The sequence below is a fragment of the Hordeum vulgare genome, chromosome 3H, assembly GCF_904849725.1.
Source record: "Hordeum vulgare subsp. vulgare chromosome 3H, MorexV3_pseudomolecules_assembly, whole genome shotgun sequence".
In the NCBI taxonomy this organism is placed as follows: Eukaryota; Viridiplantae; Streptophyta; class Magnoliopsida; order Poales; family Poaceae; genus Hordeum; species Hordeum vulgare.
Window position 1 is genome coordinate 406,722,136 of NC_058520.1, and position 72,089 is coordinate 406,794,224.

The 72,089-nt window shown below is 42.8% G+C and overlaps 3 protein-coding genes across 3 annotated transcripts; all 3 read left to right on the forward strand.

Moving 5' to 3' along the window:
• Positions 1 to 17,342: 17,342 nt before the first annotated feature.
• LOC123441802 lies at positions 17,343 to 18,091 on the forward strand. The gene is made up of 2 exons (XM_045118028.1): positions 17,343 to 17,688; positions 17,789 to 18,091. Exons 1-2 carry the CDS (start codon positions 17,428 to 17,430, stop codon positions 18,089 to 18,091), a joined length of 564 nt encoding a protein of 187 aa, XP_044973963.1. The 5' UTR covers positions 17,343 to 17,427.
• A 5,849-nt stretch (positions 18,092 to 23,940) lies between these two features.
• LOC123444005 lies at positions 23,941 to 29,026 on the forward strand. The gene is made up of 2 exons (XM_045120601.1): positions 23,941 to 25,364; positions 28,436 to 29,026. Exons 1-2 carry the CDS (start codon positions 24,052 to 24,054, stop codon positions 28,614 to 28,616), a joined length of 1,494 nt encoding a protein of 497 aa, XP_044976536.1. The 5' UTR covers positions 23,941 to 24,051; the 3' UTR covers positions 28,617 to 29,026.
• Positions 29,027 to 29,700: 674 nt separating this feature from the next.
• LOC123444006 (arabinogalactan protein 16-like) lies at positions 29,701 to 31,666 on the forward strand. Its single transcript, XM_045120602.1, has 2 exons — positions 29,701 to 30,907; positions 31,014 to 31,666. Exons 1-2 carry the CDS (start codon positions 30,799 to 30,801, stop codon positions 31,118 to 31,120), a joined length of 216 nt encoding a protein of 71 aa, XP_044976537.1. The 5' UTR covers positions 29,701 to 30,798; the 3' UTR covers positions 31,121 to 31,666.
• Positions 31,667 to 72,089: the final 40,423 nt, after the last annotated feature.

Below are 72,089 nucleotides of genomic sequence, written 5' to 3' on the forward strand. Positions count from 1 at the left end.
AATTGATGGCATGCTCATGTAGGAAAAATGAGCAGCACTTCTTCAAATAGATTTCTGGCTGAATCATGGCTTTGAACAGCAAGTAGTAGCTATCCTCCTTTGTTTGATCTAAAACTTTGCAGTATTAAAGTCCTTCCATGCCTAAGAGTGCTAGACATGTTTTTATTCCATTATCTCCCAAGTTAGTGCCCTATCTACCCACCTTAAGTTTGTTGTTGCCAACTTAACAGCAGTCAAACCCATCTTTAACCAGCCTCAAATGCTTCCAAACTCCAGAGACACTCTCCTGCGCGTGTGATTTGAGTGCTGGACAGGTTTTGCTGGCCGTTTGGATCCTGTAGACACAGGTGCCCGTCGTGACCACCACTCCAGCGTGCAGTATTGGTGCTCTGCACCCTCTTCTCCTTCTGCAGCTCGGTCCCCTCCTTGGCAGCATGCCCCAGCGCGCCAGGACGCTCCCCTTGACCATTCCAAGCACCTCCATCCACCAGCTAGCCTCCAAAGCCCCTCCTCTGGTGCGTGGCATCCATGCACCGAGAGCTCCAGAGAGCTCTCGAGCCCTCTCGGCCTTCCCCTCTCATATCCCCTCCCCCCAAGCCTATCTGGTTCCCTCAGGTCCTCCTCCTCTTCCCCTGTGAACCCTCTCGAGCTCTCCCTTCTCCCCTAGGCCTCCCTCCCCTCCTCTTGTTGCCATGGCCGAAGGGGGGAGAGCTTCGGCCTCTGCGGGCTGGCATGCCTGGCCTCCCTTCGCCTCCTTCCTCCCTGCTGGAGATCTCCAGGCCGCTGCATCGCCTTCCCTCGAGCCCCTCCGGGCCCTCCTCCTCGCTGCAAGTGCTGAGGCAACGGCGTCGTCGGCTCCCCATAGATGCACGCCGGCTCCCCTGTGCAGCCCCTCTCCGCGGGCGCCGTGGGTGGGAATGGAGGCGGCGCGGCCTCCTGAGCCCGCCGGCGCTCTCACCTGGGCAGGGGGTGCCCCGAGGCGCGGCGTCCCCCCCCCCACGGCAACCGTGCCCTGCTGCTCTCCCGTACCGGCTGGAGGTTAGGGACGGAGCTGACGGGCGGGGCCCACCGTCAGCCTCTCCCCATCAGACCTCTCCTTTAAGTGGAAGCGCCTTCCTCGGGAATCCGCTTCCTCAAGGCCGAAGACGGCTTTCCTCTAATGCGCCTTCGGCGTGGCCTTCTCCCTGGCCAGACCGAGCACTGGGCCGGCCCGAAGGCCTATTTGACGCCTTAGTGGCAAGATAGCTTTTCCTAGAAGCTGAGCCCTTTATCCTTTTTCCCATATTCCTTAATCTTATAAAATCCATTACAAATTCATACTAACTCCAAATTGCATGGTTCAAATTTCTGCAGGTTCCTAATTTCAAGATCTATCCACACATGTGCTTTGCACATTTTTCCAAGACATGTTACTCTGGTGTCTTTATTTAAATCCAATTCTGGTTACTTTGAACCCCACCTTGTGAAAATCCCATAGGCTTCCTTTCAACTCCAAATGGAGTGATTCAAACTTCCAGAGACTTCTAAAATCATCCTCTATTTTTAGAGCCTTGGTCAACATTTTTATCAAACTTCATTCTGTTGCAATAAATAAATAGCTTATATTGCTATTTAATCCTCATTGTTAAATTCCTAGTATATTCATACCATCTCCAATTCCAGTGAAACCACTTCCTAAATATTTCTAAAAGCATCCTCTGTTAAATGGGTGCCTCCACTCATTTTTAACAGAGTGTTTTCTGTTGACCTCTTCAAAGGTCACCTATCCCTCCTTTCCTTCCATCTAGACACCCCTGATGATTCAAACCCCTTGGCAAGGATTCAGATATTTTTCTTATGACCAGAGAGGTCCAAGAAAAATATAACTTCTATTTATAGAGCACTTTTATACTGCTGGATATATGGCTTACTATAGTTGTTTCCGACGATAGTTGACGGTACACGGAGTATTCGGGGACGGAGCGGAAGACCTCGAAGACTCTGAGGACTTACGTGAGAAAGGCAAGCATGCCCTTTTGCCATGACTTAAGTAAATAAAATGATGCATGCTAGAATAGCAAGTACTTTCCATTGCATGTGATCACGATGCCGGTTCATCATTGATGTGATGGTACCGAAGGCTTCTTCGAAGCACTTGCATGGTAGTAGTGATATTCACATGGCTCCTCGGAGCACAAACATGATGAGTTGACCCTACCATCTACGAGGATCATGCTACTGTCATGTTGACTAGTAGAGTAGTATCACTGCATTGAGCTTGATCCTACCCCGTGAGGGTCACGATATTATCATGTTGACAAGTAATAATAGAGCATTTTATCATGAGCATAATGATGAGTTAAATAAAGAGTTTATGAAAACCCCGTCGGGTGCCACTAATGCCCGAGGGTGATGATGAGTTGGTGATCACTTTTGGTGAAGTGATGCACCGGTGTTTTTGTGTGAGTATGGTTTCGGAAATGGGATTAGATTTATGATGTGTCGACCGTCCCAACCTTACCAGTACGACCATGATACCCCTTTATGGGACGGGGCTTTGTTGATTACTCTGGTCGGTGCTAGCAAAGAGCCACATTACTAGTGGCGGGAGTGATCGGTGTCACTCTCGTGATGGGGTCGTGCCAGGTAGGACGACTATGCCATTATTATGAGTTCCAGGCACACCGTTGGTCCCTGCATGGTTGTTACAGTCCAGAGTCGGTGCTCGTAAGACGTACAACATGTGGGCTGGGTACCAATCGAGTGGATCTCTTTGTCTAGTATCGTCAGGGGAAAGATGACGAACGGGTACTTACCTCGGTTATATGTGATATACCACGAGTCGTGGATGACACGGAAGTTTCCCGTTTCTCGTGGGTCCAACGTACTACCTCTGCAGAGTCTAAACTATTCGAATAGCCGTGTCCACAGTCAAGGACAGTTGGGTGGTGCTGCTTAAACTACGTCCTGAGTTTCCGCATAAACCAAGTGTGTGTGTGTGTGGTGTTAAAAAGGTGTTGTTATAATCATGAGAAAATATGACCAAGTTTGGTGACTTGGCATACAGGGTAAACCCGGATGGTTTAGCCCTCATTAATACATTGAGATTATGACAAGTCCGATGACTTGGCATATAGGGTAAACCCGGATGGTTTAACCCTCAGTTGATACATGGAGGTTATGACAAGTCCGATGACTTGGCATATAGGGGGAACCCGAGTGGTTCAACCCTTAGCAGATATGTTGATATCTGTAACCTGTTCTTCAAAAGTAATTCTTTAGCTTGATGCATATACATGAAAATTCCACCCAGTTGAGTTACACTAAAGATGCATGATACTGTTATCCTTCACTTTCATTGTTCGTATCATGGACTGTTTGCAAGTACATTCAAAGTACTCATTGGTTTGCCACTGGTTATTTCATTGACCAGGTGTGAAAGACAGGATATGGTGAAGATTAACTCGGTGACGTTCTTGCGAGCTAGGACACTTCCCAGTCAGAATGCCTGTAGGTTAAGGCATATGGCATGGGTTCACGCTTTCAACCAATAATTCCGCTATTGGTCTAGTTTGGTGCTTTGGCCTATAAGGCCCTATGTATGTAAGACCCGACCGAAGTGGTCATTTATTGTATCGAACGGTATGTATGGATGTAAGACTATTATTCAGTATCTGTGTTCAGTGAGCATTGATCCTTGGGATCACTGGGCACGGCGATCTCGACTTACCAGTTGGGGTCCCCACACCATCATTGGAATATACAAGCCAAGTTATATAATGAAAATTTCCCACTAGTATATGGAAGTGAAAACATAGGAGACTCTGTGTCATGAAGATGATAGTGCTATTTGAAGCACAAGTGTGGAAAGAGGATAGTAGCAATTGTCCCTTCTCTCTTTTCTCTCATTTTTTTGTGGGCTCTTTGGCCTTTTTTTGGTGGGCATCTTTGGCCTCTTTTTTGTAAATGGGCTTCGCTGGCCTCTTTTATTTCCTCACATGGGACAATGCTCTATTAATAATGATCATCACACTTACACTCAATACTTAGAGCAATGATGAATCTATATGAAATGCCTTCGGTAGTGTACCGTGACAATGATCTAGCATAGCAATGACATCAAAAAACGGACAAGCCATGGAAACATCATGCTAGCTATCTTACGATCATGCAATGGCAATATGGAAGTGGTGGCACATGTCATGAGATGGAACGGTGGTAGTTGCATGGCAATATATCTCGGAATGGCTATGAAAATGCCATAATAGGTAGGTATGCTGGTAGTTTTGAGGGAGGCTATATGGTGGGTGTAATGCACCGGCGAAAGTTGCGCGGTACTACAGAGGCTAGCAATGGTGGAAGGGTGAGAGTACGTATAATCCATGGACTCAACATTAGTCATAAATAACTCACATACTTACTGCAAAAGTCTATTAGTCATCGAAGCAAGGTACTACACGCATGCTCCTAGGGGAAAGGTTGGTAGGAGTTAACCATCGCATGATCCCGACCTCCACACAAAGGATGACAATCAATAAATAAATCATGCTCCGACTTCATCACATAACGGTTCACCATACGTGCATGCTACGGGAATCACAAACCTTCACACAAGTATTTCTAAAAAAATACAATTACTCACTAGCATGACTCTAATATCACATATTCATGACGCTAAACTGTTGCAAGGAATTAAACATATCATATTCAGTGATCTACAAGTTTTATGTAGGATTTTATGACTAACCATGTGAATGACCAACTCCTGTTAACTCTCCAAGTAGGTATAAGTGAAGCATGAGAGTTTAATTCTTTCTACAAAAGATATGCCCCGCTCTAACAAATATAAGTGAAGCAAAAGAGCATTCTACAAATGGCGGTTTTCTATGTGTAGGGAAACAGGCAATCCAAACTTCAAAAGATATAAGTGAAGCACAAGAAGCATTCTATAAAGCCAACCAAGGACTATCTCATACCAGCATGGTGCATAAAATAAAAAGGAAAAATAAACACAAAAGACGCTCCAAGCATTTGCACATATCATGTGACGAATTGAAATATAGCTCCGAGTAAAATTACCGATAGATTGTAGATGAAAGAGGGGATGCCTTTCGAGGCATCCCCAAGCTTAGACGTTTGAGTCTTCCTTGAATATTACCTTGGGGTGCCTTGGGCATCCCAAGCTTAGGCTCTTGCCTCTCCTTATTCCTTCATCCATCGTGCTCTCACCCAAAACTTGAAAACTTAAATCACACAAAACTCAACAAAACTTCGTGAGATCCGTTAGTATAATAAAATAAATCACCACTTCAAGTACTGTTGTGAACTCATTCTAAATTCATATTAGCATTATGTCTATTGTAATCCAACTTCACCATGGTTCATACCCCCCGATACTACCCATAGATTCATCAAAATAACAGAACAATGCATAGAAAATAGAATCTATCAAAACAGAACAGTCTGTAGCAATCAGTATATTCCGTATACTTCTGTTATCTCAAAAAATCTGAAAAATTACGAACGTCTGGAAAATTTTCATATCAATCAGAATCAAAAGGAATCAACTCAAAAGATCTTCCAGAATAAAAATGAAAACAATTTCGTGAGCAGAAAGTTTTTGTCTTTTCTCAGCGTGATCAAACAACTATCACCCAAACTAATCGTAAAGGCTTTACTTGGCACATTATTTTTAAATACACAAAGGAATTTTACAAGGGGATAATTATTTTTGTGAGAAACTTCCATGAAAAATTCAAGGTCGACCCTCACTTCCGCAATGCATCACCTTTCAATCGCTTCTCTTTTTGAAAAAGTTTCAAGTTCCCCTCTATATTTTTTTTTGTTTTTAAACTAAATAAAAGCACTCAACATAAATAAATGACTCCCTAAAACTTCCGGGTTGTCTCCCAGGCAGCGCTTTCTTTAAATCCATTAAGCTAGGCATAAAGTGCTCAAGTAATGGATCCACCCGGATCCCAAGGTATATCAAAGCCAATTTTAATTAGAAATGATTTGAAATTTAGTAGTGAGCACAAGGTAACATATATCATGCAATGACGAAGTCTAACTCTCTTCCTATGCATTGGCATGTCATAAAAGAACAATTCATGCACATCAAGTAAAGGCCAATACATAGCATAAGTAGTTTCTTGCAATTTTATCGTATTGGAAACATAGAGAGGTGGAGATGTAGTTCCTCTCTCATAATAATTGCAAGTAGGAGCAGCAAGCACATGCATATTATATTCATCAAAATCATCATGTGTAACATAAGGAACTATAGCTAGCTCATCTTCATAAGCATCATTCATATTGGCATCATGGCCACAAGCATAGCAAGCATCAAGTTCATCAAAAAGGGATATTTCAAACGAATCCAAGGGATCATAGCATTCATCCTTCGGTAATAACGAAGGGAAATTAAATAATATATGAGTAGAAGAGTTACCCTCATTAGAAGGTGGACACGGGTAGCTAGTCCGTTCTTCCTCCTTTTGTTCTTCGCTCCCCTCGTCATCTTTTTCATCTAATGAGCTCACAATTTCAGCATTTTCTTCTTCCATAGTTACCTGCAAAATAATAGTCTCTTCTTGGGAAGCATAGAATTTCTCCTTAAATCGTTCAATATGGGCATTATATTCATAATTAGTATAACAATAACGAAGCATAGCCAAATTTTCAGATCGGTAAGGAGCATCATCATTATCATCACACCCTTTAAACAAAGCCTCAATTTCATAAGCACCCATAAAAGCAACAAACTCTTCTATTTGCTCCACATCATAGTAATCATATATACCATTAGCATAAGAAGCCAAGGTTCTATGATCATTAAATTCACAAGAAAAGGGAAGGTGTGGAGCCTTCATCCTAGAGCAACAAGTAACACCATATCTCTTGCATAGTTCCCAAGCATACCATTTCAACAAATGGATTTGATCCCATAAAAGTTTCCCTTTTTGAGTCAAGCGATAATCCCTAAAGTATTCACGTTGATCCAACGTGTATCCCATTATATAATTGAATGGGGCTTTCTCAGGATTATTAAAGAAGTGCATAATATTTTCCATAGAACGAGCATCGAGGGTTTTAGGAGGTTCCCCATCTCCATGAGTAGAAAGTACACCTAATTTTTTTGGTATTTCGTGTTCCATATCCATAATTAAAGATAGAGAACAACTTAGAACAGCAAATAAATCTACTTAGTGATAAAGCAAACAAGCACACACGAGGATATTCACCCCACGCTATTGCTCCCCGGCAACGGCGCTAGAAAAAGGTCTTGATAACCCACAAGTATAGGGGATCAATTGTAGCCTTTCTCGATAAGTAAGAGTGTCGAACCCAACGAGGAGCTAAAGGTAGGACAAATATTCCCTCAAGTTCTCTCGACCACGGATACAACTCTACGCACACTTTACGTTTGCTTTACCTAGAACAAGTATGAAACTAGAAGTACTTTGTAGGAGTGATATGATAGGTTTGCAAGGAAGGTAAAGACCACGTAAATAAAACTAGGGGCTGGTTAGATAAAGAAACAATTATGAGTGTCTAACGAGTGTGGAAAAGTGGTGGTAGGAGTTGCGGAATTGTCCCTAAGCAACTGACTACGCTACTAGATCGATAGCAAGTATCATGTGGGAGAGGCCTCTGCTAGCATGTCATCCCTTACTTGGAATTCTATGCACTTATGATTGGAACTATTAGCAAGCGTCTGCAACTACTAACGTTCATTAAGGTAAGACCCAACCATAGCAATAAGATATATTGCCCCCCCTTCAATCCCATATGCATCAATTTCTATGCTAGGTTTGAAGCTTCTGTCACTCTAGCCTGCCAATACATAGTCCTATCAACATACAACTAACCCTATGGTATGATCCACGTGCGTGATCATATGATGGGCACCAAAGGACAGCAACATAACCACAAGAAAATTAAACCAATCATAGAAATTCATCAATCACCGATAGGACAACGATAATCTACTCAAACATCATAGGATAGCAACACATCATTGGATAATAATATGTAGCATAAAGCACCATGTTCAAGTAGAGGGTACAGCGGGTTGCGGGAGAGTGAACCGCTGAATATACATGGGGGAAGATGTTGGAGATGTTGGTGAAGATGACGGAGGTGTTGGTGTAGATCGTCGTCACACGATGATGTCCCGAGCGGCGTTCCGGCGCCGCCGGGAGAGAGTGGGAGAGAGCCCCCTCCTCCTTCTTCTTCCTTGACCTCCTCCCTAGATGGGAGAAGGGTTTCCCCTCTGGTCCATGTTCTCCATGGCGGCGGAGGGGCGAGAGCCCCTCCGAGATTAGATCTCTCTCTCTGTGTGTCCTTCTCTTTCTGCACTCCCAGATTCTGCGTTTCACCGTTTCTTAAATTCCCGAAGATCCGTAGCTCCGATTGGGCTGAAATTTTAACACGGTTTTCTTCCGGATATTATCTTTCTTGCGGCGAAAGAAGGGAACCAACCGACTTAAGGAGTGGCCACAAGCCTGCCAGCCGCGGGCCCACCTCCTGGTCGCGGCTGGTGGGCTTGTGGGCACTCCGTGCACCGTCTTGCATTGATTCTTCTTCCCAAAAATCATAAATATTCCAAAAAAATCTTCGTAAATTTTTATTGTGTTTGGACTTCGTTTGGTATGGATATTTTGCGAAATAAAAAACATGCAACAAACAGGAACTGGCACTGGGCACTGGATCAATATGTTAGTCCCAAAAATAGTATAAAAAGTTGCCAAAAGTATATGAAAGTTGTAGAATATTGGCATGAAACAATAAAAAATTATAGATACGACGGAGACGTATCAGTTCTCTTGCTACAAGAATTTGATTTGCACGTTGTCGACAGGAAGGGTGTTGATAACCCCGTAGCAGATAACTTGTCTAGGTTGGAGAATGTTCTTGATGACCCACAACCTATTGATGATAGCTTTCCTGATGAGCAATTGAATGTCATCAATGCATCACGTAGTACACCGTGGTATGCTGATTATGCAAACTATATCGTTGCCAAATATATACCACCTAGTTTCACATACCAGCAAAAGAAGAAATTCTTCTTTGACTTGAGACATTACTTTTGGGATGATCCTCACCTTTATAAGGAAGGAGTAGATGGTGTTATTAGGCGTTGTGTACCTGAACATGAACAGGGACATATCCTACAGAAGTGTCACTCTGAGGCCTACGGAGGACACCATGCGGGAGATAGAACTGCACACAAGGTATTGAAATCAGGTTTCTATTGGCCCACTCTCTTTAAGGATGCCGTAAATTTGCCTTGTCTTGTGACGAATGTCAAAGAATAAGTAATATCGGTAAACGTCAAGAAATGCCTATGAATTATTCACTTGTCATTGAATCATTTGATGTTTGGGGCTTTGATTATATGGGACCTTTTCCAAAATCCAACGGGTATACCCATATCCTAGTTGATGTTGATTACGTCACTCAGTGGGTAGAAGCTATCCCAACCAGTAGTGTTGATCACAACACTTCTATCAGGATGCTTAAAGAAGTTATTTTCCCTAGATTTGGAGTCCCTAGATATCTAATGACCGACGTTGGTTCACATTTCATTCATGGTGCTTTCCGTAAAACGCTTGCTAAGTATGATGTCAACCATAGAATTGTGTCTCCCTATCACCCTCAGTCCAGTGGTCAAGTAGAGCTAAGCAATAGAGAGATTAAACTGATTCTACAAAAGACTGTCAACAGGTCTAGAAAGAATTGGTCTAAGAAGATCGATGATGCACTGTGGGCTTATAGAACTGCCTATAAGAATCCCATGGGCATGTCTCCGTACAAAATGGTGTACGGTAAAGCATGTCATTTACCTCTTGAGCTAGAGCATAAGGCTTATTGGGCAATCAAAGAGCTCAACTTTGATTTCAAACTTGCTGGTGAGAAGAGGTTATTTGACACTAGCTCGCTTGATGAATGGAGAACTCAGGCATATGAGAATGCCAAGTTGTTCAAAGAAAAAGTTAAGAGGTGGCATGATAAAAGGATACAAAAGCGTGAGTTCAATGTAGGTGATTATGTCTTGCTATATAATTCTCGTTTAAGATTTTTTGTAGGCAAGCTTCTCTCTAAATGGGAAGGTCCTTACATTGTTGAGGAAGTATATCGTTCCGGTGCTATCAAGATCAACAACACAGAAGGTAATTGTCCGAGAGTGGTAAATGGGCAGAGAATCAAGCATTATATATCAGGTATTCCCATAAATGTTGAAAGCAATATTATCAATACCATAACTCCGGAGGAGTACCTAAGGGATATTTATCAGTCTATTTCAGACTCCGAAAACAAAGAGGTATGTGATTCGGTAAGTAAACAGACTCCAAAACTTTTCCAGTAGGAATTTTTCTCCGTTTTGGAATTTTTGAAAAAATAGAAAATTTTGAAGTAGTCAGAAAAGCGCACGAGGAGGCGACAAGCCTGCCAGGCGCGGGCCACCCCCTGGTCGTGCCTGGGGGCTTGTGGACACCTCGTGTGCCTCCCGGACTCCATTTTCTTGCGGAGTACTCCTTCTGGTGTGGAAAAAATCATTATATATTCTCCCGAAAGGTCTGACCCTCGTATCACGCAAATTTCCTCTGTTTTCGTTTCGAGCCTGTTTTCTGTCGCATATTTAGAGCCAGTATGCCATCTCAGGAATATGTCGAGGAGAACAATTTCCCTCAAGTCTATGAAGAAGTAGATGCTGATCTGAAAAGAGTGGAAGTCACGGAAGCCAAGGGCAGAACTAAGGAGAAGAATCAGGCGTGGGACGAAGTACAATCTGTGTTCAACAAGGAAGAAGTTGAAGAAGTGGATTTCCTCCAACCCTACCTCCACCTATTGTCTCCATCCTTGATTGAACTCTTGAGGTTTTGTGAAACAACTCGTGCTTGCAATACTTATCTCACTCGTGAAGTTGTTTTGCTGGAGAAACATATCACAGATCTCCAAGGTATAAATCAAAGATTGATGGCCCTCTTGGAATCAAAGGACAAAACAACTCCACCACCATCACCTCCAAAGAAGACAACTAAGCATGGGCATGGGCAATCCCCTTGTCTTGTGCCAAGCTTGGGGGAGTTGCCCCGGTATCGTATCACCATCACATCTTTTGCCTTTACCTTTGTTTTAGTTTGTTCCTTTTCAGTTTTCTCTTTCTCTAGTAGATTAAAGGTCTTAGTGTTTTAGGCTTGAGTTTTGCTTTGTGTCACCGTCGATGTATTCGAGCTCGTGAGCCATATAATAAAGATTGTCTTAGTTAAGGGCCTTGCCTCATGCCATGATCAAAAGAATGAGAAAAGAACAAAAGCATGAAAAGATCATGCAATGATCTTATGGGAAGTGATGGCTTCACATATAAAAAGAATGATGATTGAAACTTGTTGAGGGTAGACAAACGTAGGCCTTGGTCATTGTTGCAATTAATAGGAAGTGATAAAGAAGGAGAGGTTCACATATAAATATATCATATTTAACACCATCTATGATTGTGAACACTCATTAAACTATTGCATGCTTAGAAGTAGATGTTGGACAAGGAAGACAACATAATGAATTGTGTTTGGTTGGTTCCGAACAATGTTATATGATTAGAGATCCCTTAGCATGTGATGATTGCTTCCACCTCATATCAGCCAAAACTCCCACACCAAGTAGGGATACTACTTGTGCATCCACAAACCTTCAACCCAGTTTTGCCATGAGAGTCCACCATACCTACCTATGGATTGAATAAGATCCCTCAAGTAAGTCGTCATCGGTGCAAGCAATAAAAATTTCTCCCTAATATATATGATCTATTAGTGTGTGAAAAATAAGCTTTGTATGAACCTGTGATGAGGAAGACATAAAAGCGACAGACTGCATAATAAAGTTCTTTATCACAGGAGCTAATATAAAGTGACGTTCCTACACACTAAGAGGACACACATCCAAACCTCAAAAGCGCATGACAACCTCTGCTTCCCTCTGCGAAGGGCCTTTCTTGTACCTTTACTTTTTTTCCTTGAAAGAGTCATGGTGATCTTCACCAATTCCTTGTTTCGCCTTTATCTTGGCTAACGTCATATGCTAGGGAAAGATCTATATTCATATGTGAACTTGGAGGTAAGTATTCATGAATTATTATTGTCGACATTACCCTTGAGGTAAATAGTTGGGAGGCAAAACTATAAGCCCCTATATTTCTGTGTGTCCAGCTGAAACTTTGATCTCATGAGTACCACGTGAGTTGTAGCAATTGTAGAGAACGAAAGGATGATTGAGTATGTGGATTTGCTTTACAAGCTCTTATTTGACTCTTTCTGATGTTATGATAAATTGCAATTGCTTCAATGACTAAAGGTTGTCGGTTGTTAATTCTCGGTAAGGTTCTTGATCCATACTTTACTTTGTGTAGGAATTGTCACTTTAGCATTAGAGTTGATATGATGGTATTGCTGCTCTGATCATGATCATGATGCCTGCATGTTCATATTTTGTTTTGTCGACACCTCTCTCCCTAAACATGTGGGCATGTTTATTGATCTCGGCTTTCGCTTGAGGACAAGCGAGGTCTAAGCTTGGGGGAGTTGATACGTCCATTTTGCATCATGCTTTCATGTTGATATTTATTGCTTTTTGGGCTGTTATTACACTTCAAGGTACAATACTTATGCCTTTTCTCTCTTATTTTGCAAGGTTTACATGAAGAGGGAGAATGCCGGCAGCTGGAATTCCGGCCTGAAAAAGGAGCAAGTTTGAGATACCTATTCTGCGCAACTCCAAAAGCCGTGAAAACCAACGTGGATTTTTTTGGGATTTATAAAAAATACTGGGCCGAAGAAGTGCCAGAGGGGCGCCAGCACGAGGCCACAAGCCAGCTAGGCGTGGGCCCCCCTGGCCGCGCCTAGGGGGCTTGTGAGCTCCCTGCTGGCCCACTGGCCCCCCTCTTTTGCTACAATAAGGGTTTCGGTCTAGAAAAAATCAAGAGGAGCCTTTTCGGAGGATTCGCCGCCGCCACGAGGCGGAAGTTGAGCAAAACCAATCTAGAGCTTCGGCAAGACGATCCTGCCGGAGAAACTTCCCTCCCGGAGGGGGAAATCGTCACCATCGTCATCACCAACACTCCTATCATCAGAGGGGACTCGTCACCATCAACATCTTCATCAGCACCATCTCATCTCCAAACCCTAGTTCATCTCTTGTAACCAATCTCCGTCTCGCGACTCCGATTGGTACTTGTAAGGTTGCTAGTAGTATTAATTACTCTTTGTAGTTGATGCTAGTTGGATTACTTGGTGGAAGAGTTTATGTCCAGATCTTTGATGCTACTCATTACCTCTCAGGTCATGAATATGATTATGCTTTGTGAGTAGTTACTTTTGTTCCTGAGGACATGGGATAAGTCTTGCTATAAATAGTCATGTGAATTTGGTATTCGTTCGATAATTTGATGTGTTGTATGTTGTTTTTCCTCTAGTGGTGTTATGTGAACGTCGACTACATAACACTTCACCATTATTTGGGCCTAGAGGAAGGCATTGGGAAGTAGTAAGTAGATGATGGGTTGCTAGAGTGACAGAAGCTTAAACCCTAGTTTATGTGTTGCTTCGTAAGGGGCTGATTTGGATCCACTAGTTTAATGCTATGGTTAGACTTTATCTTAATTCTTCTTTTGTAGTTGCGGATGCTTGCGAGAGGGGTTAATCATAAGTGGGATGCTTGTCCAAGTAAGGGCAGTACCCAAGCGCCGGTCCACCCACATATCAAACTATCAAAGTAACGAACGCGAATCATATGAACATGATGAAACTAGCTTGACAGAAATTCCCATGTGTCCTCGGGAGCGCTTTACCTCCTATAAGACTTTGTCCAGGCTTGTCCCTTGCTACAAAAGTGATTGGGCCACTTTGCTGCATCGTTGTTACTTTTGTTACTTGCTACCTTCTACGAATCATCTCACCACACAACCACTTGTTACCGATAATTTCAGTGCTTGCAGATATTACCTTGCTGAAAACCACTTGTCAGATCCTTCTGCTCCTCGTTGGGTTCGACACTCTTACTTATGGAAAGGACTACGATAGATCCCCTATATTTGTGGGTCATCAGATAGCATTATATTTTTTCGTTTATCTTGTCTGTAGTCGGACCTTGTTTTCTATTTGAATAATGGATGATTGTGTGGATCTGTAATTTAGCTTGTGGTGAGTGTAAGGCAAATCTTATTACTCTTCCATCTATAATGTATTGCAATGTTTATCGTGCTTGCGAAACACTTGGATGTGACTATTTCCCCTTTTGAGGCCTCACCCTCAAATAAGGAAAGTGTCGCATCTTGGATGTTACATGCTTCTAAAGATAGTCTCCTCAACACTCAATCACTCTCTCTCTGATTTAACAGGGGTAGGAGAGATTGATATTGTGGAAAGCAACTTGGGGAAGCTAGAAATCAAGGTTCAAATGATTGGAATGAAATCTCTTGATCTCAACGCTTGAGTAGGTGGCTCTCTCTTAGAAAAATGGATCTGGCAAGTGTAAGTGTGTTCTGAGTGCTTCCTCTATGAGTGAGAGGTAGGTGGAGGGGTATATATAGGCATCTCCCAAAATCCAACCGTTACAACATTATTGCCTAACTCGGTGACACCGAAAGTAATCTCGGTAGTACCGAGTTGCACTAACTATGGCAACTTTTGAATTCTCGGTGAGACCGATGTAGGAATCTCGGTGGTACCGATACGATGACCTAGAATGGTTTCCAAACTCTGTGAGACCAAGATGGTGGGTTTGGCATAGGATCTTTCTAAGTGTAAAATCGGCATGGCCGAGTAGGACATGTTGGTGGCACAGATTTTCAATGTGTGGCTTGGGACAGATATATATTGTGGGAGAATGTCTGGGTATTTTTGGTGGCTATCTCTAAGCACTTGAGCAACCAATTCATCATAATACCTCATCCCCTTTTAATAGTATTGACTTTCCTATGGACTCAAAGTGATTTCTCACAAAGTATAAAATGAAGAGTCTTCTTGCTTGAAGCTTCAGACAGTCCTATCCTTTTTTTCATCAAGGGGCTTCTCCTCACAATCCTATAGCCAAGGCTCTCTATGGACTATACCTGAAATATACTAGGTAAAAGTGTTAGTCCAAGAGACAATGTATGTTGTCATGAATTATCAAAACCACTAAGGGAGCATATGTGCTTTCATCATATACGAAAATGAAATGAAGCATACAATGACAATGGTTGTAACACTAATCCAAACCATGAAAGGATATGTGATGGACATGGAAACATTCCTACCCGCCATAAATCTGAATCAATGGTGATACATGGCCTCTTTAAAATACAAAACATGGAACCATGTCTAGTTTAAATCATGGAAACATGTTTAGTTGGTTTTTTGGTGTGGAGGCAAGGAATGACAAGTTGTTAAACTTTATGAAACTATGTATGAAGCAACCGAATTGCTAGTAAACCAAAGAATTGCAAGCATAACACATGGAACCATGTGTGTGTTGTGATTTTGGATCAAATTACTTGTTGCTTTGATTATATTGTATATTTTGGTGTGATTGGATTCACAAAATATCTTTAGTAAAATATATGTGTCATCATTGTAGGATGATTTTTTGGATTGCCATTTGAGAACACCAGGTTGGTAAAGATATCAACACTTTAAAAAAACATGCTTCGTCGAAGTATATTATTAATGACTTTTATTAATGGGTGGAAGGAGGAGCCGATGATTCAAGTGTTTAACGACGACGATGACTACAGCTTCAGGATGTTGGTACTTAAGGGCACATGTACAAAGACTCTCCAGCTATCATAGACAAGGCCAAGCCGATTTTGATATGAAAGCGACGACAATGAAAGTGATCGTTTAGTGGCCCATAAACCCCGAAGCCAATTTATAATGTTTGACGTGTTTTATAATGAATCTTTGTACCGTAATAAATTTAGTTCTTTTGTAAAAGTGAAGAAGAATGATACAATGCTATCTTGTTTGGAACCCACAATGAGAATTTCTAATTCAAGGACAACTACCATAGAAACAACACTTGTGGTGAACGAATAGAAAAACCTAAATGTTGTCCAGTGCGCGCGCTATCAAACGCGCTCGAACGGTCGCACCACAACCGTCCATCTCGTACGCCCGCACGACGCGTTGGCATGGTGGACCGACCAGGGGTGACGGTGGGTTTATCGTTTTCGAAAATGTTGTGCATACGACAAAAGCTTTGTACGATTTGTGTACGATGTGATCTCACTCGTCCGTGTGGTTCAACTAACGGCTGCTGCTGACTGTCGTATGTAAATCGTATGAAGTCGTTCGTTTTTCGCCTTCGTAATTTAACAATAGTTTACTCCATCCTCTCTTTCCCCATTCACACTCCACCCTCCATCGGCGACTAGTGAATTACGCCAAATCCCCATGACTTCCCTAGGAGTTCGCGGCGAGTGCGGCCGGCAGGAGAGACGGCGATGAGTTAATTCAAGGCACCGAAGGATTGCAATAGTTCGACAGGGGGAGAGGGCGGCGCACGCGTGCTGGAGAAGGAGGACAAGGAAACAACGATGGGTGAGGATGGGGAGCAGGTGGTTTGCGCGAGGCGGCGACGAACCCGGGAAACGCTAGTTCCTGTTGCTTCGACGACCCGAGGTCAGTTTCTCATACGATTTTCCTCCACCCCCGCATAGCTAGTGGTTTCCTGGAGTTTCTTCGTTGACGTCCTCGTCGTCATCAACGACCCGCAGGAGCGAATCACCTCGTAGATGAAATGGAGAGGCTCCCGGAAGGGAGGAAGGGAGAGAGAGATTTTGGGACTTGATCCCTCTTTACTAGCTGATTTGTGGAGGTGCTTAGTTCTTTTTTCACGCCATTGGGCTGCGGCATCATCTGCCCTGTAATGTTCATATGCATCTGCTGTTGAAGTAGGGTTCACCCAGGACGCATGCATTTTTACAGATATAGGCAATACTGTCTTTTTGTAGGCAGTTAGACATATATCAGTAGGCAATAAACAATGTGTTTTAGTAGGGAATCAGAATAGATAATAGGAAATTTTGTATGTTTTTTTGTAGGCAATCATATACTCCCTCTGTCCCAAAATAACTGTCTCAACTTTATACTAGCTGTAGTATAAAATTGAGTTAAATGCAAGCGCGGTCCTAATTCTTTTCTAAAAGTGTCACTTGGGTCCTAATTCTTTCAAAATGCATATCTGAGTCCCATATCTTTTTAAGTTGTTCATCCGAGGTCCTAATCTCGTCTGACCGCCGCTGACCAGTGCCACATCGACACCAGAGGGCCCGGGCGGGAGTTTTCCCGCGCGTGGCGGTCGGGCTTATATGCAATTTGGCCCCTGATTAATGCCTCGTTCCCATTCCCCCGTCCCTAGGTCTGCTCCACCCCGCCGCCGCTCGTTCCGCCGCCGCCCAGCGCCATGTCCGCCGCCGCTAGCTCCTCTGCGGTGAAGCGCCACGGGAGGAAGATGCTTGGTCCATCGCCGGCATCCATGGCCTTGGCAGCGTCGTATCCACCGCTGGCATCTTCACCGAGGACAGTAGCTCATTCGGTGCAGCCGCCGGCGGGGATGCTGCCGTTGGTACCTTGCCCTAGCTGCGGCATTCGGTCTACAATTCGTCTTGTGTCAAAATCGGAGACAAATCCTGGCAGGATTTTCTACAAGTGCCCCAATCATCATGTAAGATTTTATACAAGTGCCCCAATCGATTTGATGTTTCTGTGTTCGACATGTTCCTGTGTTATTTGTTGGCTGAATTTTCTTACTCAATTTGTGTCAGATTCCACCAAATCCTTGCCAACATTATTACTGGGAAGATGGACCAGACAACTATTTTGATTTTTTGGTGAGAGGTGGGTACATCAGCCATGGATTGAGCAGTTTTGATTCGGCTGGTGTCATTGCAAGTGAAGTGATAGAAGTGCAAGAGGAATGTGCAGGAGCAATGCAGAGCACTGTTGAGACTGTGATGAATGCGGATGTACTGAAGAAGATGAATGAGCTTATTTTTCTTTGTAAGAGTATTCTCAGTGCACTTGTTGTATTGATTGCAGTAGTGGTGTATGTAGGTTTTAAGAAGTGATGTGGTAGTGATGTATCCAGTGTTGATGTATGCACCGTTGATTTATCCAGATCTTGATCATGTACTGTGGTAATGAATTTGAAGTAAAATTTGGCAGCATTTTGTTTGTTTTCCTGTACTGTGCCAGCATTTTTTCAATAGCATTGAGAACACAAATAAACAGTAATTGAACTTAGAAGTAGTTTCAAAGATAGATTATAGGAAATAGCATTACATTTCCATGGGAGTACTCTTATCCATGGTTTGTGTGAAACCCAAAGGCACATCCCAGCATCAGGTTTCATTACAAACCATCTTGTTTCCTAACCAAAATAAGAGAACATCCTACACTGCTTCTTTCCAGAATATGTCCAAGTTTGCTTCTATCCAAAATATGTCCAAAATGTGCCACCTTTGTAGCTCTTCACTTCTTAGTTCATGGGGCTTTGTTCTCCTTAGTTTTTGTCACTTTCTTCCTTCTCTTCAAGCCCAGTGTTGCAGTAGTTTGCACTCTTGGAGGGGGCAGAGCATCTCTACAGGCTGCAAGGAACTGGCTATCTGGTAGAGGAGCTGGCAATGATGTTTGTGATTGCTATGTAGCTATCACCTACAATTGAAGCATTTGCAACACTTAGTAATTATCAGCATCAACTACTTCCACTTCTTCTGCTGAATCACTCTCTTCAAGCTCTGAATCTTGCAACTCTTGCAGCTCATTAGATTCATAGTCACTGTCATGCTCCAATTTGGATTTCTTCTTTTTCTTCTGCTCAAACTTGTCATCCACCCATTCTTCATAAAGATCATCATCATCTTTACCTACTTCATTGTCAGAGTCAACCCAGTCCGAATCCCACTCACTGTCATCACTGTCACTTTCCTTTTCATTACAAATTTCTTCTTCTACCACAAGCTTTCTCCTACTTCTTCTGAGCTCATGACCAACAATTTGTGCCATTGGTGGAACACTGCTACTGCCTACATTGCTGCTACCTCCATGACACTGGTTCAGATTGCCTTTCTGAGCTTTGACCTTAAACCTAGGACTGCCCCTAATTCCAGTATTAAACTGAGGAGACTTAGGGCTTAGTACAGCAGGAAGATCAGGTGTACCACTAACATGAATGTCATCAATTGCATTGTCAAATGTCATGCCTTTATGGTCCACAAACAACTGAAAATACTGAAATTTTGGAACAACTGCTGTCATGTGCAATGTGTCAGTGTCGCAGTCCACAATCCGGAGACCATCAGCTAGATTTTTTCCAGGGAGCAACCAATACAAAGTGAAGTTCGATTGGTCACTGTATCCTAATTGTTGCATAAAATCAGTGAGCCAGAGAGGAGACCATGTATCTACTTCACATCCATCAAACACAGCATCTTTGCCATCAACATATGACTTTGACTTGCCAAATCCGCAAAAAAAAAACCATCATAATTGATTTCTACACTGAAAAGCTCCTTTTGTGGTCCTAGATTGCAAAGGATTCGGTCACTGATTAGGGTTACGAGCACCTAACAGGGGAGAGATTGGGATTAGGGTTAGGAGCTGTTACCATATCGCGGAGGAGGATCTCCGGGTCGCCGTAGATGTGGCGCCATCCTAGCGTCGCCGTCCTCGGACAACCGCCGGCAGCGACCCCCTCTTCTCTCTGGAGCAGAGCCACCGCCGTCAATCCCCTGTTTTCGCCGGACAGGGAGATGGAGAGGTGTGGGGAAAAGGAAGAGGGACCGCGATAGAAAGTGATTTAGGGTTACAGGAGTTTTCTGCAAATATACACGGCCGGTCGTTACCCCGCCCGGGCCCTCTGGTGTCGACGTGGCACTGGTCAGCGGCGGTCAGACGAGATTAGGACCTCGGATGAACAACTTAAAAAGATATGGGACTCAGATATGCATTTTGAAAGAATTAGGACCCAAGTGACACTTTCAGAAAAGAATTAGGACCGCGCTTGCATTTAACTTTATAAAATTATACTAAGCTTAAGACACTTATTTTGGAACGGAGGAAGTATGAGATAAGTAGGCAAAAATGAGTATGAAATGATGTGAGTATAATCAGTTTAGGGGAAAAATCAGTATGAAATGCAGGCAAGCGTATAGAGACATATAGGAGAGACATATAGGCAATCAGATAGAGATTCGCACGCAACAATCATTTAGAGAATAGGCAATACCGTGTTTGTGTTTTTATTTTATTTTTTGAGTTTATTTGATGATGACCAACCAGGCTTCAACTTTGGTGTCCATCTTGGTGTTTTGGATTTGGATGTAGTAACGACGGACTAAGTTATTTGTCTGGTTTGCAAGGATGGATGGGATGGTGCCCACGGAAAATTTTGTAGGTTTTAGCGTTCAACATGAAATAAAACCAAATTAAGCCTCCTTAATTGAATCAACTTTTTTTAATCAAATGAAGGCAAATCTGTTGCCTCTGTTTTCGCAAGGAAAATACGCAGCGTATGTTTGGCGTGGAAACTTCATGCTTCCTGATATGTGTGAATACCTTCTATGAAAATCTTTTTCGATCTATATATGTGTGGATACCTTCGTCATTTTAATTTTTGCTGCTTGCTTTTTTTGTCCATCGTATCATCCCAATAGCTTCATTTTATTTTGCTACCCCTCATCAACATCATTATACACCTGAAAACTCACATTCATGAGAATTTAGTGAATTCATGATGCTTTTTTGTGGGTACTATATATCTCAACAATGCATGTACAATAAAGGGAGGGGCATTTCTATGTGTTCTTTTTCCTGTGATCGTATGCGCGGTCCCAAAACTGAAGCGGATCCCATATGCATCCCATATTTCTTTATGTTTTTTCTGTCTAGGCAAGGTTTTGCCTCCAGTAGTCGGCAAGCCTTTTTCAACACCAGTTTCTTCTAACTCAATTTCCTTTTTCAAATGCAGGCAAGACAAAAGTGAAAAACAAGGTGTTGCTCTGCCATATGTAGGCATCTTCATTTGTATACTAGGCATTTTGTTTCAATTTTTTTATTTAGTAGTCAATTTGTTTCAGCCAAAACACTAAATCACCCATCTCACAATTTAACCACATAGTTTCAGTCTACTTTCTATGCAGGCAACTAAATCATTTTCTACCTGCAAATTTACTCGACCAATCCGACACACAAAGTCGCTCACCACCAGGTGCTACGTCGCCTAGCCCGCCGACCTACTCGCCAACACACACACCCGCACCCCTTGAGAAATCACCTAAGCCGGCCAAAACGAATTAGTCCACACCCCCCTGCTAGGTCGCCTAACCCGTCGACCTACTCGCATAAACACCCCACCCCCTTGAAAACCCGCGTAAGCTGGCCGAAACAAACTTGCCCATCCCCATGTGCTAGGTCGCCTAACCTGCCGACCTACTCGTCTACACACACTCACACCCCTTGAGAAATAGCCTAAGCCGGCCGAAACGAACTCGCCCACCATCGGGTGCTAGGTTGCCTAACCCGTCGGCCTACTCGCCTACACACACACCCACACCCCTTGAGAAATTGCCTAAGCCAGCCGAAACGAACTTGCCCACCATTGGGTGCTAGGTTGCCTAACCCGTCGGCCTACTCACCTACACACACACACACGTTGAAAAATGCCTAAGCCGGCCGAAACGAACTTGCCCACCACCCGGTGTTAGGTCGCCTAACCCGTCGACCTACTCGCCTACACACACCCACCCCCATTGAAAAATTGCCGAAGCCGGCCGAAACAAACTCGCCCATCACTCTGGTGCTAGGTCGCCTAACCATCCGACCTACTCACCTACACGCGAACCCACACCCCTTAAAAAATCGCCTAAGCCGACCAAAACAAACTCGCCCACCGCCAGGGTGCTAGGTCGCCTAATCCGCCGGCCTACTCGCCTACACACACACACCCACACCCCTTGAGAAATAGCCTAAGCCGGCTAAAACGAACTCGCCCATCCCCCGGCGCTAGGTCACCTAACTTGCCAACCTACCCGCCTAAACACACACACACCCCCCTTGAGAAATAGCCTAAGCCGGCCAAAACGAACTCGCTCGCCACACGATGCTCGGTCGCCTAACCCGCCGACCTATTCACGTACACACACTCCACCCTCCTTGAAGAATTGCCCGAGGGGGCCAAAACCAAACTCGCACCCCACCGGGTGCTAGGTTGCCTAACCCGCCGACCTACTCGCCTAAACACACACCAACACCCCTTGAAAAATCGCCTAAGCAGGCCGAAAATGAACTCGCCCACCACCAGGTGTTAGGTCGCCTAACCCGTCGGTCTACTCGCCTACGCACACACCCACACCCTTCAGAAATTGCCTAAGCCGACCGAAACGAACTTGCCCACCACCCAGTGCTAGGTCGCCTAACCCGTCGGCCTACTCGCCCACACACACCCACACCCCTTGAGAAATCGCCCAAGCCAGCCGAAACGAACTCGCCCACCACCCGATGCTAGGTCGCCTAACTCGCCGACCTACTCGCCTACACACACATCCACACCCCTTGAAAAATTACGTAGGTAGGCCGAAAACGAACTCGCCCACCATCAGGTGCTCGGCCGCTCGGTCGCGTAACCCGCCGACCTATTCGCTTACACACACCCACACCCCTTGAAAAATCGCCTAGGCAGGACAAAAGAAAACTCACCCTCCTCCCGGTGCTAGGTCGCCTAACCTGCCGACCTACTCGCCTACACACACCGACACCCCTTGAAAAACCACCTAAGCAGGCCGAAAACGAACTCGCTGACCACGGGGTGCTAGGTCGCCTAACCCGTCGGCCTACTCGCCTACACAGACCTACACCCCATGAGAAACCGCCTGACTCGCCGACGAGGTTCAACATTCAGGTCCAAAAATTAAAGTTGCAAGCAAACTACACAAAAGATCTTGCTTGTTTTCTTGTACAAAAATAGGAGGGAGGAACCTTACCTGGTCTGGCGTTGCTGGCAAATTGTTTTGTAAACTTTTCTTCTTACACCAGATTTGTTGCCTCATCACACACATATGTAACACAATTTTCCGTCTTCTCGACTTTTCTTTCTTTGATTTTTTGCCTGGATTCCTATTGTTATTGCTCGACACGAAGCTCCCCTCCCCCATCTAGGCCATGACCTCCGGCGGTGGCTGGGGAGAAAAGTGGGGAGGAGAGGGGAGAGAGTTACACGGGGTTTAGGAGGGGCATAGGGTTTCGGTTGGAAGATCATGCGTGGGCTGTACCATCGCTGAATTTTCTCCTGACGGGACATGCTCATGTTTGTGGGAGTGGATGGAGCTTTCCTATTTTAGGAGGGGACTGCAGGTGTCCTTTCTAATTTGGGCGATCGGTGCATACTATCGTACAACGCGCGTGTTACGTAGTATCGTTCATAGAAAAAATACAACATTAGAGTTAGACTGGATATGGGTTCACTAATTTGAGCGAAGAGATTTTCATCAACAAATCACAAAACTTACAAAAACATATAGAATGGTACAAATTTGTTTTAGTGGGAGAGGCAAATGTTTTCCACGAAAAAAGTTGGATATTTTCCGTCGAGATCGGGTTAGTTATCATACTCTTTCACCGTAAGGCTACTCCCAATGCTCCACCTTATACAGGTGCTAAGGCTGCCACATAGACAAAAAATCTCATGTGGCATGCTAATTAATAGAAGAGAGATGAGTGTGGTGATCCAGGAAGAAACAATGCTAAGCGCGTGAACCTAGGTAAAAAAATTAAATGAAGAAAATGCATCAATGCATGCACAACTTTAGTTACAAAAACATTAAATAAGAAAGCTTAGCTACAATGCTAAGCAGCTATGTATTGAGGACTTTAGTTGCTAAACTATTCATGCTTAGCACCTTATCTTAGCGTCAATGCTAAGCGTCGTTTCCACTCGCTCCCTGATTCCCAGACCAGAAACCCCATCCCCCCCTCCCCTGCGGACCAGAAACCCTCCACCCACCACCACCACGACGAGCACGACGAAGGCCCTATGCCCCGAGGCAGCTCGCAGCGGTGCACCGCCTCCGGCCCGCCGGCCTCGATGGTCTCCGCCTCCGCCTCCGCCTCCGAGGACGAACTCTCCCTCCTCACCGGCCCGCAGCTCGTGATCCACCTCACCAAGACCCACCGCAGAGCCGACTTCGATGCGGTTTCGCGCATCCTCGCCGCGCGGGACCACGAGAAGGCCACGGCCGAGGCCAAACTGGCGGCTGCGGAGGTCGAACTTGAGGCAGCGAGGGCGCGCTTGATGGGGGTCGACAAGGTCCAGTCTGACCTAGAGGCCGCGCTCAGGGCGGTCCACGCACAGCAGGAGAAGATAAAGGCGTTAGCTGGCGCGTATCGCTGGCCGCGGGACGAGACCGAAGAGATGGCGCTCGTGCCCGGTGATGCCGCCCCTGAACCGGTGCATCAGGACGAGGGGCGCGTCAAGGAGGCGAAGGAGGGGGAGGGGGAAGACGACGGCATCATTGACCTGTGCAGCGACGAGGAGGAAGAGGAGAAGACGGCGGTGGCCGGCGAGATGGAAATGGAAGGGAGCGGAGATGAGGACGACAGAGTGCCGCTGAGCCAGCGCTTCAAGCGTCTACGGCGAGCCGAGCCCGGTGAGTTGGAATCGGGGAAGGGGGGTGGACAGGGGCAAAGCGATTCGGTCGGTACTCTGGGAAATGATCAGCAGAAATCTTCGTCCGTAAAGATGGAGGGGCAGATGACAAGAACCGGGAAGATGACATGTATTCTTGAGGCTTCAAAGGCGGCAGCTTCCGTGCAGGAGAGTGGAGTTGTGAAATCAGAGAAGTTTGATGATGAGATGCCCAGGACAGTGCTGCTTCCTTCTCGGGGGCTTCTTAGCACGAGCCCTCTACAGAAGGCTTCCTCCAAGAGTGACTATTGTAAAGCTGGAATTGGCGAAAAACAAGGCTCATTTGATGGTGTTCCATCTAGTGGAGTCAGTCAGCTATTGAAGGGGGATGCAAAAATGAACCAGGCACCATTGGTTGGATCATCGAACAAATGTGGCACCAAGGTAATTGGTGCTGAAAAACATTCACCTCTATTAAGACCATGTGAAGAGCGGATGATAACAAGGGATGTAGTTCCATTTGAACCTTGCAATGGCAACAGCATGTATGTCCAGGTAAAAAGGGAGGCGGGCTCATTGCCTTCAACAATTACCAGTAAATGGGAGTCTGAAGGACATCTGTGTAGCTCAGTTTGCAACCATGTGGAGATAGCTATGCAAGCTCTCTGTGCTCTCTATCGCCAGAGGAAGTTAGCAATGGAGGATGCAAGAGAGGAACACAGGTGTGTTAAAAGTTGAATTTGCTGAATGTTTAAACAAAAAAAATATATTATATTGTTGCATATCTTGTGTATATCAATCATCACTGTTTTTGTTTAGCCCATGCTAGTAATAAACCTTAAATCATTTCAGATTGTGTTAAGTTGTAGAAATCCTAAATATCCGGTAGTCAATTGTATTAGAATCAGAACTGACATTGAGTATGGTTATGAAAGCCCCATAGCTTTAGAAACAGGAGAGCAGGACAATATGACATCTCTCACTATTTTATGTCTCATAGCAGCTACATACTTCTCTATGGTCTTATTTGTTTGTTATTCTTCTGTTATAATACTAGTATATTAAAAGCACAATACGACGGAACAAAGATAGACGAGTATCCGACCGTTAATCCAGTGGACCTCCTTTAATTAGTTATTAACCACAACTGATAGATCTTCATAATTGTACGTAGGCAGACTGCAAGCGATAGATTCTCATTATAGTATGTAAATAGATAGCATTTGGTGGATCTTCATAACTTTACCTAAATAGATCACATCCGATAGTGTATACCTGTAATTCCCATTTCCTTACGAAAAAATAATTCCTGTTATCTCTTCCGATTAACCGTTTCTTTGGATCACAACCTATGACAAGCCCGTGAGACACTGTAAGTCCAGCTAAACATCCTAGGCTAATGAATTGGTTCGTACAGACTTACACCCCTAGCAAATTGGTTCCTGAACCGATACATATTTCATCACATTGACAAATTCGGAACTAAGACCACCATATAATATATGAATATTGCAGGTATGCATCTGTGATCTGTGTGGATGGTATAAAATGACATGAGTTATCAAGATATACCTTGAACCATACAGAAACTAATTTAATTCTGATCTGCATGCTTGTGCATGAATTGAAGCATGATGGTTGTTCCGAGGATGGACATAGTACTTGTAAATGATTTGTGCAAGGAAGAAAGAGCAAGGAATTAGGTCTGGATCACCGGACGTCCCCTGCAATAAGGCGGCGATAACAAACTCATTGTAGTTAACAATAGCCGTGCCCTAGAATCTACGTTATTCCTGTTTTGCATCCTGTGAGAAAAACTGCTCAAGTTTAATTATGCATGCATATTGATCTTATATCAACGATCAGCGTTCTGAACACGTACAAGAGATACAGCGGCAATCTGCTAGATTGTGATGAGAACCTTAATAATCCTGTGTGATACAATATCATCTACAAACAATTTATTGGCTCAGACAACGACTGGTTGAGCAGCCACATCAAATGTACGAACCACCAATTGTTTCACCGATCCAAATTTTGATGCACTGTACTAATTCAATATCAGTATAAACTATAAACATCAGCTTTTGCACAATCAGCCCATTACAAACGGCTGAGCAATCAGCTTGATATATTTCTGTACTTCTTGATATAGTCAACTTGATTAATTCTGCGTACTGATGTAATGACACGTACAAATTGTTAGCAGTTAGGTCTCCTTCTCACGTAGATAGCTGACCAGGACGTGCCCATTGCACGATCCCCTCTAACCTGCACACGACGCGCACGTCGTGCTCCCTGTAAACCAGCGCTCCACGCGCCCCCTGTAACCATATATAAACACGTGATATGGATCGGCAACACTCAAGGTGCTCTTCGCCCCCTGTAACCATATATAAACACATGATATGGATCGGCAACACTCAAGGTGCTCTGCCTAATCCTTCCTCCAACCTACACAAATAACCCACTGGCTAAGGTTCCGATCTTTGTTTTCTTTTAAGGAATCAACCGCTCGGTCCTGGTACAAAATTTCCTTTTATTTGCGTACAAGCAGAAATGAAATATCTGGTTCAACGATATACAGTTTCTGCAGATTTCAGAAGTTATGCATGCCAATGCAAGTTCAACGATATTTGAAAATAAAGATGATATATATTTCCTCGCAAGCGCTGTGCTAGTTTAAGTAATAATACACACCTTTTGTTGATATATATCGAAACTTTGTAATCGTCTTGTCAAGTACTATATTCTTGACCAATAATTATTTAGAACTATTTTTTCTTAATGCACAGTTTATAAAATCCTAAAATTAGACAATTGTTGAAGGAATTTAACCATTCTTATCTATGGTGAATTTCATTAGCTTTTAGTTTTCTTTTTTTGGGTAAGCAAGAGATGGGTTTTGATTTCTGCAGAATCGAGGAGACATAATCAATTAAATAAGAGGTCGCAGAATAAAAGCTGATATTGATACCAATATTTCATTTACTTTGTAGTGTATTACAAGGTCCAGTAATGTCCAACGTTTCTCTCGAAAATAAAACAAAAACTAATTTTTGGTAGTCGATCTTGTATTGCTCCATCGGCACATAAGATATTAGAGGGCAACGTCTTACATGTTTGAACTTTCTACTCTGTCTTCTGTTTGATGTATTCAGCATCACCAGGTTGCTTGAAAATATGTTAACTTAGTAAAAACTTGATAGGTTAAGTTCAACATCACTTACCCAGTTGGGAAGTCACTCGAACAGAAAAACAACATTTTTTGCTTTTACTCCGGTCACATCACTCAGCGCAGTCTTAAAATTCTATTTTAAATTTTGCAACTAGGTTCTGAAGCCAAGTTGCAATCTAAAATTTTGAATTTTGTAATGTTTATTCCTCACAACTGTCTTTTAGTATGTAATTTTTGGTTGAACTTTGGCAAGTCGACAGCCTTCAATTTACTCATGCAATATTGTTGTTAACTCACCACACGTGTGAAAGCATCCCTGTACATATTGTGGTATATCGTCTATGAATGCAGTTTTAAATGCTGTAAAGCATTACTAGAATAAGGCATTTTAAGTAAAATGCCCACGTTATTTGTCTGTGCAACCATTCACTTATATAAAACCATTAACTGCCATTTATAGGCACTTTCTATAGAGGGAGTAGGTGATTCCTGTTATACCACCTTGGTATGTGTGCATTGCATTTTTCTTAGTAATACTATATGTATGTGATACTTAAGTACTGTTTCATGACATTGATATCTGAAACTATACTTGTTTCTGCTGTTTCACTTCAGGGCACATACTTTGGCGGAGTTTCTTTTGGATGGTGATCTGCAGGGACCAATGAGAAAAACTGTTGCGGAACTAGTGAATCATGATGAGACAAATCCACCTTTTCTTATTCAAGTAACAATCAGTTGCTCTGGGCAGTTGTACGGCATTTTCAGGAACAAGGAAGATCCATACTTCTGCTGACAACAACGAAGCAGCAAGTACAGTATGTGGGTAGGATGCAGACTCCGTAGCTTGTACCGAAACCAAACGGTATGGATTAGAGTGATCCTAGTTAGTTCCTCGTCGAACCATGGTTTGAACCCGTTGATGAAGAAGCGTAGCATAGACATGGCGGCCCTCATGCCGAGCTTTGTTTTCCGCTAGGGTTTGAAATGCTGATGCCTGGGGTGTATCTCTTTCGTAGTACTCCCTCCGTCCTAAAATAACTGTCTCAAGCTTAATACAACTTTATATTAGAGCTACTACAAAGTTAAGACATTTATTTTGGGACGGAGGGAGTATGATGTAGTCACGTGACTCCCTTGCAAAGGGGCGCTCTAAGAATCCGCTGGGTTGCGGATTTCGTTATCATCAGTATGACATTGCATTAAGGCTGGCTATAGTGGGGAGTATGATATAGTAGTATCATGCATATGATCTTCATAATGCATAGTATCATAGATGACCTTATTTATTGACATACATGACATATAGTAGCATAGCATTTAACATGTTACGGTATCTACCTATGTTACTCTAACCCTTTTTTTTTAATTGTATGCCACATCAGCATGTTTGCTAGTTTCAAGTACATGATACTACCTAAGGCTGGTCGTAATGAAAGTATCATAAGTAGTATCATGCATGCCAACTAGGCATATTTGATGAGGTGATATGAAATTAAATGAGGAAAGAGAGGGTTGAATATCATATTATGATACCGTATCATATTAAATGTTGTGCTACTATGTGTCATGCATGATAATAAATAAACTATTCTATGATACTAGCACATGATACTATGCAATTACGGATGTAGTATCATACATTACTATCATATGCATGATATTTAGGTTGGTTGTAATGGGTAGTATCATATGTTAGTATCATATGATATGTCATTTATTGTCATGCATGACACATATTAGCACAACATTTAATATGATACGGTATCATGATATGATACTCAACCATCTCTTTCTTCATTTAATTCTATGCCACCTCATCAAAACTGCTTAGTTGGCATGCATGGTACTAGCTATGATACTTCCATTACGACCAGCCTTATATATGATACTCCCCATTACAATCAGCCTAAGAGCATGGTTAATAGTACAGCCAGCTGCTGGCTATATGATGTTGACACGTCATTTATAGCCAAGCTTATAACCCGCAAGCACAATAGGTAGATGTAAGGACATCTCCAATAGTCGTATGGTCATCGTTGGTAAAATTGCCACATATACGATTTTAATGACATGGCACATAATAAAAGAAGAGAGAGAATGAAATCGTACGAACTTGAAGCAACGGCTCAGGCACAAGCTTCGAGGTAAGCATGGTCATTTCTTCAACATTTAGTGAACCCGTTTAGTTATTTTACATACGATTAACATATACTTCATTGAAGAGCTTGTATGATGTGCTGTTGGCTGCTGACGTGGACATTTATACCAACGATTGAACATACAGACTGTTGGAGATGCTCTAAATAAGTACTATTTTATTGATAGAAGGCCCACCATCCTTTCTCACAAAGTGTCCAGGAGCACGTGTTACAGCCGACTATTAGTTTGTAGCCCGCTTCTCTTCTCTCTCCTCTTCTCTCTTTTCCAACTCATCATAAATATATTATTTTAAGTCTTACAGCCCGCCTACATTATTCTAATGTACTTGCTCTAAGTTACTTGCACTAGGGCTGTGGACTCTTTTGCATTTGTCGACGTGTCGTCTGTCTGCTTGCTCAGGTCCAACTTGCATGTTTTACTCTAATCTTTTTCGCGGGAAAGCAAGTCAGTTGGCTCGGGAGCCGTATTTTTTGCAGTTCGATACTTTCTGGTGGTGATGTGAGGATCTGTTGGTGGTATTAGTTACATACAGCCAGGTGAAAGCGATAGGCAGAGAGAGAGAGAGGATCACTATGCCTGAATCTATCTAAGCCAACGAGGATCAAGGCTGGCCGCTCCTATTTACACACGAGCTCGCTGCCTATTTCTGATCAAGGCTGTATAGATCTGGGGTCTCGCCGAAATTCATGCGAGCACAAAAGAAACGCCAGCCTCTTCTCTTGTGCCTCCCCTTCCTCTCCTGATCTCCAGAGCGAGAGGGAGGGGATCTAGATAGATAGGAACTCCAACCCCGGCCGTTTCGGTCATCCAGAGACATGGCGTTATTCTCCAGAGCGTCGTCCCTTGTTGCCATGGCCATCGTCGTCGTGCTGGCCTCCGTGGCCACCGCCCAGGGCCCTGCCCCGGCACCCACCGCCAGCGATGGTTACTACTGTTTTCTACATTCTTCTCCATTTCCTCTCCTCGTGCGTTTTGCAATCACTGCGTTGGTGATGCAATGCTTAATGATGATTTCCTTGGTTTTTGGCAGGAACGAGCGTGGACCAAGGGATCGCGTACGTGCTCATGTTCGTGGCGCTTGCCCTCACCTACCTCATCCACCCGCTGGACGCCTCCTCCGCCTACAGCCTCCTCTGAACGCAACTCCGGCCCCGCCATGTCCATGCGGTGTAATGAGCGTTGCATGTTCGATCAATTCATCCAGTCTAATCGCTCGCTTCGGAAACCAGGATTAATTGTGTGGTCTATGTAGTTTCTTCTTTCTAGCTTTTTCAGTTGGAGATTTGTGAGATGCCAATTCCTTAGCTTGTACGTAGTGATGTAATGCAGTTGTTCTCAGTCCGGAAATATCCCCGCACAAGAGAAAACACACACTAGTGCATAGACGCATGCTTGGCATGCATGGTTATTTCTTGCTCGCATGCCCAGCGCCCGCGCCGGCAGCGTTGCCTGTGCTCGCACCTGCACTGCCCTCGGCCGGCAGGGTGAAGGTGGTGCTGCTGGGCCCGAAGTTTGCCAAGAAGAACGTGAGCGGGTACAGGACGGCGAAGAGGATGTGGGTGTGGTTCTTGAGGTATTCGTGTTTGATGCTCGTCATCAGGAAGAGGGACATCATGAATGTTCAATCGATGAATTGATAGGCATACAGATTACACTTATATAAAGCAAATACTGTTTCTGTCATTCGTCGTGGCTTTTTTTTGCAAAAAAGCCTCTGTCGTTTCAGGTAATTAACCCGTAGTCCTTATATCAAGTAAATGAAACGGTACAGACGAGATAAAAAAAAAAAAACAGCCGCACGCACGCACGACCCTGTCTCCCGATCCAATCTTGACCTCCAGCGCACCGCCACCTCCTGCCCCGCCTGACCCCGGCGACGGTCGATCCGGTGTTGCGCCGACCGGCGATTGGGAAGACCAAGACGGTGTCCCTGCTGCGGCAGCTCTATGACGCCGGCCACCGTTGCTTCGGCGAGAACTACGTCCAGGAGTTCGTCACCAAGGCGCCGCAGGTGAGGCCACCTCCTCCGGATTTTACTGGATTGGATTGGATTGGGTGGTTGGATCCTCGTCTGTTTGCTGGTTGCAGAGCAACAAGGTGAAATCGCTACTAGGTATGGTCAGTGTCTCACAATCTTTTCCCCTTCGATTCCCTGGTGACGGCCACACGAGAGATCGAGACGGCCGGCGGACGCAGGTAGGGGTGGGCTCGGGCGGGAGGCGCGGTCGGCTGGACGGCGGAGTGGTAGCCACTCACGAGAGGAGACAGAAAGTGCTCCTTGCCGTGGCGGCGCCCCCATGTGCGTCGACTGCGGGTTCCTTGGCGCCGGGGCTCTCAGGCCCAGGGGAGGACGGCCGGCCGGGCGCAAACCTCGAACGCAAGCCAGCCCCGCTTCTTTCATGGCGGCGAGCTGCCGGCCATCCGATTCAGGCGTCCTCTGGAGAAGACCGCGACCACTAATGCAATAAAAGAGATAAGGAACCTTCAATCTCTAAGTTGCTGTTGACACAGGTGAGAGAATTACATGCTTTTCTCCTGCTAAAGAGGAGACTTACGTGGTTTTTAATTTCAGAAGATTAGTTTTAGTCTCTCAATTGGTGATGGATGTGGTCTGCGGCTCCTACAGTATCTCAAGGTTTACTGGATTGTACATAGAAAGTCATTTTGCTCTAATTTGGAGCATCAGCTACAGGCTCATCCAAGGAAAGGAAGATATGATGACAAGGGCTGATTGTTGTTTAATCTCAGCCAAACACTTGATGAGTTACATTATGGGAGGATCAGATTCATTGGCTAGCTGCACTAGCATGGCCCCAATGGCGGTGCTGGAGGTACCGCTGCTTGCGCCTCTGGCCATGCCAGCCTGATGCTGTACATGCTGGTCAACGTGATGTTGTCAGCCACCCAGATTTTGTGCAGTTAGCTCGGCAACTTCTAGTGCCCCGCCGCCTTTCTCAACAGCCACGGCACCGAGTGTTTCATCTACGCCTGATGCACTTCCATAGTATATAATATTAGATATACACAATCATAGATGCATATATGATCTTCCACCTTGGCTCCTGTACTGATAAGATTTGTGTTGATACATGATTCTCAACAAAGTGTAATACCAATTTCTTTCAGGAAAGTGTAGTACCAGTTGGTGTGATATCATGCTTCAGTTTACATCATGTAGAGCAATCTTTCCTACTATTTTGTTGAGTTATTATAACAAATAAAGTTGGTGTGATATCATGCTTCAGTTTACATCAAGAGAGCGGATGTGTTGATTCAGATATTTTAGAACTCTGCATTTTATTATACTCCCTCTGTTTTTAAATATAAGTCTTTTAAAAAATTTCATTAGAGGGCTACATACAAAGCAAAATGAATGAATCTATATTCTAAAATATGCCTATATACATCCGTATGTAGTCCTTTTAGTGAAACATCTTAAAAGACTTATATTTAGGAACGGAGGGAGTATAAAACTATTTCTGTTGTTTTTCAGCTTAATGGAAAAGTTCTTTGAAGCTTTGAGTAGCATCCAACTAGAGGAATAACATGGTACTTGGTCAGGTTTTAGAATGTGCTCCAAGTTCTCAATAGTTGTGAAAGCTTTGCTATATGTATGTGATTGAAGAAATTATATAGTTGGTGTCTTGGTGAAAATTCTTATTTCTGGTTAATAAAATCATGTTATTGTTATTTGTTAAGTGTTCCAGCATGCCTACTATGATCCTGTGCAACTTTGTGTATGGCTTGTTGTCAAAAAATTAAACTTAATATGTGCTTGATTAATTCAGTCAAGCCATTATTATTTAGTTATCTAATTAATGTACAAAGGTGTAATGTCTAAGAGCAGCAGAGCCCGAGTTATGTGATACGTCTCAAATGTATCTATAATTTTTGATGGTTTCATGTTGTTATTTTGTCATCTTTGAATGTTTTATGTACCTTTTATATCTTTTTTGGACCAACTTGTTAATTCGGTGCCAAGTGTCAGTTCCTGTTTTTTCTGTGTTTTTGACTCTTTTCAGATCTGATTTTGGAACGGAGTCCAAACGGAATAAAATCCCCGAAAGGATTTTTTCCCGAACGGAAGAAGATCAGGGGCTTGTGGGCCAAGCCAGGAGGGCTACAGGGAGCCCACAATCCCCCACTCCGCCACCAGAGGGGCGACGGGGGACAGGCTTGCGGCCTCCCTGGCGCCCCCCTGACCTAGATCTTGCGCCTATATATTCCCTAAAAATCAGAAAAAAAATCAAGGGATCTACGAAAATACTTTTCCGTCGCCGCAAGCTTCCGTTTCTGCGAGATCTCATCTGGAGACCATTCCCGGTGCCCTGCCGGAGGGGACTTTGGAGTTGGAGGGATTCTACATCAACATCATCGCCTCTCCAAGGACTCGTGAGTAGTTCACTTCAGACCTACGGGTCCGTAGTTAGTAGCTAGATGGCTTCTTCTCTCTCTTGGATCTTCAATACAAAGTTCTCCATGATCTTCATGGAGATCTATCCGATGTAATCTTCTTTGGCGGTGTGTTTGTCGATATTCGATGAATTGTGGATTTGTGATCAGATTATCTATGAATTATATTTAAGTCTTTGCTGATTTATTATATGCATGATTTGATATCCTTGTAAGTCTCTCCGAGTCTTGGGTTTTTTCTGGCCAACTAGATCTATGATTTTTGCAATGGGAGAAGTGCTTGGTTTGGGTTCTTACCATGTGGTGACCTTTCCCAGTGACAGTAGGGGCAGCAAAGCACACATGGTGTAGTTGCCATCAAGGGTAACAAAATGGGCTTTCATCATAAATTTGAGATTGTTCATGTACATCATGTCATGTTGCTTAAGGCGTTACTCTGTTCTTTTGGACTTAATACACTAGATGCATGCTGGATAGCAGTCGACGTGTGGAGTAATAGTAGTAGATGTAGAAAGTATCGGTCTAGTTGTTTTGGACGTGATGCCTATAGATATAATCATTGTCATAGATAACGTCACGACTTTGCGCGGTTCTATCAATTGCTCGACAGTAATTTGTTCACCCACCGTCTACTTGCTTTCATGAGAGAAGCCACTAGTGAACACTACGGCCCCCGGGTTTATTCACAACTATCGTCTCCACTTTCACTTTTAGTTTGCTTTGTTTACGTTTTGCTTTCAGTTCTCACTTTGCAAACAATCTATAAGGGATTGACAACCCTTTATAGCGTTGGGTGCAAGCTCTTTGTGTTTGTGCAATTACTTGTGACTTGACGCGATCCTCCCACTGGATCGATACCTTGGTTCTCAAAACCGAGGGAAATACTTACCGCCGCTTTGCTACATCACCCTTTCCTCTTCAAGGGAACACCAACGCAAGGCTCCAAGGCCGCGGGGAAATCCTTTGCATATTTGCCAAGGAAGTCCCTATAGGCGTAGCCCGTAGCAGCAGGATTCCTGGAGCAGTTGTCAGGGAAGGTCTGTTGTCGCAGTAGCAAGCTCAAGCTTGGGGATGCCCAAGGCATCCCAAGCCAAATTCAAGGACACCAAAAAGCCTAAGCTTGGGGATGCCCCGGGAAGGCATCCCCTCTTTCTTCTTCAATCCATCGGTAAAATTACTTGGAGTTATATTTTTATTCACCACATGATATGTGTTTTGCTTGGAGCTTCTTGTATCGTAGGAGTCTTTTCTTTTTGTTGTGTCACAATCATCCTTGCTGCACACCTTTTGAGAGAGACATGCATTCATCGTGAATTTGCTAGAATGCTCATCGTGCTTCACTTATATCTTTTGAGCTAGATAATTTTGCTCTATGTGCTTCACTTAGATCTTTTAGAGCACGACGATGCGTGACTTGGTAGTTGGCTTGTGCCTATGAAAGTAGTCCCAAAGGTGATAGATACCCAAAGAGGATACAAAAACCTCCATCTTCATGTGCATTGAGTAGAAAAAGAAGTTTTGGTTCCTCTCAATAAGTTTTGAGACGTGGATTTGGTAATATTAAGAGTTATGTTAGTAGGGTGTTGTGAATCTAGAAATACTTTTGTTGAAGTTAGTGATTCCCGTAACATGCACGTATGGTGAACCGCTATGTTAGGAAGTCATAGCATAATTGATCTATTGATTGTCATTCTTTGTGTTGCGGCCGGGATCACGCGATGGTTAACACATACCAACCCTCCCCCTAGGAGTATGCTTTTAGCACTTTGTTTCGATTACTAATAAAAACTTTCGCAACAAGTATGTGAGTTCTTCATGACTAATGTGAGTCCATGGTATAGATGCACTTTCGCCTTCCACCTTTGCTAGCCTCTCTAGCGCCGCGCAACTTTCGCTGGTGCACAAACCCACCATATGCCTTCGTCAAAACAGCCACCATACCTACCTACTATGGCATTTTCATAGCCATTCCGAGATATATTGCCATGCAACTCCCACCGTTCCGTCTCATGACTTGTGCCGTCACTCTCATATTGCCATTGCATGATCGTAAGATAGCTAGCGAGATGTTTCAACGTCATACGCCAAGCTAGATCGTTGCACATTCTGGTACACTGCCGGAGGCATGTCCTATAGAGTCATCATTGCTCTAAGTATTGAGTTGTGAGTAAATAAAAGTGTGATGATCATCATTATTAGAGCATTGTCCCATGTGAGTAAATAAAAAAAGAGGCCAAAGAGCCCAAATAAAAAAATAGGCCAAAAAGCCCAAATAAAAAAAGAGAGAGAAAAAGAGAGAAGGGACAATGCTACTATCTTTTTCCACACTACGGCCCCCGGATCTATTCAAATCTATCGTTTCCACTTTCGTTTTTTACTTTGTTTTGTTACTTTGCTGCTTTCAGTTCTCACTTGGCGAGCAATCTATAAGGGATTGACAACCCGTTCATAGCGTTGGGAGCAAGCTTTTTGTGTTTGTGCACGCACTTGTGATACTCCTTCACTGGATCGATACCTTGGTTCTCAAACTGAGGGAAATACTTACCACCGTTGTGCTACATCACCCTTTCCGCTTCGAGGGAACACCAAAGCAAGGCTCCAAGGCCCGGGGGAAATCCTTTGCATATTTGCCTAGGAAGTCCCTTAAGGCGTAGCCGTAGCAGAAGGATTCCTGGTGCCGTTGCTCAGGAGTATCAAGCAACACTCCTATTTCTGGTGCTGTTGGAAGGTATTTTGTTGCAGTAGCATAAGTATTTCTGGCGCCGTTGCCGGGGAAGGAGAGATCTATCCAAGTAGGTATCACAAACTCATCTCTCGCATTTACTTTTTTGCCAGTTGCCTCTCGTTTTCCTCTCCCCCACTTCACATTTGCCGTTTTCATTTGCCTTTCTCCTTTGTCGTTTTCTTTTGCCGTTTTCTTCGTTTGCCTTTTTCGTTTGCCTTTTCGTTCGCCCTTTTCTCTCACTTGCTTTCTGTTCGCTTGTGTGCCATGTGCCTTCATTATGCTTGCATCTTCGCTTGCTGAAAATCTACTGATATGGATCCTCATCCACTTGCTAATCTCTTTAAGAGACCCACTTATGTGAAACAAATTGCTAGTGAATTGAGTGCACTTGACTATCTTTATGGAGTTTTGCTTGAGATGCGTGAATCTGAAAATTTTGAGGAAGAAATTTATGAAGTGATTCACGAGAGCTCCTTGGATGAAAAGCATGATTGCAATGGTTTCACTATAAATTCTATTAGTGATAATCATGCTAAAAATATGCAAAACCCTAAGCTTGGGGATGCTAGTTTTGCTTTGACCACTACTTATTGCAATAATCACGATTGGGGTGATGATCTTTCTTATGATCTTGAAAATTTGTTTAAACCTCATGATTAATATGGTATTTGGAATGTTATTGAAAGTGGGATTGGAGAAGTCACGACTTTATTTGATGATAAAGCCACTATTTTTGAAGAGCGTCAACTTTGCATGCATGTGGATCATGAAAATAATATCCTATGTGATAGTTACATTGTTGAATTCATTCATGATGCTACTGAAAATTACTATGAGAGAGGATCATATGCTTCTACTTATTGCAATAGTATCAAGCTTCCTCTCCATGTGTTGAATTTTTTGAAGCTATGCTTGTTTTGCCTTCCTATGCTAGTTGATTCTTGCTCCAACAAGTTGGTTGTTCACAAAATCCCTATGCATAGGAAGTGGGTTAGACTTAAATGTGCTAGCCATATGCTCCATGATGCTCTCGTTGTGTTTCAATCCTTACTTTTTATGTGAGCATCATTGAAATCAATGCCTAGCTAAGGGCGTTAAACAATAGCGCTTGTTGGGAGGCAACCCAACGAATCTATCCTTTTTCTTTCTGTTTTGTGTTTTCCACACTTTCATAATTCTGTTATGATTGTGTTTTTTGTGTTTCTTTTTGCGTTTGTGCAAGCAAAACCGTTATGATTAGTCTTGGGGATGATCGTTTGGTCATGCTGGAAAAGACAGAAACTTTCTGCTCACGAAAAGAATTTTCATTTTTTTTCTGTAAGAGCTTTTGAGTTGATTATTTTTGCTTCTGATTGCTACGCAAATTCTTCAGGCTGTCGTAAGTTTTCAGAATTTTTGAAGTACCAGAAGTATACGAAATATACAGATTGCTACAGACCGGTCTGCTGTTAACAGATTCTGTTTTTGTTGTGTTGGTTGCTTATTTTGATGAAACTATAGATAGTATCGGGGGGTATTAGCCATGGAAGATTGAAAATACAGTAACCCAACATCAGCACAAGTAGAATTTAAGTTTGCTACAGTACCCAAGGAAGTGGTGGTTTGCTTTCTCATACTAATGTTATCACGAGTTTCTGTTTAAGTTTCGTGTTGTGAAGTTTTCAAGTTTTGGGTGAAGTTCTGATGGACAAAGAGATAAAGAGTGGCAAGAGCTCAAGCTTGGGGATGCCCAAGACACCCCAAGAGATTCAAGGATCCCGCAAAAGCCTAAGCTTGTGGATGCCCCAGGAAGGCATCCCCTCTCTCGTCTTCAATCCATCGGTAACGTTACTTGGGGCTATATTTTTATTCACCACATGTTATGTGTTTTTGCTTGGAGCGTCTTGTATCGTAGGAGTCTTTTATTTTTGTTGTGTCACAATCATCCTTGCTGCACACCTATAGAGAGACACATGCACTCACCGTGATTTTGTCGAGCTTCACTTATATCTTTCGGTAGACAATTCAGCTCACATGTGCTTCACTTATATCTTTTGAGCTAGATACTTTTGCTCTAAGTGCTTCACTTATATCTTTTAGGGCACAACGGTGCATGGCTTGGTAGTTGATCTATGCTTTCAAAGTAGTCTCGAAAGGGGTAGTTATCCAAAGGATACGAAAACTTCCACCTTCATGTGCATTGAATAGTTAGAGAAGTTTGATTCATCTCAATTAGTTTTGAGTTGTGGTTATGGTAATATTGAAGTCATGCTAGTAAGGTGTTGTGGATCTAGAAATACTTGTGTTGAAGTTAGTGATTCCCGTAGCATGCACGTATGGTGAACCGCTATGTGATGAAATCTGAGCATGATTAGTCTATTCATTGTCATCCTTTGCGTGGCGGTCGGGATCGCGCGATGGTTTATACCTACCAACCCTTCCCCTAGGAGTATGCGTTGAATGCTTTGTTTAGATTACTAATAAAACTTTTGAAACAAGTATATGAGTTCTTCATGACTAATGTTGAGTCCATGGTTTAGATGCACTTTCACGTTCCACCATCACTATCTTCTTAGTGTCGTGCAACTTTCGTCGGTGCACAAAACCCACCATTAGCCTCCCTCAAAACAGCCAACATACCTACCTACTACGGCTTTTTCAAAGTCATTCCGAGATATATTGCCATGCAACTACCACCATGACATGTGCTATCACGTCTACATTGCTATTGCATGATTATAAGATAGCCAGCATGATGTTTCCATTAATGTCTACGCCATGCTAGATCATTGTCACGGTACACTACCGAAGGCATTCCATATAGAGTCATCGTTGCTCTAAGTTTTGAGTTGTAAGTGTGATGATCATCATTAATGGAGCATTGTCCCATGTGAGGAAATAAAAGAGGCCAAATATGCCCACCAAAATAAAAAAAATAAAAAAATAAAAAAAGAGAGGCCAAAGAGCCCACCAAAAGAAATAAAAAAATGAGAGAAAAAGAGAGAAGGGACAATGCTACCACTTTTCCACACTTGTGCATATTAAACACCATGATCTTCATGATTGAGAGTTACTCATTTTGTCACCACCATATATCTAGTGGGAAATTTTCATTATATAACTTGGCTTGTATATTCCAATGACAGGCTTCCTCAAAATTGCCTTAGGTCTTCATGAGCAAGCAAGTTGGATGCACACCCACTAGTTTTCTTTAAGAGCTTTCACATAATCTTAGCTCTAGTGCATCATTTGTATGGCAATCCCTACTCATTCACACTGATATCTATTGATGAGCATCCCCACAACTCATTGAATGCCTAGTTAATGTGACCATCTTCTCCTATTTTGTCTTGCAACCTCCACCACACTCCACACCATCTATAGTGCTAAAACCATGGCTCACACTCATGTATTGCGTGAGAGTTGAAAAGGTTTGAGAAAGTAAAGGTGTGAAACAATTACTTGGCCAATACCGGGGTTGTGCATGATTTAAATTCGTTGTGCAGTGATGATAGAGCATAGCCAGACCATATGCTTTTGTAGGGATAACTTTCTTTTGGCCTTGTTATTTTGAAAGTTCATGATTACCTTGCTAGTTTTCTTGAATTATTACTGTTTCCACGTCAATAGCAAACTATTATTTTGAATCTAATGGATCTGAACATTCACGTCACATAAGAGGAGTTACAAAGGACACCTATGCTAGGTAGCATGAAAGCATCAAAAATTCATTCTTTATCACTTCCCTACTCGAGGACGAGCAGGAGTTAAGCTTGGGGATGCTTGATACGTCTCAAACGTATCTATAATTTTTTATGGTTTCATGTTGTTATATTGTCATCTTTGGATGTTTTATGTACCTTTTATATCTTTTTTGGGACTAACTTATTAATTCAGTGCCAAGTGCCAGTTCCTGTTTTTTCTGTGTTTTTGGCTCTTTTCAGATCTGATTTTGGAACGGAGTCCAAACGGAATAAAATCCCCGAAATGATTTTTTCCTGAACGGAAGAAGATCAGGAGGCTTGTGGGCCAAGCCAGGAGGGCTACAGGGAGCCCACAAGCCCCCACTCCGCCACCAGGGGGCGGCGGTGGGCAGGCTTGTGGCCTCCCTGGCGCCCCTGACCTAGATCTTGCGCCTATATATTCCCTAAAAATAAAAAATCAAGGGATCCACGAAAATACATTTCCGCCGCCGCAAGCTTCCGTTTCCGTGAGATCTCATCTGGAGACCCTTCCCGGTGCCCTGCCGGAGGGGACTTTGGAGTTGGAGGGCTTCTTCATCATCATCATCGCCCCTCCAATGACTCGTGGGTAGTTCACTTCAGACCTACGGGTCCGTAGTTAGTAGCTAGATGGCTTCTTCTCTCTCTTGGATCTTCAATACAAAGTTCTCCCTGATCTTCATGGAGATCTATCCGATGTAATCTTCTTTGGCGGTGTGTTTGTTGAGATCCGGTGAATTGTGGATTTGTGATCAGATTATCTATGATATATATTTGAGTCTTTGCTGATTTCTTATATGCATGATTTGATATCCTTGTAAGTCTCTCCGAGTCTTGGGTTTTTTCTGGCCAACTAGATCTATGATTCTTGCAATGGGAGAAGTGCTTGGTTTTGGGTTCTTACCATGTGGTGACCTTTCCCAGTGACAGTAGGGGCAGCAAGGCACACATTGTGTAGTTGCCATCAAGGGTAACAAGGTGGGCTCTGTCGTAGATATGAGATTGTCCATCTACATCATGTCATCTTGCTTAAGGCGTTACTCTGTTCTTTTGGACTTAATACACTAGATGCATGCTGGATAGCGGTCGACGTGTGGACTAATTGTAGTAGATGTAGAAAGTATCGGTCTACTTGTTTTGGACGTGATGCCTATAGATATAATCATTGCCATAGATGACGTCACGACTTTGCGTTGTTCTATCAATTGCTCGACAGTAATTTGTTCACCCACCGTCTACTTGCTTTCATGAGAGAAGCCACTAGTAAACACTACGGCCCACGGGTCTATTCACATCTATCATTTCCACTTCCGTTTTTTACTTTGCTTTGTTACTTTGCTGCTTTGAGTTCTCACTTGGCCAACAATCTATAAGGGATTTACAACCCCTTCATAGCGTTGGGAGCAAGCTTTTTGTGTTTGTGCAGGCACTTGTGATACTCCTTCACTGGATCGATACCTTGGTTTTCAAACTGAGGGAAATACTTACCACCGTTGTGGTACATCACCCTTTCCGCTTCGAGGGAACACCAACGCAAGGCTCCAAGGCCACGGGGGAAATCCTTTGCATATTTTCCTAGGAAGTCCCTTAAGGCGTAGCCGTAGCAGAAGGATTCCTGGTGCCGTTGCTCAGGAGTATCAAGCAACACTCCTATTTCTGGCGCCGTTGGAAGGTCTTTTGTTGCAGTAGCATTATGTAATGACCGTGATGATGAACGACCACCCGTCTTTGAAAATAAAACAAGCGGAAGCAGAATGACACTTTTTATACCATAAGTAGCATTTTATCTTCAGGATCATATCGACTTTCTCGACTCCAATCGCTCTTAGAATGCTCTATTTTTTATATTTTCTATATATCCTCCTCAATACCCGTCGGTATTGCATGTCAGATGTGCCATTGCTTATAGAGACAATCTTGAATTAGGGGACAAAGATAATGGGTGGAGTAACAAGAAGAAAAGTAAGTTAAACGTTAACAAAAATCCGCAATGCTATGTGACGTGCACAAGGATCCTGAGGGTACATATTTGACATGTTTGATAATACTGTACCATTAGAATATCTATGCCTTCGAGCATGATTCTCAGGCCTTGCATTCTTCCGTTGCAACGCACGGGCTCTTTTGCTAGTATATATATATATATGTGTGTGTGTGTGTGTGTGTGTGTGTGTGTGTTCGGAAGAGACACCTCACATAGGTCGCGACGGTTCAAACCAAGGCAATGGTTAGGAACCGAATGGATGCATCGGTTTGTATAGAGCAACCACACATCTGTTCATCAAGGATAGATTCCCTATCAATCAAGGGAAACTTTACCTTCCACCCGGCTTTCCTGCTCTCGCGTCCACGGCTTCCTGTGCTCCCCACGTGGCCATGTGGAGGGACTCGTTCTGGTGAGCATGCTACATGATGTGGATTGTTGGCGGTACTTGCGTATGTCATTTTTTTGCAACAAAGACTTCGTTGCAATAGCTATGGATAGCGACAGATACGGCTGGTAAACACATATGATTGTTTTTTGTAAAATATTTCTGCAACAAGGATCATGTTGCAAAATGTTTTTTGCAACATTAACTCTATAGCAAGGTTTCTACTACATGATACTTCACCATTATTTGGGACTAGGGGAAGGCATTTAAGTAGATGATGGGTTGCTAGAGTGACAGAAGCTGAAACCCCAGTTTATATGCGTTGCTTCGTAAGGGGCTAATTTGGATACATATGTTTCATGCTATGGTAAGATTTATCTTAATTCTTCTTTCGTAGTTGCGGATGCTTGCAAGAGAGGTTCGTCATAAGTGGGAGCTTTGTCCAAGTAAGGGCAGCTCCCAAGCACCGGTCCACCCACATATCAAATTATCAAAGTAAAGAATGTGAATCATATGAGCATGATGAAAACTAGCTTGACATAAATTCCCATGTGTCCTCGGGAGCGCTTTTCTTTATATAAGAGTTTGTTCAGGCTTGTCCTTTGCTACAAAAAGGACTGGACCACCTTGCTGCACCATTGTTACATTTGTTACTTGCTACCCGTTACGAATTACCTTATCACAAAACTATCTGTTACCGATAATTTCAGTGCTTGCAGAGAATACCTTACTGAAAACTGCTTGTCATTTCCCTCTGCTCCTCGTTGGGTTCGACACTCTTAGTTATCAAAAGGACTACGGTAGATCCCCTACACTTGTGGGTCATCAAGAATCTTTTATGGCGCCGTCGCCGGGGAGTGAAGCGCCTTTGGTGAGTGGAACTTGGTAAGGAATTTTTTATATATTATGCTGAAATTTACTGTCACTTGTCACTATGGAAAATAATCCTTTGACGGGTTTGTTCGGGGTATCTTCACCCCGACCGGAAGCACAAAGACATTCTCCTCAACCTGCTGCACCTACTAAAAATATTAATTATGAAATTCCTTCGGTATGATAGAAAAACTGCTAGCTAATCGTTATGCAGGAGATGGAATACTACATCTTGATTTGCATCTAATCTATGTGGATGAAGTTTGTGGATTGTTTAAGCTTGCAGGTCTGCCCGAGGATGATGTCAAGAAGAAGGTCTTTCCTTTATGTTTGAAGGAAAAGGTGTTGACATGGTATAGGCTATGTGATGATATTGGATCATGGAATTACAACCGATTGAAATTGGAATTTCATCAGAAGTTTTATCCTATGCATCTGGTTCATCGTGATCGGTATTCTATTTATAATTTTTGGCCTCGTGAAGGAGAAATAATTGCTCAAGCTTGGGGGAGGCTTAAGTCAATGTTATATTCATGCCCCAATCATGAGCTCCCGAGAGAAAATATTATTCAGAATTTTTATGCTTGGCTCTCTCGTAATGATCAATCCATGCCCGACACTTCTTGTGCTGGTTCCTTTATGAAGAAAGATATTGAATTAAAATGGGACTTATTGGAAAGAATTAAATGCAACTCTAAAGATTGGGAACTCGATGAAGGTAATGAGTCAGGTTTAAGCCTTAAGTTTGATTCTGTTAAATCCTTTATAGACACCGATGCTTTTCGTGATTTTAGCACTAAATATGGACTTGACTCTGAGGTAGTAGCTTCATTCTGTGAATCTTTTGCTACTCATGTTGATCTCCCCAAGGAGAAGTGGTTTAAATACAATACCATCCTCTTATTGAAGTTCATGTGGTTGAACCTATTAAAGTTGAAGAGGAAACTATTATTTGTAATGTTGATCCTGTTATTCCTACTGCTTATATTGAGAAACCACCCTCTCTTGTTAGGATAAAGGGACATGCTAAAGCTTCAAGTGTGGCTCGTAAGAGTTGTACTAGAACACCTATACCTCCTGAACATATTAAAGTTGAATCTAGTATTGCTATGGTTAATGATCTCTTGGTTGATAATATGGATGCGCATGTCATTCATTTTTGTGATGAAGCTGCTAGAATTGCTAGACCTGATACTAAAGGTAAACATAGACCTATTGTTGGCGTGCCTGTTGTTTCTGTTAAAATAGGAGATCATTGTTATCATGGCTTATGTGATGTCAGTGCTAGTGTGAGTGCAATTCCCTTTACCTTATACCAAGAAATTATGAATGATATTGCACCAGCCGAATTAGAGGAAATCGATGTTACCATCAAGCTTGCTAATAGAGATACTATTGCACCAATTGGGATTGTTAGAGATGTTGAAGTCTTGTGTGGGAAAATAAAGTATCCTATTGATTTTCTTGTTCTTGGTTCCCCACAAGATTATTTTTGTCCCATTATATTCGGTAGACCCTTCTTGAATACTGTTAATGCTAAGATTGATTGTGAAAAAGAAATGGTTACGGTAAGTTTTGGGGATGCATCCCGTGAGTTCAGTTTCTCTAAATTTCGTAGACAACCCCATGACAAAGAATTGCCTAGTAAAGATGCAATTGTTGGTATCGCTTCTATCGTTGTGCCTCCTACCGATCCCTTGGAACAATATTTGCTAGACCGTGAAATTGATATGCATATGAATGAAAGGAATGAAATAGATAAGATTTTCTTTAATCAACAGCCTATTTTGAAACACAACCTGCCTATTGAAATACTTGGGGATCCTCCTCCACCTAAGGATGATCCTGTGTTTGAGCTTAAACAATTACCGATACTCTGAAGTATGCTTATATTGATGAAAATGAGATATATCCTGTTATTATTAGTGCTAACCTTTCAGAGCACGAAGAAAAGAGATTATTGAAAACTCTAAGGAAGCACCATGTCGCTATTGGATATACTCTTGATGATCTTAAGGGCATTAGTCCCACTCTATGTCAGCACAAAATTGATATGGAGCCTGATGCTAAACCAGTTGTTGATCACCAACGACGATTAAATCCTAAAATGAAGGAAGTGGTAAGAAATGAAATACTAAAGCTTCTAGAGGTAGGTATAATTTATCCTATTGCTGATAGTAGATGGGTTAGTCCCGTTCATTGTGTCCCTAAAAAGGGAGGTATTACCGTTGTTCCTAATGATAAAGATGAATTGATCCCGCAAAGAATTGTTATAGGATATAGAATTGTAATTGATTTCAGGAAATTAAATAAGGCTACTAGGAAATATCATTACCCGCTACCTTTTATTGATCAAATGGTAGGAAGACTATCCAAACATACACATTTTTGCTTTCTAGATGGTTATTCTGGCTTCTCTCAAATACCTGTGTCAAAGGAGGATCAAGAGAAGACCACTTTTACTTACCATTTTGGTACCTTTGCTTATAGACGTATGCCTTACGGTTTATGCAATGCACCTGGTACCTTTCAAAGATGTATGATGGCTATATTCTCTGACTTTTATGAAAAGATTGTTGAGGTTTTCATGGATGATTTTTCCGTTTACGGAACTTCTTTTGATGATTGCTTGAGCAAACTTGATCGAGTTTTGCAGAGATGTGAAGAAACTAATCTTGTCTTGGATTGGGAGAAGTGCCACTTTATGGTCAACGAAGGCATTGTCTTGGGACACAAAATCTCTGAAAGAGGTATTGAAGTTGATAAATCTAAAGTTCATGCTATTGAAAAAATACAGTGTCCAACAGATATCAAAGGTATAAGAAGTTTCCTTGGTCATGCTGGTTTCCATAGGAGGTTTATCAAAGACTTCTGTAAGATTTCTATGCCTCTTACTAATATTTTGCAAAAAGATGTTCCATTCGTTTTTTATGATGATTGTGTAGAACGTTTTGAAATTCTTAAGAGAGCCTTGATCACTGCACCTGTTGTTCAACCACCTGATTGGAACCTACCCTTTGAATTATGTCTGATGCGAGTGATTATGCTGTTGGTGCTCTTCTAGGGCAAAGAGTTGATAAGAAATTAAATATTATCCATTATGCTAGTAAAACTCTAGACAGTGCTCAAAGAAACTACGCTACCACTGAAAAGGAAATTTTAGCAGTTGTGTTTGCTTGTGATAAGTTTAGACCTTATATTGTTGATTCCAAAGTAACTGTTCACACTGATCACGATGCTATTAAATACCTTATGAAAAAGAAAGATGCTAAACCTAGACTTATTAGATGGGTTCTTCTGCTAAAAGAGTTTGATTTGCATATTATTGATAGAAAGTGTGGTGATAACCTCGTAGCAGATAACTTGTCTAGACTGGAGAATGTTCTTGATGACCCACCACCTATTGATGATAGCTTTCCTGATGAACAATTAGGTGTCATAAATGCTTCACACAATGCTCCTTGGTATGCTAATTATGCTAACTACATTGTTGCTAAATTTATACCGCCTAGTTTCACATACCAACAAAAGAAAAAGTTCTTCTATGATTTAGGACATTACTTTTGGGACGATCCACACCTTTATAAAGAAGGTGTAGATGGTATTATTAGACGTTGTGTACTGCTACTTCTCAAACAACAGCGCCAGATTGACACGTTGACAGAGATTTGCTTGCATTGTTTTTTCCCTTGAAGAGGAAAGGGTGATGCAGCAGAGGAGCAGTAAGTATTTCCCTCAGTTTGAGAACCAAGGTATCAATCCAGTAGGAGAATCTCGTCAAGTCCAGAGTACCTGCGCAAACACAAAAGAGCTTGCGTCCAACGCTATAAAGGGGTTGTCAATCCTCAAGATTGATTGCAAAGTGAGATCGGAAGGCGGAAAGTGCAACGAAGTAAAAGAGTAAGGCTGAAAATATGGTTGAAGTAGACCCGGGGGCCATAGTGTTCACTAGAGACTTATCTCAAAATAGCAAATATTACGGTGGGTGAACAAATTACTGTCGAGCAATTGATAGAACCGCGAAAAGTAATGACGATATCTAAGGCAATGATTGTAACGCCCCAGACACACCCGCCGATGGTCGTTACTCCTGGCAGGATCTAGACTGGCCCCACATATCAATACTAGTCTTTTCTGTGCACTTTGTCCTCACTCATGCGCACCCGGGATCAACTTCCCGGTCGGTCACCCATCCTAGAACTACTCCAAGCCGAGCACACTTAACCTGGGAGTTCTGTTCGAATGGGCTCCCGAAAAAGAAGGAATTCCTTATTGATATGAGTAGTCTATCATCCCTAATAAGCTAGGCTATCACATACACCACCACTCAGAGGAACCGATGTCCTCGTCGGGCCACAGGAGCGTTCCCTCTTGGTACAAACGTCTGTGCATCCAGTCTAGTACATGTACCATGTCGTGTGCCACGACGGGTCACAAACGTCATGAACAACATGACCGCACACCTGTCCACAAATATCCATGTAACTGCGAGGGTCGGCTCTGATACCAAACTTGTAACGCCCCGGACACACCCGCCGGCGGTCGCTACTCATGGCAGGATCTAGACTGGCCCCACATATCAATACTAGTCTTTTCTGTGCACTTTGTCCTCACTCATGCGCACCCAGGATCAACTTCCCGATCGGTCACCCATCCTAAAACTACTCCAAGCCGAGCACGCTTAACCTACTCCAGGCCGAGCACGCTTAACCTGGGAGTTCTGTTCGAATGGGCTCCCGAAAAAGAAGGAATTCCTTATTGATATGAGTAGTCTATCATCCCTAATAAGCCACGCTATCACAATGATCATACATATAGGAATCACGTCCGAGACAAGTAGACCGATACTTTCTGCATCTACTACTATAACTCCACACATCGACCGCTATCCAGCATGCATCTAGTGTATTGAGTTCATGACGAACAGAGTAACACTTTAAGCAAGATGACATGATGTAGAGGGATGAATTCAAACCAATGATGAAACCCCCATCCATTTACCCTTGATGGCAACAACACGATGCGTGCCTCGCTACCCCTTCTGTCATTGGGTGAGGTCACCGCACGGTATGAACCCAAAACCAAGCACTTCTCCCATTGCAAGAATCATAGATCAAACTGGCCAAACAAAACCCACAACTCGAAGAGAATTACAAGGATATGAAATCATGCATAAGAGAGATCAGAAGAAAATCAAATAAGATTCATAGATAATCTGATCATAAATCCACAATTCATCGGATCTCGACAAACACACCGCAAAAGAAGATTACATCGGATAGATCTCCATGAAGATCATGGAGAACTTTGTATCGAAGATCCAAGAGAGAGAGAGAGAAAGCCATCTAGCTACTAGCTATGGACCCGTAGGTCTATGGTGAACTACTCACGCATCATCGGAGAGGTCATGGTGTTGATGAAGAAGCCCTCCGTATTCGAATCCCCCCTCCGGCAGGGCACCAGAACGTGCCCCAGATGGGATCTTGCGGAGACAGAAGCTTGCGGCGACGGAAAAGTACTTTCGATGATCTCTTGATTTTTTCTAGAATTTTTCAGAATATATAGGCGAAAGACCTAGGACACAGGTGGCCCAGGGAACCCACAAGCCTGGGAGGCACGACCCCCCTGGCCGCGGCTAGGGGGCTTGTGGGGTCCCTGGTGGCCCCCTGCCTTGGTTCCCAAGTCCCATCGATCGTCTTCTGTTTCAGAAATAATATTTATGGAAGTTTCGTTCCGTTTGGACTCCGTTTAAAATCCTCCTCTGAAAGGGGTCAAAAACACGGAAAAACAGGAACTGGCACTTGGCACTGAGTTAATAAGTTAGTCCCAAAAAATATATAAAAGGCATACAAAGCATCCAAAGTTTGACAAGATAATAGCATGAAACCATCAAAAAATTTAGATACGTTGGAGACGTATTATGTACCTGAGCATGAACGGGGACAGATCCTACACAAGTGTCACTCCGAGGCCTATGGAGGAAACCACACTGGAGATAGAACTGAACACAAGGTATTGCAATCTGGTTTTTATTGGCCTACTATCTTCAAGGATGCTCGTAAGTTTGCCTTGTCTTGTGATGAATGTCAAAGAATTGGTAATATTAGTAGACGTTAGGAAATGCCTATGAATTACTCTCTTGTTATTGAACCATTTGATGTTTGGGGTTTTGATTATATGGGACCTTTTCCAAAGTCCAACGGGTATACTCATATTCTAGTTGTTGTTGATTATGTCACTATGTAGGAAGAAGCTATTCCAACTAGTAGTGCTAATCATAAAACTTCTATTAAAATGCTGAAAGAAGTTATTTTCCCTAGATTTGGAGTCCCTAGATATATAATGACTAATGGTGGTTCACACTTTATTCATGGTGCTTTCCGTAAACTGCTTGCTAGGTATGATGTTAATCATAGAATTGCATCTCCTTATCATCCACAGTCTAGTGGTCAAGTAGAATTGAACAATAGAGAAATTAAATTGATCTTGCAAAAGACCGTTAATAGATCTAGAAAGAATTGGTCTAAGAAACTTGACAATGCATTATGGGCTTATAGAACTGCTTACAAAAATCCTATGGGTATGTCTCCGTACAAAATGGTTTATGGTAAAGCATGTCACTTACCTCTAGAGCTAGAACATAGGGCTTATTGGGCAATTAAAGAGCTTAACTATGATTTCAAACTTGCTGGTGAGAAGAGGTTATTTGACATTTTCACTTGATGAATGGAGAACCAGGCCTATGAGAATGCCAACTTGTTTAAAGAAAAGGTTAAAAGATGGCATGATAGAAGGATACAAAAGCGTGAATTCAATGTAGGTGATCATGTATTTCTATATAACTCTCATTTAAGATTTTTTGCATGAAAACTTCTCTCTAAATGGGAAATACCTTACATTATCGAGGAAGTATATCGTTCTGGTGCCATCTGTAGGAAATATGCCCTAGAGGCAATGTTAAATAGTTATTATTATATTTCCTATTTAAAGGTAATTGTTTATTATCCATGCTATAATTGTATTGAATGAAAACATAGATACATGTGTGGATACATAGACAAAACAATGTCCCTAGCAAGCCTCTAGTTGGATAGCCAGTTGATCAATGATAGTCAAGGTTTTCTGACTATATGCAAGTGTTGTCACTTGATAACTGGATCGCATCATTAGGAGAATCATGTGATGGACTAGACCCAAACTATGAACGTAGCATATTGATCGTGTCGTTTTATTGCTATTGTTTTCTGCGTGTCAAGTATTTGTTCCTATGACCATGAGATCATATAACTCACTGGCACCGGAGGAATACCTTGTGTGCATCAAAGGTCGCAACATAACTGGGTGACTATAAAGGTGCTCTACAGGTATCTCCGAAGGTGTCCATTGAGTTAGTATGGATCAAGACTGGGATTTGTCACTCCGTGTGACGGAGAGGTATCTCGGGTCCCACTCGGTAATACAACATCACACACAAGCCTTGCAAGCAATGTGAATAAGTGTAAGTCACGGGATCTTGTATTACAGAACGAGTAAAGAGACTTGCCGGTAACGAGATTGAAATAGGTATGCGGATACCGACGATCGAATCTCGGGCAAGTAACATACCGAAGGACAAAGGGAATGACATACGGGATTATATGAATCCTTGGCACTGAGGTTCAACCGATAAGATCTTCGGAGAATATGTAGGATCCAATATGGGCATCGAGGTCCCGCTATTGGATATTGACCGACGAGTCTCTCGGGTCATGTCTACATAGTTCTCGAACCCGCAGGGTCTGCACACTTAAGGTTCGATGATGTTTTAGTATAGTTGAGTTATATGTGTGGTTACCGAATGTTGTTCGGAGTCCCGAATGAGATCACGGACGTCACGAGGGTTTCCGGAATGGTTCGGAAACGAAGATTGATATATAGGATGGTTTCATTTGGTCAACGGAAAGTTTCGGGCAATTCCGGCACTGTACCGGGAGTGACGAATGGGTTCCGGGTGTTTACCGGGAGGGGCCCACCCACCCGGGAGTGAAACCAAGGCCCTAGGGTGGCACACCAAGTCCTTATTGGGCTGGTGGAGTCAGCCCAAGAGGGCTATGGCGCCACATGTAAAAGTACCAAATCTTTCAAAAAAAAGTAAAAGTACCAAAAAAAAAAAGGAAAGAGGGAGGTGGGAAGGAAGAGGAGGACTCCTCCTTCCCAAACCGAATTGGAGGAGGAGTCCTCCTCCTCCTGGCGGCCGGTGCACCTTGAGGCCCTTGTGCTTCAAGGCTAGCCCCTCCCCTCCTCCTATATATATGGGTGGTTTAGGGCTTTTTGAGACACAACTTTGCCACGTGCAACTCAAGGCTATTCCACATAGTTTTTCTCTAGATCGGATTTCTGCAGAGCTCGGGCGGAGCCCTGCAGGAGTAGATCGTCACCATCACTGGAGCGCTGTCATGCAGCCGGAGAACTCATCTACTTCTCCGTCTTGCTTGCTGGATCAAGATGGCCGAGATCATCGTCGAGCTGTACGTGTGCTGAACGCGGAGGTGCCGTCCGTTAGGCGCTAGATCGGAACCGTTCGTGGGACGGATCGTGGGACAAATCATCCTCTTATTGTTATCTCTATCAAGAAATTCATGGCGAACCATGCTATCGTAATCTAGATACCTCTCAGGAAGAAGCATCTCTTCTTCCTCTTGCAGTCTAATAGGTATCTCAAAATGTCTAGCAAGACGGGTAGCATAGGTACCTTCATAAACAACGCCTTTAGTACGGTTTGTGTTCAACCATTGAGCCACTATAGCGCCAAGCTATAAGTTTTATCATTATAAAGAGCTTCGCGCAAAACCGCAAGATCTGGGGAGCTAAGAGCCCCAGCTTTCCCACGGCCAATCAAACATTTTCCCACAAATAATGAGAAATACCGAAGCACGGGAAAATGAATGCTAGAAACTCTAGCGCAAGATACTCCTCTCTCCTCTCCTACAACAATAGTATCAATGAAAGCCTCCAAGTCCCATGGACGAGGTTCATGAATATCCCCAACATAAGGTGATTTGCAAACGTTGCAAAAATCCTGAAGTGACATGCGCTAGGGGATATCATATAACCTGAACTCAACCATAGGAGGATCCTTCGTAGGATAGAAATTAAAGCTTTGCACGAAAATATTAGTGAGGAGGAGGTATTGTGGACACCTATCTTCAACAAATGCGGTAAGGCCTGCGTTCTCCACCAAGTAATAAAAATCCTCATAAAGACCGGCGGCACGTAAGAACTCATCGCTTGGCCACTCGCACGCTCGAACTTCTGCAACTCGGGGGGTCAGATACTTGGGTTTCTTCTTCTCATTTTCATCTTCCTTGGGGTTACAGCTTGAAGAGCCTCTTAGGAACCTCCTCATCTTTCCCTTTTTCTTTCTCTGAAAATTTCTGAAATTTTTAGTGACTCAAGAGAAAAGTGAACGAGGCTCAACAAAACTCATAGCAACTACTCCTTCAAGTGCATAGAGGCAATATCACGCATCAAAGCTACTTGGGACCAACTAAAATGAACATGCAAAGCTCAAGAACAGGGTCACCAAGGCAGCAAAAATATGCAACGAATAAAGCACTAGAGCAAAAACTAATTGGACCAATGGAGGAGTCACATACCAAGGGACAATTTGCCCAAAACAGTTTGGTGAATGGGGCTTTGCACAAGGAGATCGAAAAATGCAGCAAGAGGAGCAAGAACACGGGTTTGAGCTGTAGAATGAATTTTTCTGGAGGTAGGAGAAGGAGATGGGAGCTAGAATAAGTGGAGGGGGGCACGTGGGCCCCACAAGCTTGCCAGGCCCGGCCAGGGGGGTGGCCGGGCCTGGTGGGCTTGTGACCCACTGGCGCATCCCCGTGACTAGCTCTCTTTCTCAGAATTTTTCAAAAATTCCAGAAAAAATCATACTTGATTTTTAGGGCATTTGAAGAACTTTTATTTTCGGGACACTTTTCAAAGGGACGGAGAAAGCAGAAAACAGGAAAAACTAACTAAATTTATCATTTTTCTTCTAAGCAACCGAAGGTAAAAGTTTTGGAACAAAGGATTGTGACTCCTAGATTCATCCATCTCATGGTCATCGAAAGAAATCCGTCAATGAGGTTGATCAAGTCTCCTTGACAAACTTTTTTAGAATCGCATAGAACCGGCGATTTTTTTTGAATAGTCACTAGGTTACCTCAATGGGGATGTGCATATCCCCCAACAAGCAAATCATACTTCATCTTGACAGTAGGTATAGGCATTCAAAGCTCCCAATAAGAATCGATGAAGTTTTTTCAATAGCATTGATGCAATGTACTCGATATTGTTTCTTCGGAAAGTGCACCGTGTGCTCATTACCGTTAACATGGAAAGTGACATTGCCTTTGTTGCAATCAATAACAGCCCCTGCAGTGTTTAAAAAGGGTCTTCCAAGGATGTCCACCATGGCATCATCCTCGGGAATATCCCGAATAACAAAGTTCGTTAAGATAGTAACGTTAGCAACCACAACAGGCACATCCTCGCAAATGCCGATAGGGAAAGCAGTTGATTTGTCGGCCATTTGCAAGGAGATTTCAGTGGGTGTGAACTTATCCAATTCAAGTCTACGATAAAGAGAGAGAGGCATAACACTAACACCAGCTCCAAGATCGCATAAAGCAGTTCTAACGTAGTTTCCTTTAATGGAGCAAGGTATAGTGGGCACTCCGGGATCACCTAGTTTCTTAGGAGTTCCACCCTTGAAGGTGTAGTTGGCAAGCATGGTGGAAATCTCAACCTCAGGTATCTTCCTTTTGTTGGTCACAATATCTTTCATGTACTTAGCATACGGAGACATCTTGAGCATATCTATCAGACGCATTTGCATAAAGACAGGTCTAATCATTTCAACAAAGTGCTCAAAATCCTCATCATCCTTTTTCTTGGATGGTTTGGGAGGAAAGGGCATGGGTTTCTGAACCCATGGTTCTCTTTCTTTACCATGCTTCCTAGCAATGAAGTCCTTCTTATCGTATCTCCTATTCTTAGGCTGTGGGTTATCAAGATCAACACTAGGTTAAATCTCCACATCCTTATCATTGCTAGGTTGAGCATCAACATGAACACCACTATCGATATTATCACTAGGCTCATGTTCATCACCAGAATGTGTTTCGGCATCAGAAACAGAGATATCGTTTGGACTCTTAGGTGTAACAGAAGTAGGTTGGCTAGCATGCAAGTTCCTATCATCTTTGTTTTTCTTCCTAGGATGACTAGGTGCCTCAGTGCTAACTCCTAGAGAATCTTGTTCAATTCTCTTTGGATGACCCTCAGGATACAAAGGTTCCTGGGTCATTCTACCGCCTCTAGTGATGACTCTAACGGAATTATCATTCAACTCATTGAGCAAGTCATTTTGAGCCTTATGTACTTGTTCTACTTGAGTAGTGACCATAGAGGCATGTTTACTCAAAAGCTTAAGATCATTGACATCTCTATCCACACAAGCACTAAAATGACTAAGCATATGAGCATTCTGTTCCAATTGTCTGCTAACATAATCATTGAAACTTTGTTGTTTGGCAACGAAGTTATCAAATTCATCCAAGCATAAGCTAGCAGGTTTATCAAAAGGAATATCACTCTCATTGAACCTACGAAGAGAATTTACCTCTACTACATGTGTCGGGTTATCAAGACCATGGATCTCTTCGACAAGTGGTAGATTTTTAACATCTTCAGATTTAATGCCTTTCTCCCGCATAGATTTCTTAGCTTCTTGCATATCTTCAGAACTGAGGAATAGGATACCTCTTTTCTTTGGAGTTGGCTTCGGAGGTGGTTCGGGAATAGTCCAAGCATTCTCATTGCACAAGATATTATTCAATAGAATCTCAGCTTGTTCCATAGTTCGTTCCCTGAAAACACAACCAGCACAACTATCTAGGTGGTCCGTAAAAGCATCGGTTAGTCCATTATAGAAGATATCAACTATTTCATTCTTCTCAAGAGGGTGATCAGGCAAAGCATTCAGCAGCTGGATAGGCCTCCCCAAGCTTGTGGGAGACTCTCTTCTTCAACTTGCACAAAGTTATATATTTCCTGCAAGGCAGCTTGTTTCTTATGGGCAGGAAAATATTTCTCAAAGAAGTAGTAGATCATATCCTGGGGACTACGCACACAACCAGGAGCAAGAGAAGTGAACCAAGTCTTAGCATCATCCTTTAGCAAGAAAGGAAACAACTTAAGGATATAGTAGTGGCGGATCTTTTCCTCACTCGTGAATAGGGTGGCTATATCATGCAGCTTAGTAAGATGTGCTACAACCATTTCAGACTCGTAACCATGAAAAGGATCAGATTCGACCAAAGTGATTAACTCAGGATCGACAGAGAATTCATAATCCTTATCAGTCACAAACATAGGCGAAGTAGCAAACTTAGGATCGTATTTCATCCTAGCGTTCAGAGATTTTTCTTTCCATTGCGCAGTAATTTCTCAAGATCATAGCTATCCTTACAAGCAAGAATGTCCTCAGCTATCTCTCCCTCCATAACATAACCCATAGGTATATCAGGCAATTCATATCTAGGAATGCACTTAGCGGCAAAGCAGTATCAAGCAAAGCATCATCACAAGCATCATGGATAGCAGAAGTAGCATCATCAAGCACATGCGACATATCAAAGTTTCTAGCAGGAGGTGGTGTCGCAAACTTACTCATAACTGAAGGTGAATCAAGTGAGAGCTAGATGGCAGTTCCTTACCTATCCTCATAGTTGAGGGCAAGAATTTAGTTTTTGGACCTCTCGCATTCCTCATAGTGATCAAGAGACGTAAATCCCAAGTGACTCAGAGAATAGAGCTATGCCTCCCCAGCAACGGCGCCAGAAAATAGTCTTGATAACCCAGAAGTTTAGGGGATCGCAACAGTTTTCGAGGGTAGAGTATTCAACCCAAATTTGTTGATTCGACACAAGGGGAAGCCAAAGAATATTCTTGAGTATTAGCAGTTGAGTTGTCAATTCAACCACACCTGAAAGACTTAGTATCTGCAGCAAAGTATCAGTAGCAAAGTAGTGTGATAGCAACAGTAGCAACGGTAACAGTAGCAGCAGTGACAGTAGTAGCGGTAACAATAGCAACAATGACAACAGTAGCGGAATGTAGCGAGGACTAGTAGGATAAAGCTCGTAGGCATTGGATCGGTGATGGATAATTATGGCGGATGACATTCATCATGCAACAATTATAACATGGGGAGATATGTAACTAGCTCCAGTTCGTCAATGTAACGTAGGCATGCATTCCGTATATAGTCATACGTGCTTATGGAAAAGAACTTGCATGACATCTATTGTCCATCCCTCCCGTGGCAGCAGAGTCCTAATGGAAACTACGGGATATTAAGGTTCTCCTTTTAATAGAGAACCGGAACAAAGCATTAGCACTTAGTGAATACATGAACTCCTCATACTATGGTCATCTCCGGGAGTGGTACCGGCTATTGTCACTCCGGGGTTGCCGGGTCATAACACATAGTAGGTGACTACAACTTGCAAGATATGATCAAGAACACACATATATTGATGGCAACATAATAGGTTCAGATCTGAAATCATGGCACTCGGGCCCTAGTGACAAGCATTAAGCATAGCAAAGTAGTAGCAACATCAATATCAGAACTTAGTGGATATTAGGGATCAATCCCCATCAAAACTAACTCGATTACATGATAGATCTCATCCAACCCATCACCGTCCAGCAAGCCTACGATGAGATTACTCATGAACGGTGAAGAGCATCATGGAATTGGCGATGAAGGAAGGTTGGTGATGACGATGGCGACGATCTCCCCTCTTCGGAGCCCAAAACGGACTCCAGATCTGCCCTCCAGAGGAAGAACAGGTGGTGGCGGCGCCTCCGTATCGTAAAACACGATGAACTCTTCTCCTTGATTTTTTCGGTCGAAGGAAGATATATAGAGCTGGAATTGGAGGCGGCGGAGACCCGAGGGGCTCACAAGCCTGCCAGGCCCGGCCAGGGGGGCGGGCCTGGTGGGCTTGTGAGCTCCTGGCTCCGTCCCTCCAGTTGATTCTTGCGCCAGTATTTTTTATATATTCCACAAAAAAATCCTCGTAGATTTCTAGGTCATTCCGAGAACTTTTATTTCTGCGCAAAAACAACACCATGGCAATTCTGCTGAAAACAGCGCCAGTCCGGGTTAGTTCCATTCAAAACATGCAAATTAGAGACCAAAACAAGGACAGAAGAGTTTAGAAAAGTAGATACGATGGAGACGTATCAACTCCCCCAAGCTTAAAGCCTTGCTTGTCCTCAAGCAATTCAGTTGACAAACTGAAAGAGACAAAAGAAAAACTTTTACGAACTCTGTTTGATCCTGTTATTGTAATTATGTCTAACTCATATTCAGATTTTCAGCAAGATCCTAAGCTAACCACATAAGCAATGACATTTAGGTCTCAAGATGTACTCATATCAATGGCATAATCAACTAGCAAGCAATAATAATAAGTTTCAAACGTCAACACTTCAATCAAAACAATCATGAAGCAATATGAACAGATGGTATCTCGCTAGCTCTTTCTGAGACCGCAAAACATAAATGCACAGCACCTCAAAGACCAAGGGCTGACTGAACATTGTAATTCATGGCAAAGAAGATCCATTCACAGTCATACTCAATATCAATTAAAAGCAAAGCATGAAAATGACAGAGGTGCTCTCTAATTGGTGCCTTTTATAAGAAGAGCATGACTCAACAGAAACGTAAATAGATAGGCCCTTTGCAGAGGGAAGCATTGATTTGCAGAGGTGCCAGAGCTCAAGCTTTTAAAACATGCCCCGAGGTACTCCTCGGTCAATATCCAATAGCGAGACCTGGATGCCCATATTGGATCCTACATATTCTCCGAAGATCTTATCGGTTGAACCCCATTGTCAAGGACTCATATAATCCCGTATGTCATTCCCTTTGTCCTTCGGTATGTTACTTGCCCGAGATTTGATCGTCGGTTTCCGCATACCTATTTCAATCTCGTTACCGGCAAGTCTCTTTACTCATTCCGTAATACAAGATCTCGTGACTTACACTTAGTCACATTGCTTGCAAGGCTTGTGTGTGATGTTGTATTACCGAGTGGGCCCCGAGATACCTCTCCGTCACACGGAGTGACAAATCCCAGTCTTGATCCATGCTAACTCAACGGACACCTTCGGAGATACACGTAGAGTACCTTTATAGTCACCCAGTTATGTTGTGATGTTTGATACACACAAGGTATTCCTCCGATGCCAGTGAGTTATATGATCTTATGGTCATACGAATAAATACTTGACACACAGAAAACAATAGCAATAAAACGACACGATCAATATGCTACGTTCATAGTTTGGGTCTTGTCCATCACATGATTCTCCTAATGATGTGATCCCGTTATCAAGTGACAACACTTGCCTATGGCCAGGAAACCTTGACCATCTTTGATCAACGAACTAGTCAACTAGAGGCTCACTAGGGACAATGTGTTGTCTATGTATCCACACATGTATTTGAGTTTCCAATCAATACAATTCTAGCATGAATAATATTATGAACAAGGAAATATAATAATAACTAATTTATTATTGCCTCTAGGGCATATTTCCAACAACAAGAAGATCATGCCGGTGCTTAAGTGATGGAGATCAAGAAGCACACGATGATGGCCATATCATGTCACTTATGAATGGCATGTGATGTTAATCCTTTTATGCACCTTATTTTGCTTAGAACAACGGTAGCATTATAAGTTGATCTATCACTAAAATTTCAAGATGAAATTGTGTTCTCCCCGACTATGCACCGTTGCGACAGTTCATCATTTCGAGACAACACGTGATGATCGGGTGTGATAGACTCAAAGTTCACATACAACGGGTGCAAACAATTGCACACGCGGAACACTCGGGTTAAACTTGACGAGCCTAGCATGTGCAGACATGGCCTCGGAACACATGAGACCGAAATGTCTAGCATGAATCGTATAGTTGATGTGATTAGCATAGAGATGCTTACCACTGAAACTATTCTCAACTCACGTGATGATCGGACTTGGGTTAGTGAATTTGGATCATGTACCACTCAAATGACTAGAGAGATGTAGTTTTTGAGTGGGTGTTTATTAGTAATTTGATTAATTAAAGTCTAATTGTCTTAAACATAGTCTAAGTCCACTTTGCAATATTTGTGTTGTAGATCAATGGCTCACGCAACAGTCACCCTGAATTTTAATACATTCCTAGAGAAAGCTAAGTTGAAAGATGATGGAAGCAATTTTGTAGACTGGGCTCGTAATCTTAAGTTGCTCCTACAAGCTGGGAAGAAGGATTATGTCCTTAATGCTGCACTAGGAGATGAACCTCCCGCTACAGCTGACCAAGATGTTAAGAATGCCTGGTTAACACATAAGGAGGACTACTCAGTAGTTCAATGTGCAGTCTTGTATGGCTTAGAGCCGGGACTTCAACGTCGCTTTGAGCGTCATGCAACATATGAGATGTTCTAGGAGTTGAAGTTTACCTTTCAGAAGAACGCCCGGATCGAGAGGTATGAGACCTCCGATAAATTCTATGCTTGCAAGATGGAGGAGAATTCTTCTATCAGTGAACATGTGCTCAAAATGTGTGGGTACTCAAACCGTCTAGCTGAGCTAGGGATTGAACTCCCGCAAGAAGCTATCACTAACATAATTCTTCAATCACTGCCACCAAGCTACAAGATCTTTGTGTTGAACTATAACATGCAAGGGATGAACAAGTCACCCGACGAGTTATTCGCGATGCTGAAAGTCGCAGAGTCAGAACTCCGGAAAGAGCATCAAGTGTTGATTGTCAATAAGACCACTAGTTTCAAGAGAAACGATAAAGGCAAGAAGGATAACTCCAAGAAGAGTGGAAAGCTTGTTGCCAATCCGACGAAGAAACCCAAGGCTGGACCTAAGACTGAAACAGAGTGTTATTATTGCAAGGGACTGGGTCACTGGAAGCGCAACTGCCCCAAGTATTTGGCTGATAAGAAGGCGGACAAGGAAAATCACGTATATTCGATATACATGTTATTGATGTATACTTAACCAACTCTCGTAGTAGTGCCTTGGTATTCGATACCAGTTCTGTTGCTCACATTTGCAACTCGAAACAGGAAATGCGGAATAAATGAAGGCTGGCGAAAGATGAAGTGACGATGCGCGTGGGAAATGGTTCCAAGGTTGATGCAATCGCCGTAGGCACAGTTTCACTTCAGTTACCATCAGGATTAGTTATGAACTTAAATAATTGTTAGTTAGTGCCTGGTTAAGCATGAACATTATATGTGGATCTTGTTTATTGCGAGACGGTTACTCGTTTAAGTCAGAGAATAATGGTTGTTCTATTTCTATGAGTAATATCTTTTATGGTCATGCACCCAATGTGAGAGGATTGTTCATATTGAATCTTGATAGCGATGATACACATATACATAACATTGAGACCAAAAGATGTAGAGTTAACAATGATAGCGCATGTTTTTATGGCACTGCCGCTTAGGTCATATTGGTGTAAAGGGCATGAAGAAACTCCATTCCGATGGACTTTTGGAGTCACTTGACTTTGAATCACTTGACACGTGCGAACCATGCCTCATGGGCAAGATGACTAAGACTCCGTTCTCCTGAACATGGAGCGTGCAAGTGACTTGTTGGAAATCATACATACCGATGTATGCGGTCCGATGAGTGTGGAGGCGCGTGGCGGATATCGTTATTTTCTCACCTTCACTGACGATTTGAGTAGGTATGGATATATCTACTTGATGAAGCACAAGTATGAGACGTTTGAGAAGTTCAAGCAATTTCAGAGTGAAGTTGAAAATCATCGTAACAAGAAGATCAAGTTCCTACGGTCTGATCGTGGGGGTGAATATCTGAGTTTTGAGTTTGGTGCTCACTTAAGACAATGTGGAATTGTTTCACAGTTGACACCGCCTGGAACACCACAATGTAATGGTGTGTCCGAACATCGTAATTGTATTTTGTTTGAAATGGTGCGATCTATGATGTCTGTTACCATTTTGCCATTATCGTTTTGGGGTTATGCATTAGAGACAGCTGCATTCACTTTAAATAGGGCACATACAAAATCCGTTGAGACGACACCATACAAACTGTGGTATGGCAAAAGACCGAAGTTGTCGTTTCTTAAACTTTGGGGATGTGATGCTTATGTCAAAAAGCTTCAGCCTGAAAAGCTGGAACCCAAAGAGGAAAAGTGCTTCTTCATAGGTTACCCAAAGGAGACAGTTGGGTACACCTTCTATCTCAAATCCGAGGGCAAAGTGTTTGTTGCTAAAAATGGAGCTTTTCTTGAGAAGTAGTTTCTCTCGAAAGAATTGAGTGGGAGGAAGATAGAACTTGATGAGGTTGTCGAACCACTAGTCCCTCTAGATGGTGGCGCAGGGCAAGGGGAAACCCATGTCGTGGTGACGCCGGTTGAGGAGGAAGTTGATGATGATGATTATGAAACTTCGGATCAAGTTCCTATCGGACCTCGCAGGTCGACAAGATCACGTACTACTCCTGAGTGGTATGGTAATCCCGTCTTATGAATTATGTTGCTAGACAACAATGAACCTATGAATTATGAAAAATCAATGGTGGGATCGGATTCCAACAAATGGCTGGAGGCCATGAAGTCCGACATAGGATCTATGTACGAAAACAAAGTGTGGACTTTGGAAGTACTACCTGAAGGCCGCAAGGCTATTCAGAACAAATAGATCTTTAAGAAGAAGACGGACGCAGATGGTAATGTGACCGTTTATAAAGCTCGACTTGTGGCAAAGGGTTTTTCACAAGTTCAAGGAGTTGACTATGATGAGACGTTCTCACCGGTAGCGATGCTTAAGTCTGTCTGAATCATGTTAGCAATAGTTGCATTTTTCGATTATGAAATCTGGCAGATGGATGTCAAAAGGGCGTTCCTTAACTGTTTTCTTAAGGAAGAGTTGTATATGATGCAACCCGAAGGTTTTTTCAATCCAAAGAATGCTAACAAAGTATGCAAGCTCCAGCGATCCATTTATGGACTAGTACAAGCATCTCGGAGTTGGAATAAGCGCTTTGATGAGGTGATCAAAGCATTTGGGTTTATACAAGTGGTTGGAGAATCTTGTATTTACAAGAAAGTGAGTGGGAGCTCTGTGGCGTTTCTAATATTATATGTGGATGACATATTGCTGATTGGAAACAACATGGAGTTTTTGGAGAGCGTAAAGGATTACTTGAATAAAAGTTTCCCTGTGAAGGACCTAGGAGAAGCTGCTTACATTCTAGGCATTAAGATCTATAGGGATAGATCGATACGCCTCATAGGACTTTCATAAAGCACATACCTTGATAAATTTTTGAAGAAGTTCAAAATGGAACAGTCCAAGAAAGGGTTCTTGCTAGTGTGACAAGGTACAAAATTGAGTAAGACCCAGTGCCCAGCAACTGCGGAAGATAGAGAACAAATGAGTTCCATACCCTATGCTTCAGCCATAGGTTCTATCATGTATGCAATGCTGTGCACTAGACCAGATGTCAGCTTGGCCATAAGTATGGTAGACAGGTTTCAGTGTAATCTAGGAGTGGATCACTGGACGGTGATCAAGAATATTCTAAAGTACCTGAAAAGGACTAATGAAATGTTTCTCGTTTATGGAGGTGACGAAGAGCTCATCGCAAAGGGTTACGTCGACGCAAGCTTTGACAGCGATCCAGATGACAATAAGTCGCAAACCGGATACGTATTTATTCTAAATGAGGGTGCAGTAAGATGGTGCAGTTCCAAGCAAAGTGTCGTAGCAGATTCTACATGTGAAGCAGAGTACATGGCTACCTTGGAGGCAGCAAAGGAGGGTGTCTGGATGAAGCAGTTCATGACGGATCTTGGAGTTTTGCCGAGCGCACTAAATCCAATAACTCTGTTCTGTGACAACACTGGTGCCATTGCTTTAGCAAAGGAACCAAGGTTTCACAAGAAGATCAGGCACATTAAACGACGCTTCGACCTCATCCGCGACTACGTCGAAGGAGAGGACGTAAATATTTGCAAAGTGCACATGGAACTGAATGTAACACACCCGCTGACTAAACATCTTCCATGGGCGAAACATGATCAACACCAGAACTGTATGGGTGTTAGATTTATTACAATGTAAATCGCATGGCGACGTGAGGACTAGATTATTGACTCTAGTGCAAGTGGGAGACTGTTGGAAATATGCCCTAGAGGCAATGATAAATAGTTATTATTATATTTCCTGTTTAAAGGTAATCGTTTATTATCCATGCTATAATTGTATTGAATGAAAACATAGATACATGTGTGGATACATAGACAAAACAATGTCCCTAGCAAGCCTCTAGTTGGCTAGCCAGATGATCAATGATAGTCAAGGTTTTCTGACTATATGCAAGTGTTGTCACTTGATAACTGGATCATATCATTAGGAGAATCATGTGATGGACTAGACCCAAACTATGAACAAAGCATATTGATTGTGTCGTTTTATTGCTATTGTTTTTGCGTGTCAAGTATTTGTTCCTATGACCATGAGATCATATAACTCACTGGCACCGAAGGAATACCTTGTGTGCATCAAACATCGCAACATAACTGGGTGACTATAAAGGTGCTCTACAAGTATCTCCAAAGGTGTCCGGTGACTTAGTATGGATCAAGACAGGGATTTGTCACTCCGTGTGACAGAGAGGTATCTCGGGGCCCACTCAGTAATACAACACCACACACAAGCCTTGCAAGCAATGTGACTAAGTGTAAGTCACGGGATCTTGTATTACAGAACAAGTAAAGAGACTTGCCGGTAATGAGATTGAAATAGGTATGCGGATACCGACGATCGAATCTCGGGCAAGTAACATACCGAAGGACAAAGGGAATGACATACGGGATTATATGAATCCTTGGCACTGAGGTTCAACCGATAAGATCTTCAGAGAATATTGCTACGGCAACAAAAGACCTTCCATGGCAACGGCGTCAGGAATCCTTCTGCTACGGGCTACGCCTATAGGGACTTCCTTGGCAAATATGCAAAGGATTTCCCCGCGGCCTTGGAGCCTTGCGTTGGTGTTCCCTTGAAGAGGAAAGGGTGATGTAGCACAGCGGCGGTAAGTATTTCCCTCAGTTTGAGAACCAAGGTATCGATCCAGTGGGAGGATCGCGTCAAGTCACAAGTACCTGCACAAACACAAAGAGCTTGCACCCAATGCTATGAAGGGCTTGTCAATCCTTATAGATTGTTTGCAAAGTGAGAACTGAAAGCAAAAAGTAAACAAAGCAAAGTAAAAGTAAAAGTGGAGACGATAGTTGTGAATAGACTCGGGGGTCGTAGTGTTCACTAGTGGCAACTCTCATGAAAGCAAGTAGACGGTGGGTGAACGAATTACTGTCGGGCAATTGATAGAACCGTGCAAAGTCATGACGTTATCTAAGGCAATGATCATATCTATAGGCATCACGTCCAAAACAAGTAGACCGATACTTTCTGCATTTACTACTATTACTCCATACGTCGACCGCTATCCAGCATGCATCTAGTGTATTGAGTTCATAAGAACAGAGTAACGCCTTAAGCAAGATGACATGATGTAGATGGACAATCTCAAATCTATGATGAAATCCCATCTTGGTACCCTTGATGGCAACAGCACGATGCGTGCCTTGCTGCCCCTTCTGTCACTGGGAAAGGTCACCGCACGGTATGAACCCAAAACCAAGCACTTCTCCCATTGCAAGAATCATAGATCTAGTTGGCCAAAGAAAACCCAAGACTCGGAGAGACTTACAAGGATATCAAATCATGCATATAAGAAATCAGCAAAGACCCAAATATAATTCATAGATAATCTGATCACAAATCCACAATTCATCAGATCTCGACAAACACACCGCCAAAGAAGATTACATCGGATAGATCTCCATGAAGATCATGGAGAACTTTGTATTGAAGATCCAAGAGAGAGAAGAAGCCATCTAGCTACTAACTACGGACCCGTAGGTCTATGGTGAACTACTCACGCATCATCGGAGAGGTCATGGTATTGAAGAAGAAGCCCTCTGTGTCTGAATCCCCTCTCCGGCAAGGCACCAGAACATGCCCCAGATGGGATCATGTGGAGGCAGAAGCTTGCGGCGGCGGAAAAGTGATTTCGATGATCTCCTGATTGTTTTGGGATTTTTAGGGAATATATAGGCGCAACCCCTAGGGCAAAGGGCGCCCAAGGGGCCCACAAGCCTGTGGGCTGCGGCCTACCCCCTGGCCGCGGTGTGGGGGCTTGTGGGGCCCCTGAGGCTCCCCTGCCTTGGCTCCCAAGCTTCCGGATCTTCTTCCGTTACGGAAACAATCTTTTCAGGGATTTTCTTCCGTTCGGACTCCGTTTCAAAATCTCCTCTGAAAGGGGTCAAAAACATGGAAAAAAACAGGAACTGGCACTTGGCACTGAGTCAATAAGTTAGTCCCAAAAAATATATAAAAGGCATGCAAAACATCCAAAGTTTGACAAGATAATAGGATGAAACCATAAAAAATTATAGATACGTTGGAGATGTATCATGCACTAACCTATCCCAGGAGTTCTTTTCAAGTTTTGTGTGGATGAAGTTTTTGAGAATAGGTGAAACCGGGATACGAGAGGATTGAACAACATACAAAAGCTCAAGCTTGGGGATTCTCAAGGCACCATAAGTAAATATTTCAAGAACTCTCAAGCATCTAAGCTTGGGGATGCTACGCATCCCACCTCTCTTCCTCAACTATCGGTTAGCCTATGTTGAGCCTAAATTTTTATTCGTTCACATGATCCGTACTATTCTTGGAGTGTTATTTTTCTTTTGCTTGCTGTTTAAATATAGTACTCAGATATGAAAATCTTTATTAAGAGAGAGATAGAGAAAGTCCTCACATAGCTACTTAATTGTTTGACTACTCATTGATCTTCACTTATATATTTTGGAGTAGTTTTGTCATTTACTTTCGTGCTTCACTTATATCCTATGAGTAAATGGTTGAATGAATTGAATATCATAAATCTCAGATTATATATAATTTATATGCTTATCCTTTTGGGAGTAATGACTTCACATATAAGAAGTATAGGTGGTAAAATTTATTGAAAGTTATCGAACACCACATTGGTTACTTGAACAACTCCTGAAAGAATATTGAAGGAAGAGAGATTTCACATATAAATATACTATCTTGGAAATCTTCTATGATTGTGAATACCCGTTAATTATTTTCAAACTTGAGCAAATTAGTTGAAGTTGGACAAGGAAGACATCGTAATGAGTTATGCTTGGGTATATTTGTATAGAAGTTATATTGTTAGGGATCCTCCAACATGTGGTGCTTGCTTCCACCTCATACTAGCCAAAACTTAGAAATACTACTCGTGCATCCAAACACCCTTAAACCCAAAGTTGTTCCGTATGAGTCCACCATACCTACCTATATGTGGTATTTACTTGGCGTTCCAAGTAAATTTGCATGTGCCAAACTCTAAAACTTCAAATAATATTCTGTTTTGTATGCCCGGATCGGTGAATATAGTGACTAGGGGATGTCAATATCTTCCATGCTAGGTGAGTTATTCTCACGATATGTGTAGATTCACTATCATCCACGAGAAAGTGGCTGGTATTCGGGATGCCCAGTCCCATGCTCAAAAAAATCAAATAAAAATATAGTGAAACAAAACTCCCCTAGGATTGTTGTTTGTATGGACGGTACCCGTGGATTCGTCTCGTTGTGGAGTGTGATTGATTGGTGGAGAGAGAGTAAAAACTTTACCATTCTATTTGGGAACCGCCTACAATGTATCTAGCATGGAAGATACCGAGATCTCTCGGTTGTTGTGTTGACAATGAAAGCATACCGCTCAAAATTATTATTCGTCTTTGTTTTAAAAGCTTGAGCTCTGGCACCTATGAAAATCAATGCTTCCCTCTACGAAGGGCCTATCTTTTACTTTCCAGTACTTACCTTTATGCAAGAGTCATGGTGATCTTCACCACTTCCTATATTTCGCCTTTTCTCTTGGCAAGTGTCATGTGTTGGGGAATGATCTAGACATATATATACGGTCATTTAAATATATTTGATCATGAATTATTATTGTTGACAATTATCTATATGATAAATAAGTTGGGAGGCGAAACTTTAAGCCCCTATCTTTCTCTGTCTTCGACGGATGCCATTTGCTCTAAAAATATGCTTTGAGTGTTAGCAATCATGGAAGACTATATGATAGTTGAGTATGTGGAATTTGCTAAATCAAAAGCTCTTACATAGACCCTTCCTGAAAATAAGATGAATTGCAATTATTTGGTGACTGAAAGCATAGTTTGTTAGTTTTCAAGAAACTTTATGGTCTATACTTTAACATGTGAATAGCTTGTTACTTCATCATGAGAAGTTTTATGAGATGAGCTACTGTTTATGATATATAATGATAATAGAAAAAAGTGAGTGGAATTTTCATTGATCAAACTTGTGGACTTGCTAGCATTCACACTTCATAAATTATTTCTTTTATCATTTACCTACTCGAGGACGAGCAGGAATTAAGCTTCGGGATGCTGATACGTCTCCAATGTATCTATAATTTATGAAGTATTCATGCCATGTTTACAATAATTTTATATGATTTTGGTATGATTTGATTAGAACTAACCTGGACTGACGCTATTTTCAGCAGAACTACTGTGGTGTTGTTTTTGTGCAGAAATAAAAGTTATCGGAATGAGTCGAAAATTTACAAAGAATATTTTTGGAAAATATAAAAAATACTGGCGAAAGAATCAACCGGAGGGGGTCCACCACCTGGCCACAAGCCAGGGGTGCGCCCCCTGTCTTGTGGGCCCCTCGGACACCGCCTTGATGTGAGACCAATGCCAAGAATTCCTATAAATCAAGAAACCTACAGAAAGGAACCTAGATTGGGAGTTCCGCCGCCTCAAGCCTCCAGAGCCACGAAAAACCAATCGAGAGCCCGTTCTGGCACCATGTCACAGGGGGAATCCATCATCGGAGGCCATCTTCATCATCCCGACGGTCTCCATGACGAGGATGGAGTAGTTCACCCTCGGGACTGAGGGTATTTACGGGTAGCTATGTGTTTGATCTCTCTCTCTCGTGTTCTTTAGATGGCACGATCTTGATGTATCACGAGCTTTATTAGTATAGATGAAGCATATGGAGTTTTCCCCTCTCTATCTTCTTGTGATGAATTGAGTTTTCCCTTTGAAGTTTTCTTATCAGATTGAGTCTTTAAGGATTTGAGAACACTTGATATATGTATTGCGATGGGATATCCATGGTGACAATGGGGTGTTCTATTGATCCAATTGATGTATGTTTTGGTGGCCAACTTGCGGGTTCCATGACCTTGGGAATCTACACATAGGGGTTGGCACATGTTGTCGTCTTGACTCTCCGGTAGCAACTTTGGGGCACTCTTCGAAGTTCTTTGTGTTGGATTGAACATGATGAATCTTAAATTGTGTGATGCATATCATATAATCAAGCCCATTGGTACTTATGGTGACATTGGAGTATCTAGGAGACATTAGTGTTTTGGTTGATGTGTATCTTAAGGTGTTATTTTAGTACGAACTCCAGGGTTGTTCGTGACACTTATAGGGATAGCTCATAAGATTGATTGGAAAAGATAACTTTGAGGTGGTTTCGTACCCTACAATAATTTATTTGTTTGTACTCTGCTATTTGTGACTTTGGAGTGAACTCTTTGTCGCACGTGAGGGATTTATATATGATTCAACTATGTAACTATTGTTGGGAGAACTTGCACTAGTGAAAGTATGGACCCTAGGCCTTGTTTCCAAGCATTTATACAATGTTTTGCTCACTGTTTGCTATTTGTTACCTTGCTATTTTTATATTTTCAGATTACAAAAACCTATATCTACCATCCATATTACACTTGTATCACCATCTCTTCACCGAACTAGTGCACCTATACAATTTACCATTGTACAGGGTGTGTTGGGGACACAAGAGACTCTGTTATTTGATTGCAGGGTTGCTTGAGAGAGACCATGTTCATCCTTTGCCTCCCACGGATCGATAAACCTTAGGTCATCCACTTGAGGGAAACTTGTTATTGTCCTACAAAACTTTGTGCTTGGAGGCCCAACACGAGTCTACAAGAAGAAGGTTGTGTAGTAGACATCATCTATCTACTTGATCTACCACATCTGCCCCTCCAGCCATGTGACGCCCTGGATTTAATCATACACTAATCATACACGCAAATGTGTACGATCAAACTCAAGGACTCACGGGAAGATATCACAACACAACTCTAGACACAAATAAAACAATACAAGCTTCATATTACAAGCCAGGGGCCTCGAGGACTAGAATACAGAAGCTCGATAAACACACGAGTCAGCGGAAGCAACAATATCTGAGTATAGACATTAACCATGGGGTTCCTTAGAGAAGTCTAGCACAAAAGATACAACGATCGAACGAAGCGAGGCCTCCTGCCTGGGAGCCTCCTAACTACTCCTCGTCTTCAGTGGACTTCACGTAGTAGTAGGCACCGTCAGGGTAGCAGTCATCATCGGCGGGATACTCCATCTCCTGGCCTCCATCATCTGGTCGCAGCAACGGATCAAGGGGCAAAGGGGGAGCAAAGCAACGGTGAGTACTCATCCAAAGTACTCGGAAGACTTACATCAGAACTAAGCTAAGTATGCATTAGTATCAAAGAAGGGGTTTATATGTGGACTGACTGCAGCAATGCGAGAATAGAGAGAAAAAGCCTAGTCCTATCAAAGACTAGCATCTTCAGGGGTCTTACAACAATGGACGAGAGTAGAACAGGGTAACACAAATAATAGTCATATTGTTGCAGCAATAATAATATGAGGTCACGCCCAGAGATCCTCCCTCGACTCCCTGCGAGGAAGCAATCCCGGGGCAACTAATTCCAGTTAAGTAACAATTGTAGTTGTATAAGATCATGGCACAACTCCAAGTCGTCTTGTAACCGTGGACACGGCTATTCGAATAGATCAGTTCTCCCCTGCTGGGGTGCACAACATATTCCCGACGCGCTCGATAACACTCTGGCCGGACACACTTTTCTGGGTCATGCCCGACCTCGGAATATCGACACGTCGCAGCCCCACCTAAGCTCAACACAGAGGCCAGCCCGCCGGTCTAACTCCTAAGCACAAAGGGATCATGGGCCCACTTGCCCGCTGCGCTCCTGCATGATGCGTGGGCGGCCGATGTCAGTCCTAGCACCCCTTATAACAATCGCGATGCATCTCGGGACCACTCGGGCGCGCGCCGCTCCATCGCTGACGTCTGAAGAGCTTCGGCTGATACCGCGACGTCGAGTACACATAATTCTTCCCACACAGACAGTTAGTGCGTAATAAGGCCTTCTGACAAACCCAGATCAAAAACCCAAATGCATTATCATTTTAATTAAGTCATCGACACATCCACGTGGGAATCCACCCGCCTAACATCTATTCATCAAAGATCCCAGTAACATGGTCAAGTAACTGTGTGGTTGTAATCATCGGGGGGAATCTGAGGTATCACCCTTGTTGGATTCCAAACGATGTATCTCTCAAGGTGGACTTAGAGGAATCACCCTCGAGGATCCCACGCTTGAGGGGTTGCACGACAAAGACATCATCGGGAGTGGTGAAGGAGGAATCACCCTCGATAACCATGACCGACTAGCTACACTATAGAGGTATAATCCTAAGTACTTCGCGAGGTGTCACCCTCGGTACCCGATAGTAGCTCTGTAGTGCCGCACAACTAAGGGGGGTGTAAGTGTTGTGTCGGGTCTGGCTCGTCGATCAGGGATCGAGACTTGATGACAAAGCAGGGCAAATGGACTAAGGGGTCAAAGGGGATGACTGCTCCACCTATACTAAGCAGA

Bases quoted from the DNA above. Each gene is read 5' to 3' on its own strand.
- LOC123444005 (XM_045120601.1), top strand. From the start codon at position 24,052: ATGCCCCGAGGCAGCTCGCAGCGGTGCACCGCCTCCGGCCCGCCGGCC. The intron at 25,365-28,435 runs GTGTGTTAAAAG...GTTTCACTTCAG, and splicing joins GATGCAAGAGAGGAACACAG to GGCACATACTTTGGCGGAGT.
- LOC123444006 (XM_045120602.1), top strand. From the start codon at position 30,799: ATGGCGTTATTCTCCAGAGCGTCGTCCCTTGTTGCCATGGCCATCGTC. The intron at 30,908-31,013 runs GTTACTACTGTT...GGTTTTTGGCAG, and splicing joins GGCACCCACCGCCAGCGATG to GAACGAGCGTGGACCAAGGG.
- LOC123441802 (XM_045118028.1), top strand. From the start codon at position 17,428: ATGTCCGCCGCCGCTAGCTCCTCTGCGGTGAAGCGCCACGGGAGGAAG. The intron at 17,689-17,788 runs GTAAGATTTTAT...AATTTGTGTCAG, and splicing joins ACAAGTGCCCCAATCATCAT to ATTCCACCAAATCCTTGCCA.